The following is a 61,879-nucleotide window of genomic DNA, read 5'->3' as shown; positions in this document are numbered from 1 at the left end:
AGACACCGCATCCTTTTTGACTGAATATTCCAGCCAGCAACATTTATAATACATTGAAAATGAGCATTTTTTTTTGTTTTGTTTTCCATCATTTTTTAGGGTTAACGTCTTTCGTGGAGCAAACTTTTGGCGGTACTGTCTGGCATTTCATGGTCTTCATCTTCAATCCTTTGTTCTTGCTCAGTAGTTGTTGTCGCTTTCAAAAGCTTAGGTTTGATAAACTTACGTATATCCAGCTTGTCCCTTCTGTGCTTTTTTTTTTTTTTTTTTTTTGACCTAAGCAAAGCAAATGACAGTCTCTAAGGTGCTAATCACCTGATCTGTTTAAAAAATAATTTTGGCCCATTATAAAAATATTATTTTATTCATTTATGTTGTTTTATTGCTTTACAACTTTTTTATACATCATTTTACCAGCAAAATCTTAATTTTCATTTTCAATTCATATATTGGAAAGTCAATTATATGCAACGACATTTTTGGCCACCGGGGGGGGGGGCTATGCTACCCCGGGCCCCCCTTAATCTCCGCATATGGTCATAACCTGGGGACTACCTGTATATAAATATATTCCCAGCTTTCAAACTGTGATACAATTGAGCAGGAACTACTACTACTAGTAATAGTAGTAAAGTAACGTCAAGATTTTTACGACCTTTTAAAATTGTATTTAAGACCTTTTATGAGTTTTTAAGAGAATTTGACATTTAAAGGCCTTAAATTCAAATTATTGGATATTACCTTTTTTCTTTTTTTTAAAAAGACTTATTAAGACCCCGTAGACACCCTGATTAACTCATTGGTTGGCATCAAATGCACTTGACATCTTTGATTCAAAATGTCAATAAGAGCCTACTAAGTCAGTCCCAATTAGTTAATCTAGGTTTTAAAAATAGGTCAGAACTGCTGACCATCAGACAACTTCCTGACCCTGTGACTCCACTTTTTACCTGGACTTGCTGACACGCAGGTCCGAATCAGACCTACCCCAAGCCATCAACAGACACCTCATTGTACCGGTAAAACACCTTCCTGACTCTCACACTCAGCATTCCTAACAGTGTGAAACCCACTTCATTAGGAGTTTGTATTGTATTGCTAAGATCAATAACTCAACTGTAAAGACCAAGAAAATGCTGCTCACGTACAGGTATGTCACCTCCTCTTTGGTCAGGAGGAGGAGTTTAAACGTGATGACGGCCCGCCCATTTTCCCCAAGACTACAGAGACACAGCACTCCCTCTGGAGGATGACTATTGACACTGCAGCCAGCCACTATTTTAGGGCCCTGGGGGTCCTGCCGGACTGACCTGTTAGAAATAACGCAATGAGAAGCAGTTTACAGTATTAAAAGCTTTACTCAGACATAATACAACAAACAGAAACAAGTCAGAATTAATGACTGGGAAGGGAAAAAACATCATATTCTTCCAAATCTCCAAAGCACACAATAGTCACAGGGCTCCACGTGCACGATGGAGTAAGATACAAACAGGTTGAAGAACAGACTTGGGGCAGCTTCCATTCAGATTGGACACTTGATGCATTTGTTTAATACTTTGGAATAAACAAAAAAAGCTGGAAGCACAGGGAGGGGAAATGGAAAGTAACAAGAGTGAATTTTGTTTAAGCTAAGAAGAAACATTCTAGCTCTACATGGGGAGATTAATTTTTTTTTTCCAGTTCCCTCCTCTAATTGACCTTAAAAACCGACCGATCCCTTCGCGTGACGCGAGCCCGACACACGAAAAGGTGCAGTGGAGGAGATACAGAAGAAAAAAAGCACCAACACACTGCAGGTTAAGCACCATGATGGGCTCCAAACGCTAATCAGAGTGGATAGAAAGTCTTCACACCCTTGTTCAAACGCCAGGTTTTTGAGATTGGATAAGGATTACAACATTAAGTAATTGGCTGAATTTGACGCTAGACGTCCAATCCATTTTCACTGGGAGGGGCGAATGAACGTTCATTCGCCCCTCCCAGTGAAAATGGATTGGACGTCTAGCACCGTAAATATTACTGAAGCATTCATAACAGTTCTCCCTGTTTAAATAAATTCAACATCCATTATTCTCAATGGCAGACAATAAGTTCATGTAAACAACACAACAACAGTGCGGTACAGTATTTTCGTGGCAGTGAATTACGACTAATCGGATGGCACGAAATCAAAATAAAAGTGAGAAAAGCCTACTAGAACAGCTAAACTTGGGGTTCATCCGAGGCACTTTAAATGGTGGCAGATACACAGCAACGTTATTGTCATAAATCACGTAAAAGTGACATTTTTTACTAGGGTGTGTAGACTTTTTCTATCCACCGTCTTCTAAGCGGACCCTCACACACCAGCTGCCACTCTATTCCTATGAGAGACCCTTCATTAGGTCAACACAGCATGGCGGTCAGAAATAGACCAAGCAAGCCAACGCACCACTTGGGTGGTGGCTACGTCATCTGCCAATGTCTTTACAAACACGTCAGTCAATGCCTGCCTTCAATCTTTTACAAATTTTAAAAAAAGCACACGTCCTCTTAAACAGCATCTCCAAATGTAACAATATTTGTGCTCGCCTATGAAAAACAATAGTGCAGGGGTTCTCAAACGGGGGTCCAAGAGCCGCAGTTTTGGAGGTGGGCACCATATACAGTGGTATGAAAAAGTATCTGAACCTTTTGGAATTTCTCCCATTTCTGCATAAAATCACCATCAAATGTGATCTGATCTTTGTCAAAATCACACAGATGTAAAAACAGTGTTTGCTTTAACTAAAACCACCCAAACATTTATAGGTTTTCATAATTTAATGAGGATAGCAAGCAAACAATGACAGAAGGGGGAAAAATAATTAAGTGAACTCTCTGCCTAAGGAGACTTACACAGCAATTGAAACCATTTTTTCCCAAACAATTTAAGTCAGGTGTGTGCCCAATCACTGATGAGTGGTTTAAAGCTGACCTGCCCACTATAAAATACACACCGGGTAAGAATTGTCTTGATGAGAAGCATTGTCTCATGTGCATCATGGCTCGGTCAAAAGAGCTCTCTGAAGACCTGTGATCAAGGATTGTTGATTTGTATAAAGCTGGGAAAGGATACAAAACCATCTCTAAGTCTGGATGTTCATCATTTGAAGTTGTCCACAAATGGAGAGAGTTTGGCACTGTTGCTTCTCTCCCAAGGAGTGTCCATCCACCAAAGATGATGCCAAGAGTTCAGCGCAGAATACTCTGAGAGGTAAAAAAGAACCCTAGAGTCTCTGCTAAATCTATGTGCACACATCAACTACATGTAAAACTATGGCCAAGAATGGTGTTCACGAGAGGACTCCACGGAGGACACCACTGCTGTCTAAAAAGAACATTGTTGCTCATTTAATTTCCATAAAAAGACACATGGAAGCTACTGCTGTCTAAAAAAAATAAACATTGCTGCTCAATTAATGTTCGCAAAAAGGCACTTGGACACTCCACAGGTTTTGGCAAAATATTTTGCGGACTGATGAAACCAAAGTTTGGGAGTAACACACAACGTCATGTGTGGGGGAAAAATGGAACAGCTCACCGACATCAACACCTCATCCCCACCGTGAAGCATGGTGGAGGGAGCATCATGATTTGGGGCTGTTTTGCTTCCTTAGGGCCTGGACAACGTGCAATCATTAATGGAAGAATGAATTAAAAAGTTTATCTGGATGTTTTGCAGGAAAACCTGAGGGCGTCTGTCTGGCAGTAGAAGCTAAAAAGAGGATGGATGCCGCAACAAGACAATGATCCAAAACACAGAAGTAAATCAACTTCAGAATGGTTTCAGAAGAACAAATTACACGTGCTGGAGTGGCCAAGTCAAAGTCCAAATAAAAAAATATTAAATGTGATTGTTCACTTACTTATTTTTACTTATTTTTCCCTCTTCTGTCATTGTTTGCCTACTATCCCCATTAAAATATGAAAACCTATACATGTTTGGATGGTTTTAGTTAAAGCAGACACTGTCTTTTCTTCTATGTGATTTTGACAAAGATCAGATCACATTTGATGGTGATTTTATGCAGAAATGTGAAAAATTCCAAAAGGTTCAGATACTTTTTCATACCACTGTAATAAATGTCAAGTCACATTTATTTACAGTATTTAATTCAGGGGTGTCAAACTTATTTTGGTTCACGGGACAAATTCATGGCAATTAGATTTGTTCCATTTTTCCTGGATAATGGCACTGAGATATGAACATTCACTGCCAGTCCTGCCAGTTTTGGACGTTTCTAATTGTCAATGGAAGCCAAAGAGCTAATTTTCGGTCACTTCCTTGTAATATTAGGCAAGGGCGGAGCTTAGGGGCTTGCCGTTGCCGTTCTATGGTCACGCCGGTCAGTTCAATCACGTGGCATCTTTAAAGCACCTTTAAAAAATTAAGTATTTGACTTAGCCATGAATATGATTCGAAAGCGCAGATTTTAATATTTCTCAGTTTTTATTTGGCACCGGTTGACCATGGAAAACTGGAAATATGAACCTTTTAGTTTTATCCACTAGAGGGCACTCATGCTCTTTGGACAAATAATGCTCAGTTCCAGTAGTTTTTTTCTCTGTCGGAATTTAACGTTTTTGTATTTCTTTAGCTTAATGTGGTTATGTAATATGTTATAGAACAGAATAATAATAACAGTTCATATAGCTAACCATTGTTTTAAAAAAAAATCAAGCATCTTAAGCAGTTACTCACATTGTATCAGTATTCTTTTCACCAAATACTTTTTGACTTTACCTATTAACATTTGTTCCACCACTGATTTAAGACTCTCTATAAAGTTCTTGTTTATTTTGGGTTACTTCCTCTTGTTTGGGGGGCATTTTGGGGTCCCACCCTTGATAATTCATTGGCTGCCATTGACAGGCGCTAGACGTCCAATCTATTTTGACTGGGACAGGGGGTCGTATGAACGAATGTAACTGCAGACACAAATGTGAGCCAGGTGAAATCACAAATCTGGGTTTTACGGCGCCACTGTCAACAATATGTATGAGGTCTGTATGTACAGTATGAATGAGCTACATCGTGCCTAATAGGCAGAACAACTTGCGGATCGCATCCGACATTTAACCGATTCTGATTTAGGATTTGGTTTTATAAATGAAAAATAACAATAAGTCAACAGACACCCATGTAGCCTGTAACCATTTTAGTGCATGTTTAATCTCTGTTCTTGGTCTCTGATAAAATAAAATTCACCCCCAAAAATGCGACTCATATATGTTGTTTTTCCTCTTCGTGGTTCACTATTTGGCTAATGCGACTTATAGTCCAAAAATACATTTAGTACACATGGTTTGTGTTCACAATTTTTTCTGATGTTCCAGGATAAGTGTTGAAAAACAAGCACGGTCTTGGGATGATTTCAACTCTCATCCCAAGGTACCACTTATATTACTACTGCTGCTACCATGTAAGGATTAGTTTGAGAACCCCTGCATTTGCGTCCGTCACGTTAAGAAAGCGCATGAAGTCGGGGGACGCCAGGAAAACTTCACATCCTTTTCCGACAAGAATATCACACAAGAGCGCCGATGAACGGCCTCTTCCGCTCGCATTTAATTGGAAGGTTTATTCACCGATGGGTCGAAAAGCAGCAAAGGCCGAGGGGATGAAGGCGGAGGGTGTTCTGATAAACGCTCAATCGCACCGCCATCCTGCCTTCATTTTTGCCCGCGGTTTCACTCGGCCTCTTATCACAGTCTCGACGACTGTGCGTTAAAACTTCAAAGCAATCTGGAAGAACGCAAACACCTCAGCGCAGAGGACAAACCTTCAGGTGGGATGCATGCGACAGACCCCACTCCGATAACATTTTATGAGCCACTGAGAACAAGAGTGGGCTAACTCCACTTGTGTCATTTTTAAATTAAGAGCAAACTGATGTATCAGGGGAGAGTGATTATCAAAAATTTATCACAGTTCACAGTCATGACTCGGGAGTAGCCGACTTTCATCAAACAAAAATTTTTGGTCTTACATAATGAACTCATTTAACTCCTACAGTGCTACAGACGTCTAGAAGGGAGGCTAGGAAAGACTAGGGTATGACAGGGCAGAGTGAGTGCGTCATTTTAATTAGGGCTCCAACTAACGATTATTTTTTATAATCGATTAATCGGATGAATGTCACTTTTTTCAATTATCTTCACAGTTTAACTTGAAGTTGTTTGAGGCATGTTGTAAGTAACAATGAAGACAAAATAAAATTTCAAAGCACACTCTCCTGTACAGTTTGAATGGAAGTTTGTGTTGAGACTGTGTGGTTTCTTTATAAAAAGAAATGTGTTTTCAACTTTACTATCTAACAATAACTCAAGTGCCAATGTGCTTCTCCAAAACACAATACAAACGGACACTTAGGACACTGATTAGCATAATGGCTAACTAGCTTAGTGCTCTTTGATAAGTAGTAACGTCTCATCAACAAAGAATACAAATAATGCAATTGGTTTCATTTACTCAGCAATCTAACTCAACATTTCGTATGATTCACGAACCCAACCAGAGTGTAACAGTGAACTGGCTCTCTCTCTTGCTCTAATCACTGGCACACAAACAAGGACCCAAACGCGATTTCTCACAGCTGCTGGAAAAAATCGATTGTTAAAATTGGTTGGCAACTAATTTATCAATCGATTTTAATCAGTTTAATCGATTAGTTGTTGCAGCCTCATTAAGAAGCTAGTTTAGATAGTAAGATGTCTAAAAATAGGCAAAAATGTGAATTGTTGTTTTCCAAAATATTTTTTTTACATGTGCCACTTTGACTTAACAAAAATATAATAAAACATGTGTTAATGTTTACAACAGAAGTTACATATATGTTATCATTTTAAGAATTTAGACAAGTTTAACTTGAAGGTCCTAAACGATTAATTGGTTATCAAAATAGTTGAATATTAATTTGCTAATCGATTAGTTGTCGATGATTAATTGTTGCACCTCTGATTTTAATATTTAAGAATGTCGACTCAACCCTTTTATCAGGTTAAATGCACTCTTAGCATACCAAAAATCTGACAGAAATGTTAATTTTATGGATGTAGCTATGGTGCTTTAGCCTGTATGCTAGTGCAACTGCATGTTAAGGTCAATATAACCCCCCCTTTTTACTGCTGCCATAAAACAACACTGTACTGTAAAACAACAAAAATGGAATGAGCCCATTGTAATTCTAAGTGGCATAATAACTTTTTTCACCTTATGGTGTAAGTCCAGTTGCATATTTTCTGTCAAGCCATAACCATGATTGCAAAAGATTGACATTTAATGTCCGCGTGCGGACGTCACGAAGCGCTACGACGTCAATGTTCCGCCGAGCAAGCTTCTGGAGGACAAACACAGTGAGTTGTCATTTGCGCCAAACGTGAGACGGCTCTTAAAAACGAGCGGCCTTCTCGTTGTGTTGAAAATCGAATTTTTGGGGTTCGCTTCTAAAAAAAGAGCATTTACAAAAAAAAAAAAAATCATCCGCTCAACCAGGGGTGGGCAACCCTATATGCTCAAAGCCACATGAAAATTGTTTTAAATTGGACTGATGGTCAATTAGGTTTAAAAAGTATATAAAATCACATTTCAATAATACGATTAAAAATGTGTAAACTTGCTTCCTAGTCAATGAGTTTTGTTAAATATTTACAACCAATGAAAAGATTAGGTATTTAATAAGATTAATCAATAAAAATATATTTTATTCATCTATTTTGAGGAGATAGGACGGAAAAATTCATTTTAAAAAATCTGCTCAATGTATTTATAATTGTTAGCAGTACAATTTAAGGACTAATCCATTCATTATAACATTTTGAAAATTGATGTAAGCACGTTACAACTAGTGTTGTTTTTGTCAACTATGACGATAACAAAAACATTTCGTCAACGAACAATTTTTTCTTGACAATGACTTGCTAAAAACGTCTTAGGAGACTAAAACATAACAAGACAGATGCCAGTTTTCGTCTGACGAGACGAGAACGAAAATTCGCCATAAATTTCGTCGTAAGTTCACAATGTGTGACATTTTCTTGTCATATGTGTAGTTAGTATGCATCGTAGCAGTGTTTGGTCGTGTCATTCATGTGACGTGCCGTTAGCGCGTGTCCACTCCAGGTTATTTTTGTGAAACACATGTGCCAGGTGCTGCTTGGTAAGTTTTGTTTTCTTATCTTGGCTTGATATGCCATGTTGCTATAGCCTTTAAAGGTCTGTGCTGAGTGATCATCACACACTAAATGTAACTTGTAGCGTTAGCATAGCGTTAGCATTTAGCGTGGTGAGTCTCTTGTTAAACTCTTGAAAAACTAGTACAGAAAGCTGGAGGCGTCCAGGTGGGTTTCATTAATTGTAAATAATGTACTGTTTTCCTGCTACGTGTGTATTATCAACACAAATAAGGGTCATGTCCTTGCACACTCTACAATTATGTGCTCCTCTGTCAATGTTTATTAGAAATTATTGGAAACCTTTATTGATTTATTCATGGACAAACTTTTGAAGTTGACAAAAACATTTTGAGGAATTGTCGACGAAAACTAGACGAAATTTGACTCTTTGTTGACTAAAACTACACGAAGACGAACACAGTTTGAAATGCCTATAATATGACTAAGACTAATAAGTATTTTCGTCCCAAAGACTAAGACGAAAATTAAAAGGGCTGCCAAATACAACACTGGTTACAACACAAATAACAAGTTATTAAAGGGAACCTCTGACTTAAAGACTTTTGTTCTCTTTTACTAAAATAGGTTATTGGAAATACATAAAATATTGCCATTGATTTAAAAATCTATAATATTTAGTACGTTTTTTACCTACGTAGGGCACCTTGTTTTATGGACGCTTGGGGTGATGACGTAGATTGTCACCGTCACTCGACGAAAACTACCAAGTTACTGCAATTCCTTCTAAGCTGTGAGACGTCCAACACATGTGCTACCCGGTTAAAAGCGGCGTGTACTGTTTGTGTTTTTATTGAGGCCTTTATTACCTTTTTATTGCCTCAAAATACATTTTGCATGTGTTTCCCTCTCATACCTTTAAGCATTGTGTTGTCTTGACGTGGCTTTAAAGCAGATTGTTGATCTGTTGACTACGTTAGTCATGTAGCGTATTTAAACCACCCTTATTTGATATTACTACGTATAAGTATTTTCTTAAGGCATCTTTAATATGTTCTGTCTGTATGTATCTAAACAAAACAAGCTGAAAGCGCACGGTAGTACTTTGGGTGTCAAATTTGGCTCTTGTAGGACGTTTTGCCGGTGTAGCACATTTTAGCAGAACACAGCTTTTTTTCTCCTACTCTCGTCACGTCTCATCCCGTCTTTCCTGTCCGTTTTGGTTTTGCTGCTTGTTTTGTGAAATATTGCCAGTGCTGTCATGCTAATGAATGTTCCTCTCGGGTTCAAACTGAAAGGGTTGAGCAGATGACATGTTGCTAGAGTCATACTCTGGAAGCCCAGCAGCGTAAGCATGTGACAGCACCGCCCTGGGACGTCAACAACAATGGCGACCAACTAGTTAAACTAATGTTACAAACTGTATAAAAACGAAAACATAAAGAGGGCTTTCAATATTACGTTATTTTAACTCATAATAACGTTTATCTTTTGGTAAATGTTGTTTTACTTGTTTAGCGCTTTTCCACCTTTCAAGGCGCTTAAAGCACTTTACACTACATTGCCATCTACCTACTGGTGACGCAGCACCAGGAGCAATTTGGGGTTCTGTATCTTGCTCAAGGATACTTAGGTGAGCTCATCAGGGCAGAGAATTGAAACGACAACCTCTGGGTTGGGGGGCAACTACTCTACCACTGAGCCACGCCATCCCCTTTTAACAACTACAAGTCTTTCTGTGGATCCCTTTAAATCATAGGTACACGATAATTATCGGTCCGATAATAGGAATTATGAGGTCATCCCAATAAATACGATAACGTTTTTAATAGGCCCGATAATATACAGTATAATATTTTTGGCACTATGTCGGTGGATTAGGATGTGTGCGTTTGTTTCAATTCCTGTTTTGCCAATACAATGTATCAGTGACTGTGTGTGGTTCAGAAAGAGTGAGGTGTACCACAAATCAAGAGCTCCCTTTTTGTGACGTAACGCTCAAGCGACGGCAGTGTGCAGCACAGCTGGTTAGTTCACAGCAAACATGGCGTCGGTAGTGTGGGATTTCTACAAATGGTCAGTGGAAAACGCTTCACTCGCAATTTGTAATAAAGTTCCACACGGCAGGAAAAAAAGTGTCAAGCTACAACACATCCAATAAGCCACGTAACTTGCTGCTGCTGAAATGGATTCACTTGCTATTGTTTTTACAGTATGATAAGGGAAGCCTTTTGTTCTACAATACTTTTGATAATGAGGAATCAATGCGTTTTCACTAAATTTATAACTTGTTTCAGTGCCTCAGTTATTTAATTTTTTATACTGTTAAGAGCCTGAATGCATTCTTTTTTTCAGTTGAATTTATGTGTCTGTATTTCTTTACTTCAATCCTTGTCTTGGTTTATACAAAGTTTTGTTACTGTTCTAGAGGTCTTACTTTTCCATCACTGAATGATAAACCTATGGCAATTAGCAAATGTTTGCATTTTCCAGTGTCATGTTTACAAGTTATTGAGAGGCCTTTTGATTATTGATAGGCTTGCTGTCCAAAATTTGTTTCATGGACCAAGACCACAATAGTTTCCTCTCCTGTTGCACCAAATGTTTTATCTGCTGACAAAGCACAATACTTGTTGGTTTATGTTTTAGTTCAGTGCTCATTGTTCAGGGGAACACATCGTCAATGATATAGACTCAAATTATATTTATTTGAAAAATAAATATGGGCACTTTGAAGTCAAAACTGTTTGTCTTTGTTTTGTTCATTATAATAATATTCACGTCATCCTGAAAAATCTGCTTAGGTCAAAGGCAAATCTATGTTTAATCCACCACTAGTTTTTTTAACCTCCAGGTGTTCAAAAATTCAGGTGAATATACATTTTAAAATTATATATTTATTATTGGTTATCGTTATCGGCTTTGAGGAGCAGGAAGTTATCGATAGCGGTTTAAAAAATTCGGATTGTGCACCCCTACTTTAAATGATTATCATGAAGAAATAACAACTTATTCATTAATAATAACAGCTTGAGAAGTCGAATAACAAGGTTAACTGGGAAAACTTGCGATTTCCATGTTGTTAAAAACACCAAAATGAATGCAACAAACAGGACTACCGATAACGTAATAATTAGTAATCAGAGAGCCGAGCGGATTCATAGTTTGCCCACCCCTTCACTAAATGCAACTCAATGCCTTCATTCCTGCAACTTGCGCGCAATAGAAGAATATCCAAACACTAAAAATAAAGCACCTGTTTGACAGGTCGTCTAACGGCGGGCGTCCGAGTCACACAAGCACAAAAATCCTCTTTGAGAGGACACATTTGGACTCTTAATACTTCTCTATTACCGACTCTCAACTGATGCCTGTTTACTTGCGTACTGTGCATTGATCGCATTGGTAAACTGTGCAAGACTGTGTTCGATTTGTAGCACCTATTCCCTGTCCAATTAGCCTAAAACAAACCTCAGGACAGGGGAAAATGCTCCAAAGCAGTACTGCCAAACTCTGCTAATCACATTTGGAGCTGCGCTCGGTTACAAATCACAGTAAAAGTCAAGTGCCAATCAAGAGCGCGGGTGCAAAGGCTGCAGTTTGGGGCACAGTCGATAAAACAGGGTCATAAAAAAACAACAAAAATCAATTATTAAAATGTTTGTGGGCGCCGCTAGCGAAAGGGATTTTTTTCAAAGTCCTAATATTTACATATCTAATGTAAAAAAAATGTCAAAGTGTCAGGTAGTCACATAGAACAAATTCACATCCTAAACCCTGGGATGCGAACACTGGTCCTTAGTTGCATTTATCTCAGCATGACCGGTGATGTCATCAATTAGGGGAGAAAGAATATTGCGAGATTACAACATCTAATCAGCATTAATGCTTTCTCATTGTGTGGCTAAAGCATTGTCATCGCTCAACGGGCCTGTTCAAGCACTATTGATCCTACTCGATACAGCAGCGAGGATAAGAGAAAGCCGACGCCAAGTACCTTGTCTCAGAGACGGCGGCCATTCGGAAGAAACGTTCACACAGGTACGACTCACAAAAGTGCATAAATGACCACGTCCGGACGATAAACTAGAAACCGAGCAGTCTGGCGTGAAGCGCTCAACTCCCGCGAGCTGGTCAAAACTGCCGAGCGACTGTCAGAATCGAGGAGAAACAAAGGGATCAAATCTAAAAGAAAGCATAAAAATGAGAAATTCAAGTCATTCCTTTTGTCTTACAAAGCCAACTGTGCGCACATCGGGGATGGAAGGACAACGTTAGTCATTCAAAGTGCTCCCAGACCCTCCTGGATTTCAATGCCTTGGAAACAAAAAAGCTCTCATTTCATGAGTACAGTACTTCAAGATAGAAACCAAAAACAAGTTTCAGCACGGTAATGGAAATACAAAGCATATATAATACATTTTAGGATTAAGTCGAAAAGGAGACACGCTGGTGTGACGGCGGAGAGCTGATTGAAATGCTACGCACCTGATTGGAAGCTAAAAACCATCAATGAACTCGGCGGATCTAAAATACAGAGGCGCTCCAACTCAACATTAAGACATTTACCCCTCATACGTTTGCATATACACACGCCTGTATACGCTATACGTATACATGCGCATGTACGTTCATAGTCGGCTGTTTATATGGATGAGCTGTGAAACACTGAGTACACGAAGAGACGGTGAGATGAGCTAATTGTTAAAACCGTGTCGCCTCTGCAAGTTAAATCTGCGTAATGCAGCGGGTGAACTATGTTGGTGTGAAAGTGTGAGGGCTACTTTCGGCCCGGCGGGTGCTCCAGTTTCTTTAGGTGAAGGCCGACGAGCCCAACTGCATGTGGCGTGCGGCTACTCCCGGTGTGCAACGTGGCCTGGGCTCGTCTAGGTGAGCTGGTGAGGGGCCTCCAGCATCTCCATTAGGAAAGTGTCGATGGGTGTGTCGCCGATCAGCTTGAAGAAAAACAGGTGCTCCAGACACTTCAGGCCGATGGAGCGCAGCGCCGGCAGTCGAAGGAGGAGCTTAGCGAACCTGAGGGAGGAAATATGTGGAAATACGCAGAGATAGGTGGGAGTGAGTCACATACAGGTAATCCCCAGGTTCCAACGGACCCAACTTAAGCGATTTTGACTTTAAGACGTTTTTTTTTTTTTTTTTTTTTTTAAATAAACGTTGACTTTTGTTTTGTGACGCATGCTTTTATTTTATCACAGGAAGCGTAGAGCAGGTTGTATTTCCGCACGCAAGAGCATTTACAGTGCCGGCCAAAAGTATTGGCACCCCTGCAATTCTGTCAGATAATGCTCAATTTATCCCAGAAAATCATTGCAATTACAAATGCTTTGGTAGTAATATCTTCATTTATTTAACTTGCAATGAAAAAAACCAAAGTATTGGCACCTTTTGAAAAATCAGATGATGCTTCTGTAATTTGTGTAATTAACAGCACCTGTTACTTACTTGTGGCTCATAACAGGTGGCGGCAATAACTAAATCACACGTGGAGCCAGTTAAAATGGATTACAGTTGACTCAACCTCTGTCCTGTGTCCTTATCGAGCATGGAGATAAGAAAGAAGTCCAAACAAATGTCTGAGGACTTGAGAAGCAAAACTGTGAGAAAGCATGGGTAATCTCAAGGCTACAAGTCCATCTCCAAAGACCTGAATGTTCCTATGTCTACCATGCGCAGTGTCATCAATAAGTGTAAAGCCCATAGCACTGTGGCTAACCTCCCTAGATGTGGACAGAAAAGAAAAATTGACAACAGATTTCAACAAAAGATTGTGTGGATGGTGGATAAAGAACCTTGACTAACATCTAAACAAGTTCAAGCTGTCCTGCAGTGCGAGGGTACAACAGTGTCAACCCGTACTATCCGCTGGCGTCTGAATGAAAAGGGACTGTATGGTAGGATACCCAGGAAGACCGCACTTCTGACCCAGAGACATAAAAAAGCCAGGTTTGCCAAAACTTACCTGAGAAAGCCAAAAACGTTTTGGAAGAATGTTCTCTGGTCAGATGAGACAAAAGTAGAGCTTTTTGGGAAAAGGCATTAACATAGAGTTTACTGGGGGGGGGGGACAGGCCATCAAAGAAAAGAACACGGTCCCCACAGTCAAACATGGCGGAGGTTCCCTGATGTTTTGGGGTTGCTTTGCTACCTCTGGCACTGGACTGATTGACCGTGTGCATGGCATTATGAAGTCTGAAGACTACCAACAAATTTTGCAGCATAATGTATGGCCCAGTGTGAGAAAGCTCCCTCAGAGGTCATAGGTCTTCCAGCCTGACAATGACCCAAAACACTTCAAAAAGTATTAGAAAATGGTTTGAGAGAAAGCACTGGAGACATTTAAAGTGGTCAGCAATGAGTCAAGACCTGAGTCCCATAGAACACCTGTGGAGAGATCTGAAAATGGCAGTTTGGAGAAGGCACCTTTCAAATCTCAGAGACCTGGAGCAGTTGGCCAAAGAAGAATTGTCTAAAATTCCAGCAGAGCATTGTAAGAAACTCATTGATGGATACTGGAAGCGGTTGTTCACAGTTATTTTGTCTAAAGGTTGTACTACCAAGTATTAGGCTGAGGGTGCCAACACTTTTGTCCAGTCCATTTTTGGAGTTTTGTTTAAAATATTTTTTTTTCATTCTCTTTTGTGTTTTTTCATTGCAAGCAAAATAAATTAAGATATTACTACCAAAGCATTTGTAATTGGAATCATTTTCTGTGAGAAATTGAGCATTATCTGACAGAATTGCAGGGGTGCCCATACTTTTGGCCAGCACTGTAAGTATTTTTGTCTAAAAGACCAAGACTAAAAATAAGACCAAGACTAATAAGTATTCTAACTTATTTATTTGACTTAAGACTAGGGCTGTCAAACGATTAAAATTTTTTATCGAGTTAATTACAGCTTAAAAATTAATTAATCGTAATTAATCGCAATTCAAACCATCTATAAAATATGCCATATTTTTCTGTAAATTATTGTTGGAATGGAAAGATAAGACAAGATGGAGATATACATTCAACATACGGTACATAAGGACTGTATTTGTTTTTTATAACAATAAATCAACAAGATGGCATTAACATTATTAACATTCTGTTAAAGTGATCCATGGATAGAAAGACTTGTAGTTCTTAAAAGATGAATATTAGTACAAGTTATAGAAATGTTATATTAAAATGCCTCTTAATGTTTTCGTTTTAATAAAATTTGTAAAATTTTCAATCAAAAAAATAAACTAGTAGCCCTATTCTGTCCTCAATGTGTGTGAGTACACAAATTGACAGATAGCGAACATAAGTTCCAAAAAGAAATCAGACGGTGTGGCAAGTAGCATGGGCTTTACTGAAGTCATCTCTTTTTGACAGGAGCACGTTTCTTGTATTTTTGTAAAACTGAAAATAACAAGGCAATGTGTCAATAACTTGCATAAATCACAAAATAACATAAAATGTACACACACATGTCCATTTGAGCAGTAGCACTAGCCAATTAGCTCACAAGCATCTAACAATGTAACTGCATTTCACCATATATGTGAACAAATTCAAATACACATCATCAATAACTATCTAATGCTCATGAATATAAACAAAGGAGGAATATAACTCACAAGCGATGCATGTATTAGACACAAACAGTGTGATGGGGCTATGAGAACTGGCACTGAATGATGGATGCGGACGTTAGCTGGTCTGAATAGCACTGTTTATTAGTGTGAGTTCGCGTCGACATATAATCATGTCAAAAAAGCGCGCCGAAACCCAAATAATCAGCTGCGCTGAATCGCCAGCAGAGGGCGACATTACGCCACATAACATATGCAAGTCACACCCAAGCGCCAGCAGAGGGCGGAAAAACTCCATAAAACACAATTAACAAGTTGGCCTTTCACTGTACTGACATTTAAATCTGTCTGAATGGGCCTAGTGCGTTAATTGCGTCAAATATTTTAACGTGATTAATTAAAAAAATTAATTAACGCCCGTTAACGCAATAATTTTGACAGCCCTACTTAAGACTAATAAAAATTAAAAGGGCTGCTAAAAACACTTGATTTAGCAAGTGTAAAAAAAAAAAACTCACCTTAGACACATTCACTTCAAGACTGGGAGAAGGTGAATGAACGAATTGGACGTCTAGTGTCGTCAATAACAAACAATGAGTAAAATGAGTGCTCCTTAAGGGGCTAAGCTACATTTTAGTGCACTTTTTCAGATCATCAAACACAAACATACAGTGTGGAAATAAATCAGTATACTCACTGGCTGCCATTGACGGTGATACGCATGTTTTTTATATGTTATCGGCTAGTACTAATTTAACTAAAGTACCTTTAATTAGCAACTGACTGCTGTCTTCAGTAAAGTCATGTGACACCAGCTGCCCACATCAAGGCGCATTCTCCACCCATGCTAGTGCGTACCTGCCCTGCTGGTCCGGGTATTTCTGCTTGCAGTATGTCTCCAGAGACGCGTACACCCTTTCTCTCAGCATCTCCACCTCGCTCGGGTTGGACAAGCCCTTGGCATCTTTGGCCGAGAGAAAGTTTGAAATAAACGTCCATCTGGATGGGAGGTTGTCCCGTTTGCTTCTGCGTACCTGGATTGAAGAGGATGATGGCACGCAGGCAGCCCAGTTCAGTTTTGTCCATCTGCATGTCTCGCATCTTGCTCACCAGCTCTGTCAAAACCCTGCAGAGAACAAAAAGGAGCGAAAGATGGTAAGAAAAGTGGACTTTCCCAACAATGTCCATTATAAACATGGATTCACATATTAATGTTGCACAGAAAACCAAACGCACCTGCAGACACGTTTCTGATGCGTGATGAATACTGCATACAGTACAGTGAAGAAAATAAGTATTTGAACACTGCTATTTTGCAAGTTCTCCCACTTAGAAATCATGGATGGTTCTGAAATTTTCATCATAGGTGCATATCCACAGTGAGAGACATGATCTAAAAATAAAAATCCAGAAATCCCAATGTATGATTTTTTTAACGATTTATTTGTGTGATACAGCTGCAAATAAGTATTTAGACACCTGAGATAATGAATGTTAATATTTGGCACAGTAGCCTTTGTTTGCAATTACAGAGGTCAAACGTTTCCAGTAGTTTTTCCACCAGGTTTGCACACAATGCATGAGGGATCTTGGACCACCCATCACTCAGGTTTTTCTGGGCTGTCGCTGAGAAACACGGAGCTCCATCCAAAGTTTTTCTATTTTGTTTAGGTCTGGAGACTGGCTAGGCAATGCTAGAACCTTGTTATGCTTCTTACCGAGCCACTCCTTGATTTTCCTATTGGTGTGCTTCGGGTCATCGTCATGTTGGAAGACCCAGGCACGATCAATCACGATCAAGGAAGGAGGTTGCTCCCCAAAATCTCACAATACAGGGCCCCAGTCATCCTCTTTTTAATACAGTGCACTCGTCCTGTCCCATGTGCAGAAAAACACCCTCAAAGCACGATGCTACTACCCCGTGCTTCAGAGAGAGATGGTGGTCTTGAGCTAGTACTCATCATTCTTCTTCCTCCAAACACGGTTAGTTGAATTATGACGAAAAAGTTCTATTTTACTCTCATCTGACCACAAAACTTGCTCCTATGGCTCCTCTGCATCATCCAAATGGTCATAGGCAAACTTAAGAATGGCAAAGACATTTGTTGGTTTAAGCAGGGGAACCTTCTGTGCCATGCATGATTTCAAACCATGACGTTTTAGTGTATTACCAACAGTAACCTTGGAAACTGTGGTCCTAGCTCTTTTCAGGTCATTGACCAACTCCTGTCATGTAGTTCTGGGCAGATTCCTCACCTTTCTTAGGATCATTGAGACCCCACGAGGTGATATCTTACATAGGGCTCTACTTCGATTGAGATTGACCGTTATGTTTAGCTTTTTCCATTTTCTAATGATTGCTCCAATAGTGGACCTTTTTTCACCAAGCTGCTTGGCAATTGCTTTGGAGCCCTTTCCAGCCTTGTGGAGGTGAACAATTTTGTCTCTGTCTTTGGACAGCTCTTTTGGCTTGACTATGTTACATGTTTGAGTCTTACTTGCATAGGGTTGACAAGTGTCTTTATGCTGCTATCGATCTCAAAGAAGTGGATTTGGTTCAGGATAATACATGGAGTGGAGGTGGAATTTTAATAGGCGGACTAACAGGGTCAGAATTCTAGCTGATACACAGGGGTTCAAATACGTATTTGCAGCTGTATCACACAACTAAATTGTTATAAAATCATGCATTGTGATTTCTGGATTTTTCCGTTTAGATCATCTCTCTCTCAGTGGACATGCATCTACGAAGAAAGTTTCAGACTCCTCCATGATTTCTAAGTGGGAGAACTTACAAAATAGCAGAGTGTTCAAATACTATTTTCTTCACTGTAATTATATTTACTTTATTGCAGGACGACAAGATCATTCATTTGATTGGTCAAAAAACAAATCATGCACACACGCAAGAAGCGACAAGGTGAACTTTTTTTTTAACTACTTATAAAACATTCCAAATTGTTTTATTGGTCCAATGTGGCTCTTTCAACATTTTGTGTTGCCAACCCCTGCTCGAGACTTACTGAACAGAATAGCCAAGTGGCTCTGCTTTAGACTGGCCAGTGTTTGAAGAGGATGCTCGCCATTCTGATGCTAATGCAACACAAACTAACAAACTATGACTGTCTGATGATCACTCAGCACAGACCTTTAAAGGCTAAAGCTACATTGCATATTCTCTCTTGCCAAGATAATAAAACAAATCTTGCAGTGTTTCCAAACAAGCAAGACGGAGCGCAACCAAGCTGGAGAAACACCCTAAACTCCGGCGAGGAGGGTGAGGCGCAGCAGACCTCACATGAGTGACATGGCCCAAACACTGCCACGATGCAAGCTGACCTATTTTCGTCTCGTAGTCGTCTCGTCAGACAAAAACAGGCATTCGTCTCGTTATGTTCTAGTCTTCCAAGCCACGTTTTGTACACCTCATCGTCACGTAATGAAAAAATTGTTCGTCGACGAAATATATTCGTTGTCGAAATTGTTAACGAAAACAACACTGCATGGCAGAAACTCCCATTTAAGATACTTCTGAATATGGTTGGTTCATTCTGGAAACAGACCTAATAAAAGTATCTTAACCTTTTGGAATTTCTCACATTTCTGCATAAAATCACCAAATGTGATCTGATCTTTGTCAAAATCACACAGATGTTAAATAGTGTCTGCTCTAACTAAAACCACCCAAACATGTATATGTTTTCATATTTTAATGAGGATAGCGTGCAAACAATGACAGAAGGGGGAAAAATAAGTGAAACCCTCTCTTTAAAGACACTTAAAGAGCAATTGGAGCCAATTTTTACCGAACAATTTAAGTGCCCAATCACTGATGAGTGGTTTAAAGCTGCCCTGCCCACTATAAAACACACACCTGGTAAGAATTGTCTTGATGAGAAGCATTGTCTGATGTGCATCATGGCTCGGTCAAAAGAGCTGTCCAAAGACCTGCGATCAAGGATCATTGATTTGTATAAAGCTGGGAGAGGATAGAAAACCATCTCTACAACTCTGGATGTACATCAATCGAGCATCAGAGAAGTTGTCTACAAATGGAGAGAGTTTGGCACTGTTTCTTCTCTCCCAAGGAGTGGCTGTCCACCAAAGATGACGCCAAGACCTCGGCGCAGAATACTCAGAAAGGTAAAGAGGAACTCTAGAGTCTCCGCTAAAGACTTACATAAATAACTGGCACAGTCAAATATCTCTGTGCACACATCAACTACAGTATATATAAAACTATGGCCACGAATGGTGTTCATGGGAGGACTCCACGGAGGAAACCACTGCTGTCTAAAAAGAACGCTGTTGCTCATTTAATTTCCGCAAAAAGGCACTTGAACACTTCATGGAGGTTTTGGCAAAATATTTTGTGGAGTGATGAAACAAAAGTTGAATTGTTTGGGAGTAACACACAAATGGAACAGCTCAACAACATAACACCTCATCCCCACCGTGAAGCATGGTGGAGGGAGCATTGTGATTTGGGGCTGTTTTGCTACCTCAGGGCCTGGACAACTTACAATAATTAATGGAAGAATGAATTCAAATGTTTATCACAGGAGGTTTTGCAGGAAAACCTGAGGCCGTCTGTCAGACAGTTGAAGCTAAAAAGAGGATGGATGTTGCAACAAGACTATGATCCAAAACACAGAACAAAATCAACTTCAGAATGGTTTCAGAAGAACATAATACACGTTCTGGAGTGGCCAAATCAAAGTCCAGACATGAACCCCATTGAGATGCTGCGGCATGACAGAAAGACAGCAATTCAAGCCAAACATCCCAGGAATCGGAACAACAAAGAATCTGAATTACAGCAGGTTTGTAGAGAAGAATGGGCCAAGATTAGTCCTGATCGATGTGCCAGACTGATCTGCAGCTACCGGAAGTGTCTGGTTGAAGTTATTGCTGCCAAAAGGGGGAAGGGGGGGGGGGCACAAAACATTGAATGTGATGGTTCACTTACTTATTTTTCCTCCTTCTGCCATTGTTTGCATACGATCCTCATTAAAATATGAAAAATTATAAATGTTTGGGTGGTTTTAGTTAAAGCAGACACTTTTTTCATCTGTGCGATTTTGACAAACATCAGATCATATTTGATGGTGATTTTTGGCAGAAATGTGAAAACTTTTTCATACCACTGTAACAGATGGGTGTACACACTTGTGCAATCACACTATCGCTTGAGAAGTTTTATTTCTAAATTGAGCTGTCACCGCACTGATGATATATGTTGTCACTTTTTACAGCTTATCACAGAAACATGGCCTTTTAAGAGGGGTTGTGTAGATTTTGTACATCAACTTTATGTACACAAATCACCGTCATTGCCTTCTACTGGTGTAAACATACGACACCCCCAGCTACAATAAAGGTTGGATGAACCTGAAGGCAACGACAGGAGCTTTAAGCACACAAAACAAAGCACAGCACACATTTAGTAGGAGATGTGTCTCATGGCTTGTGTGTTTTTTCTCAATGGGGACGGCAGAGGAGGGGTTCAAGGAAAGTGTTTGTGTCGTGGCGTAATTACCTGTCAAATATGGCCCCAACCTCAGCATTGTGCGCCCTGCGTATGCAATCACAATGTGTTATTACAGTGTTATTACACAGTGACATCGCTAATACACTTGGATGTGTTTGGGCCTTCAGCAGGTGCTCTTATTAGGTTGTGTAAAAAAGCGGTTGAACATGCATGTTTGTTTTTTACGGGTTTTTACTCCAGACCAGTGGTTCTCAAACCCTGCAGAAGTTATGGGTTTTATCGAGAACTCTGAACTACGGATTTCAAGTCATCAAATTATGACTTTATTTTTGAAAAATACGTTCTCAAGATTGCGACTTCTCTTGAAAATCTTTTTTTTCCTGGTAATGTTAATAATAAAACTTTCCATAATATGACTTTTTTGTTATTGTCGAAATTGACAACATTTTTATAGATCGCTACAACCTTTAGCAATACACATGCTAATTTTGTACAACCAACATTAGGGGTTACTGCACCCAAAAGGTTTGAGAACCCCTGCTCTTGACATTTGGCAGCAACTTCAAAATAGAAGACTCAAATTCTACACAAACTAAAAAGTATTTACTGTGCATATAAAGAATACATTTTGAATGTTCATAAAATGTAACTGTGAACAATGAGAGACTTGTGTCTATTGCTATTATTTAATTCTCAATGTACCGTCTCACTAAAGTTTGGAGTTATTTGTTGAAAAAAACGTCTGAGCACAGAGACAAAAGAACTGTGTAATTAACAGAGAAGCGACACATTGTGATTGGATAGACAACACCATCTGCACATTGGATTTTCATTCTTCTAATTACTCAGGAGGAAACATCAGACCAGCCAGCCATATTGACGCAGAAGTACAGTAAATCTTAAATGAAATTAGTAGCCATCAGGCAGCCATTACTGTATTATACGCAAAGTTGCGGATGTGCTTCGCTATTGAATGTGCGCTGAATGCATATTAAACAGCGGCAACCCAGCAAGAGCGCACACCCAAAGCAAAACAGAAGGAAGCAGCAGCAGCAGCCAAAAGAACACAGCAGGTGCAAGTCACCCTCCCGGTCACATGACATCACTATAGTCACATGATCCAGATATGTGACAGCACTGTAAGACCTGAAGTGTGAAGCATTTTCTTTTGAACTCACTGTTTAAAACAACAACAACAACAACTATTGCCACTTATCAGTGTATTTGCTTTTTCTACAACACCCTATAATGCCACAAGGTGGCACTAAAGTACAGCTAATGCTAATGATATACAGTGGTAGAGGAGTTACTTAAAGGGTCTAAACAAGCCAAATTTAAGACTTTTATAGACTTTTTCAAGACCATAATAAATACAATTTGAGATCCATTTCACATCAGTATCGGAAAAAAGACTTGAAGGAAAAGTGGAGGCCCTGAATTACTTGCAACGTATATGAATTTATTTCTCTAATTTCTCTGTTGTAAATCAAGACTTGTAAACTCTTCAGCCAATGGCCGTTGGCTACTTACCCATGGATACAAGTACTGTAATTTAGGGCTGCAGCTATCGATTATTTTAGTTGTCGATTAATCGATAAGCTAGTTAGTTTGAATAATCGAGTAATTGGATAAGGAACATAAAAAATTAAAATACCTGAGCTGAGCCTCAAACGGTATAAAATAAATAAATAAATGAGAATCTATGTACAACAGAAGAACAATTTGCTAATTTACATAGCAAAAGTCGGCTCGCTTACAAGCTACAAAATGCTAACATTTTTTTAAAATTTTTTTTACAATGCACCTAAGAAATGGTTCAGACACATGTTCCCACAATAAAAAAAAAAAAATCCCACAATTGCTAAAAATAGCAATAGACTAAATCACGAATGCCTTAAAAAAAAAAATTACTCAAACAAAAACTTATGCTTATGTTGGTCTTAACAGGATGGATTCAGCCACGTGAAATGAGACGGACTAGAGGGCAGTGTATCCACCCAAATCAGGAAAACTAAATGCAAAAACTTTCAAAACAAACCATTACAATCCTACTTTAACTGAACAAATACTCGAAGCAGCAAAATTTTATACGAATCTTTTTTTGTAATCAAATACTCGAGTTAATCGATTGATCGTTGCAGCACTACTGTAATTTGGTTCTGTTTAAAAGTTTTCTACGGTGCAATGGAAACTAAGCTGTCAACACGCAACTACTTGAGCATACACTGCAAATTTATAACGTCTCAATCAGATTATTTTTCTTAAAGGGAACCACAGATAGAAAGACATGTAGTTCTTAAAAGATAAAAGTACGAGTTATATGGTGGTGGTGAGGCGAACGGGGGGGGACAGACAGTTGTATGGAGGAGGAGGATCTAAGGGCACAGGAGGGAGTAGTATTTGTAACTGTACCTACAGTAGTATTTATGAAGGATTGAGTGTAGGTCTTTGGGCTGTAGAACTGATAAATCGAATTATAATGTATTTTTATGGGCAAATCCCGCTCGACGTACGACCATTTTGACTTACAAAGTAGGTCCTGGAACGAATTAAATTTGTATGTAGAGGTACCACTTTATTGTCGCATTGGCTGCAAGTTTGAGACCCCTACCCTATATAAATGTAATAAAAACATTTTTAAAAAACCATACTTCATGCATACATGGGTTAAAAGAAATTGCAATTAACATTTTGAGTTACTAGAGAGGTCACAGTCAAGACACCGCTGTACTTCATACATGCCATACTGATTTCATACTTTCAGTACGAACTGTAGATTATTAAATTTAAAAGATTTAAGCATTCTACATTTTAAATCGTCAATGATGTGCGTTGTTTCAACTTTTCACCACTCACTGGATCTTACAACATCCATTCATTCTCTATGCTGCTTATCCTCACCAGTGAATTAAAAATAACACTTGAGATGTATCACTTCTCTATATTTCCTTGACATCAGTTGCTATTTTTGGGCCTCATTTTGTGGCATTAAAGAGTAAGCACAAAAGCTGAGGACAGCTCTCACAGAAAAGAAAGTCCCAAATGGACACGCTGTACTTCTCAACTGCCATTGACGGCACCAAATGTCTGACTCTAATCAAAATGGATGCTACGTCTAGCGTCGTCAACAACAGCAAATTAGTTAAGTTTTGTCATCAGCGTGAGTGTGTGTCAGCGCAACGTGATGCCTACCTGTCAAAGATGGCTCCGACGCCGGCGCTGTGAGCGCTGTTCCGATGCACGTGAAGGCCAGTGGCCAGTAAGATCCCGTCCTTCACTGTGATGGATCGGTGGGAGAATGATGCAATAAGCAGTTCGTTCCAACCTGCGGACAGGACATTTCTTATGACCGCTCAATTCATTTGAGTTTTGTCAGGATCACTTTCTATACCTGCACGTAGCAAGATGACCTGGTCGTCAAGGGGCAGCTCCGAGAAGTGGGGGATCCTCTTCGCCCACTCTACCAGGGTGAAGAGCTGCTTGTCAGCGGCTTGACAGATGTTTGTCACGGGGTCGTTGGGCTGAAGAAGACAATAAAGAACATCTCAAGATGAGGACTGTCAATCCTTTGATTCGTCAACTCACAGAGCTTCCCCCGGAGGTTCCGTCGGCATGAAGCTCTGTCTTTTGCTCCACGGCCATCTCCGCCTCCAAAATCTTCTCCACTGGCATCTCCTCGTTGACCGCGCTGGTGGATTCCACTTCGCCCTCACGCTCCTTGTTCCTCTGACGCTCCTCTTGAACCGCTGTGGCACAGTGGAACACAGGAGAACAAGTATGTTAAACCATAAATACAATGCTCCCAAATTTCTTGATGAATATACAGTAAAAGTGCTGCAACGATTAATCGATTAACTCGAGTAATTTGATTAGAAAAAAGCTCTGAATCAAATGTCACTGCTTCGAGGATTCGTTTAATTAGACTGCCGTTGTAATAGTTTGTTTTACAGTGTTTGCATTTAGTTTTATTGATTTAGGTGGATATACTGCCCTCTTTTGGCAACAGTGAATATGACATAACTCGTTTAACATGGCTGAATCCAGCTGCTCCCTGTCAAGAGCAATATAGGGTAAGTTTTTATTTGCTCTAAATTGTTTTTTATGCATTCTTAACTTAGTTCATAGGTATATTTAGCAGTTTTTTGTGGGAATATGTGTTTGGTTTGTTAAGAGCATTGTAAAACAATGTTAGCATTTTATAGCATTTAAGTTATCAGACTTTTTGAATGCATGTCAGCAAATTGTTCTTTTGTTGTACTTCGATTCTTTCATTTTTAAATGCATTTATTGCTCCTGTGAAATGCAAGTGCAATTCTGCATAGTTTGAAGAAACACTCAGGAAATTTATTTTGTATTCACATTTAATGCTCTTTTGAAAGTGCAATCTTTGCAAGCCTTTGTTTTACATATCCTAAAATGTATGCTGCAACGCATTGAATGTTCCTAGTCCGATTACTCGATTATTCCAACTAACAAATTGATAAGATTAATCCATTACTTATATAATAGGTAGCTGCAGCCCTAGAATATAATAAATGGCTTACAGTTAATTTGATTTTGTTGAGATGTGTCACCTCAAAATTAGGGGTGGGACTTTTAACACAATAATTACCGTACGATTACTGAATGACAAGACATTTAACTGATTAAAAAAAATAACCAGGGAGTCGTGTTCCAATCACGGAACCTTAAAACTACACAGAACTTTTGTCAAAACACAATTTCCCAATACACCAATTAAACTGCTGCGAATATGGCTACAGAAATGGAGAAATCATTTAAAATTTTAAATTTAAATCATTTAAATTTCATCTACAGCACATTTCATCTAGAGCTTAAAATATACTTTGATTAAAAACAATGCAGGCCTAACCGTAAACAGTACGGTACTGTAACATGTTTGGAACTTTTGTTCGAATTTAAAAAAAAAAAAAAAGAAAAAGAAAAATTTAAAAAAAAACTTTTTTTTCCCATACCGGATCGGGACTCGGCATAGGCAGATTCTCAAAATAAGCTGAAACAGACTCTGAATCAGGTGCAAAAATATGCGATTGGGACATCCCTAGTCAAAATGTCTTGCCAAGAAATTCGTACTTAAGAGTAAAAATAGGCTGCGGGCCAACTAAAGAACAAAATTATTTTTTTATAACATTGAATCAGCAATAACCAGTTCGGGGTGTACCCTGCATCCTGCCCGTTGTTAGCTGGGAATGGGTCAGGCGCCCTCAGGAGGATAAACGGTTCAGATAATGAATGAATGAATGAATTAGCATTATATACCGACACTGACAATGGCATTGAGTACTTTTTGGAGTATTGATAATATCAAGTTGAAACTTTGGTATCGTGTGAACAGTAGTCTTTGTGTGTGAATATCCCTGTGATTTATAGTCCAGTGCGTCTTTATACATGTATAAATCGAAAGTTACAAATCTAACTATAGTTCAATGAATCTCGTATGACCGCCATTGGGCATTGCTTACCCACACAGCACTTTGGCGGTCAATGAAATAGGAACTGTTTTCTTGTAAAATTGTGTGGGTGCGGCTTTTAGTCTATGGAGGACCAGGAGTGCAAAAATTCAATAAATAAATACACAATTAAATAAATAATTAAAAGTGTCATTAAAATGCTTTTATTTCAATATTTATTTATTTCAATATTTATTTATTTATTTCAATATTTATTTCAGTTTTTATTTATTTATTTCAATTTATATTTATTTCCGTTTTTATTTATTTATTTCAATTTATATTTATTTATTTCAATTTTTATTTATTTATTTCAATTTATATTTATTTATTTCAAAATGTTTTTCGATTTTTATTTATTTCAATTTTTATTCTTTTATTTCAACTTTTATTTATTTATTCCAATTTGTATTTATTTATTTCATTTTATATTTATTTATTTCAAAATGTATTTCAATTTTTATTTATTTATTTCAATTTTTATTCATTTATTTCAACTTTTATTTATTTATTTCATTATTTATTTATTTATTTCAATTTTTATTTATTTATTTCAATTTTTATTTATTTATTTCATCATTTATTTATTTATTTCAACATTTATTTATTTCACTTTTTATTTATTTCATTCTTGCACTCTTGTTCCCCGTGTGGCCGCATGAAATAATTTTATCTGTCATTGGCTCATCAAACTCGGTGGGCGGGCGTGAACTAGGCGGGGTCTGAGTTGATCGAGTAATAAGCGATTGCTTCGTCCTATTTCTTCCCAACATGGCGACATTATCTGAGATGTTGCATGAGCTCTCATGGGACATATTAGATCTCTCAGAACAAATTGAAGCAGGACATTTGGACCCTGAGTACGTGTCCTACAAAACAGAGCAATTAATTAACGTTATTGGCATCATCTCAGCTCTGTCAGATCAAGATGTTGATCGAAGAGTTTTCGATAATTTAGAACTGCGGTCAAGCCAGCCTCCACTCGTAAAACGAAGTCAAACCAGCCGCCCCTCATTTGGATTATTGTTTGCATTATGTGCATTACGGTAATGCAATGCGCTGGCTTCAGAATGCAATGAGGTGGCTTCAGAGCGCAAGTCCCTTTATTAAATATATGGGGGAAAAAACGGTGACCTATTCGACAACGGGTCCACTATTTCAAAACTTGATAAAAAAATAAAATAAAAATAAAATCTGGTAAATATCCAAGGACCGTTCCACTTCTGAGTTATACAAGAGTTTCCCGTAGGCAGACATCAGCCCATTTAAAGGCGCTGGCCCGCGCGATGTAGAAGCCACAGACTGGACTCCACCATGGGCTGCTGGTGGAGTTCTCCTCAGAGTGTCCTCGATTAAATTTGCTGCTTCTCTGAGCAGCTCTGGGCACATTTTGGACATTTGGACATATGTATGTTTTCCTTGGACAACACGCGAAATGCGTCAAAGCCTACTTCGTCGTTTTTGTGATTTTGAGGGAGCAATTATTTTTCAGATTATACGGATCTACACTGCCACCTTATGTATAGGGTGTACATAAAATTAGCCAATGCCTCAGGCGTCAATCTATTATCTGAGATCGACTAGTTAAGACTTGCTTTGCTGAGCAACCAATCAGATGTTAGAAACTTTGACGAGCAAACGTGACAGATAAAATTATTTCATGGTTGCACCTTCAGAGGAACAAGAGTGCAAGAATGAAATAAACAAAAGTTGAAATAAATAAATAAATGATGAAATAAATAAATAAAATCTGAAATAAATAAATAAAAGTTGAAATAAATGAATAAAAATGGAAATAAATAAAAAACGAAATAAATTTTGAAATAAATAAATAAAAATTGAAATAAATAAAAATCGAAATAAATAAATATAAATCAAAATAAATAAATATAAATTGAAATAAATAAATAAAAATTGAAATAAATATAAATTGAAACAAATAAATATAAATTGAAATAAATAAATAAAAATTGAAATAAATATTGAAATAAATGAATAAATATTGAAATAAAAGCATTTTAATGACACTTTTAATTATTTATTTAATTGTGTAATATTTATTGAATTTTTGCACTCTGGTCCTCCATATTAGTCCACATGCAAATGGCAGAAAACACAGACAAGGCTGAAAAAAAGTTTCTGCTCTTGCACCCCTCTTAAAAACATACTGCTATATTTTAAGCCAAAGGAACTGTTGTGTTTGATGGAACAATATGCTTATATGCTGCCATAGTAGTTTCATGGCGCATTAAGTCCCCAAACTGTTTTTAATTTGTTCGTTTTACCCTGGAGACCCCCGTTTACAGACACCGCGCAACCCCTTTTGTTTCAACCCAGCCATAAAAAGTAAGTAAGTAATTATTTTTATTATTCGAAATGTCTATCATTTTTAGCTTAGAATCATCAATTGATGTTTAACATTTCGTTTAAAAAAAAACACAAAAAAAAACGACTTAATGAAAATTTTCTATGAAATGTTCTAAACTTTTAAAGAAATTACGTCACAAAGAAACAAACAGTGTCTGTAAATAGGTCACGGATATCTACCTCATAACTATCGCTTAATTGTATTTTTTTTTTTTTTTTTTGTTACTGTCACATTTTCCCCGATATTTTAGATAAATAATCGATTCAAACAAAGAAAAATTGAAGGGAAAAAAAAAAACCTTTAAAAGGGTAAATATTTGAAAAAGAAAATCTCGACCACTCCTTGATGTCTGCGATTTCTGGATTGCGACCTTTGTTATATTACTGTGTTTCACCCATAAAATACCCCTAAGTCCGGTTGTGGCCATTCGGTGTCTTGACACTCGTTGTGATATTCTCCACTGAGTTTTTGAAACGAATTAAGGTAAGTACGCGATAATATGTCGTTAAAATCATCTTTAATTATGCTCTCTAATGTTCTCACCTCGAGTTAGGGTTTAGGGGTTTAATGTTTTATTTATTTATTTATTTATTTATTAAATGTTCAATTTCTTTCTTCCCCCAGGAAATTGAGATTTTAAGCAATTAATGATGTATCACATGCATACACATTCATAGGACAATTTTGAATATTGGCCAAATTGGGGGTCTCAGAGCGGAACTTAAAGTCACCTGAGTGTTTTCCACCAAATACAGTGGTACCTCTACATACGAATTCAATTCAGTCAAGGATCTGGTCAGGAAGTCCAAATGGTCATATGTGGATTTTCTCCTAAGTATACATTATAATTCGTCTCGCAGTCCAAAAACCTGTGCTAAATCCTTAATTAATACTGCTGGTACAATTACAAATAGCAACTACACATAGCAAAACAAATAAATTATTAATACAAATCGGAAAGATAATAATATAATAATAATAATGCAATGAATCAGGTTCTAATGTGGCTGTTGTGTTTTGCATAATGTTCCTGAATGCACCGTGTGTCTGACGAGAAAGAAAGAGGTGTGTTAGAGTGGGAAGTTTTTACTTTTTTCATGTTGTTGTTAGCATCAGCTACAGCAGACAGTAGCCGTGTTGAGTTGCACAAGTTCTGAAATAAATGATTCAAAACCCGACGAAGCTGGCGACTTCCTTGCCGTTGTTACATTAATAATAAAACAGAAATAAAAAAGCCTTTTTACTGTCACTTTAACTTATAGAGAATGAAGGTCAGAGGAGACAAGCCATACTGTCGAGCAAGTTTACTCACACACACACACACACACACACGCACACACACACACACACACACACACACACACCACGCTCCTATTTTTCTATCATTTCCTTCTTAATTTCAATAGTAAGTGTCACATTTTTGCCATTTTTCACCACCTGCACTAACCTTCTTGGGACCCAGGTGGATTTCTCTCCAATAAAATTTGCCGTGCATCTGTCTTGCGGGAAAACAATGAAATTGTGACGCTGTCATAAATCATCGTATTTCGAGCACGTCGCTATTTGTCTCAGCATATGACGAGTCAAATTTTACATCAGATGTCGAAAGGACATATGTCGAGGTACCACTTTATTATCTTGCATACAATGACCAAACACAACTTGATGACCAACTAAGGACTCAAGCTTATATTTTAAGCATCCATTAGCAGTTTTGCACAAAAACGTGGTACACATTTCAAGATATTTCAGAAACTGGAAAGCATCCCTGTAGTCCAGGCGTGACTACATATCGCTTCCCCTTGCTCGCTCAATCGAACCCACGCAAGTGCGCCCCCGTCCCCCCCTCTTGTCCTTACATCTGTCGTTCATCTTAGCCACTGCAGAGGGGGAGGAAAGGGGAGGACGAGAGGAAACAAAAAGAGGAGGAGAAGGGGAACGGGGGTTAGTGTTTGCAAAGCTTAGCCTCCCCCATGTCCCCCTCTACTACCACTGATTTATCCAGCTCAAACGCAATCATTTACAACACACACTCTCGTTAGGTCGAGTTTGAGAATTAAAGTGGACGCGGAGCTTCTTTCATTCCATACTCGGCTCAAATCGGAGAATCCGTGAAGCATTGCCATGACGACTGAGAAAACACCATCTGCCAATGGACTTGGGGCTCAAAATTGTGGTAGATTTTCAAATTAGTCAATTGTAAAAGTATTTTATCTTTATTAGACAAACTTAAAACTGTTCAAATCCTTTAAAAAAATCAGCTTCCAAACAGTAATTATTTGCAGATTTCTGCAATCGTACGTGAAATAAGACCTTTTTTTTCTGCTTTTACCCTAGCTTACCTTCTCTTTTCATGCCCATGGCCAGGCACTTCTGGTAGCGGCAGTACTGGCAGCGGTTCCTCTGCCTCTTGTCTACCATGCAGTCCTTGTTGTCCCGACAGGTGTAAGTCAGGTCTTTGCGCACCGTCCGCTTGAAGAAGCCTTTGCAGCCCTCGCAGCTATACACTCCGTAATGCTTTCCTGGTGGGAGAAGCAAAAATAGTCAATGTCTGTCCATTTTTTCAACAACGACTTGCTTTTTACACTAAAAACTACTCTAAAAATTGGGAATCTACATGGTTTTTGTGATATGAGGACGACAGGGATGAAAAGTACTCACCAGAGGATCGATCGCCACAGATGGAACAAAGGCGTTTCTGGGAAAGCATCGGGCCTGGGCTGTGCGCCGACAGCTTCAGGCCGATGGGAGGTTTGACGTCATCGGAGCTGCTAACCGCGTGAAGTCCTGACATGGACACGGTGGAGTTTATCTGAAAAAATGATGACAGAGGATGACTACAAAACCTGGACATCATAGACATGGAAATTTGGACTTGATGAGAATTCTTTCACACAAGCAAACAAGGCAACTCTTAAAAATGCCCTGTATCTGTATCAGTCATTTCACGTGTTTTTGGTGGAAATAAACAATACAGTGGCTATACTTCTACTCTGATCCACTAGTTGGCAGCGCACACCAGCCTTGCAATCTGTTAAAGGAACAACAAAATCTCGTGAGAGTTATCCCAGGTGGCTTCTTTACACTATAGTCTTGTGGGGTTTGGCGCCACGGAGGTGGTGATCCACGACGCCCCGAAGCACCTTTATAAGTTTTGAATTTGAGCTGATTTTGGCTTTTGCTGCAAAAACAGCAGCATGGACATATGACAAGAGCCGCGCCATATATAAACAAGTGTTCTACCTCAACTGCAAAAGTTTTCTGTCATTCAGTCCCGAAGGTATTAGCTATTTTTTATGTACCATAAATGCAGGGAGACATCCCTCACTTGCAACTGCAAGGCTCAACCCTCCCGCACTGGTTTTTTCTCAGTGTCAGTGTGCTAGCTGTGCTACAGGATGGCTGGAGAAGGTGAAACTCCTGAACTCCCCCCTCCCATCAAAAAAACAAAGTCGCTGGTATGGGAATACTTCGGCTACAGAAAAGTTACAGGAGGAGGAGGGCCAACCGACATGTAAAACATGTTTGCGGAGGGTGGCTGCCGAGGAGGCAAAACCTCCAATATGATTTCGCAAACAACTTTCTTAACCTGGCAATTATAGGACAGCAAGCCTATCAATAACTAAAAGGCCTCGCAATAACTTACTAACTTATAACTAGCACTGTAAAATGCAAACATTTGCTAATTGCCATACTAAAGTTTATCACTCAGTGATGGAAAAATACGGCCTCTAGAACAGTAACAAAATTTTGCATACTGGCAAAACAGGACTGGAAACAAACACACACATCCCAATCCACCGACACCGTGGCAAAAACATAATAAAGTATATTATCGGGCCGATAAATAATGTTATTGGATTTATTGGGATGACGTCATAAATCCTATTATTGGACCGATAATTATCGAACCGATAATTATCGTCCACCTCTAAAAAAATATATATATATATATATATATATATATATATATATATATATGTATTTTTAAGAGCTACTAAGTAAAAAAATAATCCAGAAACACAATGGCACAGCCAAAACACACAAAATATATACATTGTACATTGTACTCCGCAACGCTCCCAAAAAAAGCAGAAGAGGAAGTACTGTGAACAGTACCGTACTGCCACGTATTTTGAAGTTTTGTTCAACTTAAAAAATGGAAAAAAAGTATCAGTATCGGAAGATTCTCAAAATCAAGTGACTCGCAGTTGGGTGCAAAAATATGCAATCAGAACATCCCTACTGATTATATTTGATCAGACAGCAAGAACTAAATTTTACATTACCTTAATAAATAAGGTTGTCAGAAGTATCAAAGTAACAATACTGAAATGATGCATCTGGATACGATATACAGTTACTGTATGATTTCAAAAGATTCGGTTTTCAGTTGTTTTTGCATGAACAGAGGCCACCAGAAATTTATTGTCATGTGGTAAATTTGATTTTGCGCTACTCTTGATAGCAACATACAATTATTTTGCATTTTTATTCGTAACTCATTAGACACCACTGACTGACGCCCAATCCATTTGAAGTGGGAGGGTTGGCAGCGAATGAATGAATTCACCCTCCCAGTTAAAATTAATTGGACGTCTACTATTTATAAATCCGTTGGTCAAAGAGTGTTTGGCTCGGAACAGATTTTCACTTACCTGTGGACTACTAATGGGACCATACCCAACCGACGGCGTACCAGGCAGGCAAGGGGAGCCGAGCGAGGAGCTGATGACCGAAAACGGGGAACCAATGCTACTGATTGGGCTGTTTACCCCGGCGCTGGAAATGGGAGGGAGGGAGGTCATGGAGGCCGCTGCCGCTGGTACGAGAGGTGGCGAGCGCTGGCCAGAGGGCGGGGAGGACACCGACGAACTGTCAGGGCTCCGTGAATCTGGAGGGAAGAGTTTTAACCCCATTAATCAGAGATTCCCCAACCACTTTGCCGTCAACTTGCATTAAATGATTTCAGATTAGTTGAGAAATTATTTAGGAGTTTACTGACATATCTATTACTTTTCAACTGGGAACGATGATTTGAGATGTTGTACATGTACAAGCGTTTCGAGTCAAGAGCGAGTTGACAGGACGTGTTAAGTCAGACAACCGATGTACTCAAACAGCGCATAATAGTAAAATGATTGAAAAAATATTTGTCTTTGATTAGTCAAACAAGAAAATATTGCGTAAAAATGTGCTTCATGGGTTCTCAAAAGGAAGGACAATCGCCACTATTGATTATTAGGTTCTCTCTGGTGGTATGTAAATGAAATATTGGCAACATAGTGTTCAATAATGTTAGCTTTTACAAAGTAGAAACCTGTCATGCCCCTGCTCATATTGTTGTTGGTGTGTACACTATCGTTTTTTAGCTATTCCTCCGTTATTCATAGACCGATCACAATGAAATTTGATAAATATATTCTTGGGATGTATACGGATCGATTCTGGCATCCTGATTTCTTGGTTTTTTGCATAGACTTCATAATGTATTGACATGAAACATTCCCCATTCAATTTTCAACGGTAAAAATCTCTTTGTTTACATATGGCGGCCGGTAATTTCCTCACTGACTAGCCTCACGGTTCGCAATATTTACGTAAAATAAATGCTACCTGTACGTTTTTTAATTTTTGCTTTTAACCAACAATTGAGACTGTTTTACGTCCATATCTATCAAGAATTCTGGGATTTAAGCATTTATTCACAAGAATTTTCAACGTTAAAAAGCTCTTTGTTTTCCTATGGCGGCCGGTAATTTCCTCACTGACTAGCCTCACAGTTCGCAATATTTACGTAAAATAAATGCTACCTGCACATTTTTTTTTTGCTTTTAACCAAGACTCGAGACTGTTTTACATCCATATCTATCAAGAATTCATGGATTTAAGCATTTATTCACAAGAATTTTCAACGGAAAAAGCTGTTTGTTTACATATGGCGGCCTCTAATTTCCCTACTGACTAGCCTCATAGTTCGCAATATTGACGTAAAATAAATGCTACCTGCACGTTTTTTTTTTTTTTTTGCTTTTAACCAAGAATCGAAACTGTTTTACGTCCATATCTATAAAGAATTCAGGGATTTAAGCATTTATCGACAAGAATTTTCAACGGAAAAAGGTCTTTGTTTACAAGGCTGGCGCTAATTTCCTTACTGACTAGCCTTATAGTTCGCAATATTTACGTAAAATAAATGCTACCTGTACGTTTTTTTTTTTTGTCTTTAACCAAGAATCGAGAGTGTTTTATGTCCATAACTATGAAGAATTCAAGGATTTAAGCATTTATTCACAAGAATTTTTTACTGTAAAAATTTCTTTGTTTACATATGGCAGCCACTAATTTCCCTACTGACTAGCCTCATAGTTCGCAATATTTACGTAAAATAAATGCTACCTGTACGTTTTTTAATTTTTGCTTTTAACCAAGAATTGAGACTGTTTTACGTCCATATCTATCAAGAATTCTGGGATTCAAGCATTTATTCACAAGAATTTTCAATGGAAAAAGCTCTTTGTTTTCCTATGGCGGCCGGTAATTTCCTCACTGACTAGCCTCACAGTTCGCAATATTTACGTCAAATAAATGCTACCCGCACATTTTTTTTGCTTTTGACCAAGACTCGAGACTGTTTAACTTCCATCTCTATAAAGAATTAAGGGATTTAAGCATTTATTCACAAGATTTTTCAACGGAAAAAGCTCTCTGTTTACATATGGCAGCCGCTAATTTCCTTACTGACTAGCCTCATAGTTCGCAATATTTACGTAAAATAAATGCTACCAGCACGGTATTTTTGCTTTTAACGTAGAATCAAGACTGTTTTACGTCCATATCTATATAGAATTCAGGGATTTAAGCATTTATTCACAAGAAATTTCAATGGAAAAAGCTCTATGTTTACATATGGCGGCCGCTAATTTCCCTACTGACTAGCCTCATAGTTCGCAATATTGACGTAAAATAAATGCTACCTGCACGTTATTGTTTTTTTTTGCTTTTAACCAAGAATCGAAACTGTTTTACGTCCATATCTATAAAGAATTCAGGGATTTAAGCATTTATCGACAAGAATTTTCAACGGAAAAAGGTCTTTGTTTACAAGGCGGGCGCTAATTTCCTTACTGACTAGCCTTATAGTTCGCAATATTTACGTAAAATAAATGCTACCGGTACGTTTTTTTTTTGCCTTTAACCAAGAATCGAGAGTGTTTTATGTCCATATCTATGAAGAATTCAAGGATTTAAGCATTTATTCACAAGAATTTTCACTGGTAAAAATTTCTTTGTTTACATACGGCAGCCACTAATTTCCTTACTGACTAGCCTCATAGTTCGCAATATTTAGGTAAAATAAATGCTACCTGTACGTTTTTTAATTTTTGCTTTTAGCCAAGAATTGAGACTGTTTTACGTCAATATCTATCAAGAATTCTGGGATTCAAGCATTTATTCACAAGAATTTTCAATGGAAAAAGCTCTTTGTTTTCCTATGGCGGCCGGCAATTTCCTCACTGACTAGCCTCACAGTTCGCAATATTTATGTCAAATAAATGCTACCCGCACATTTTTTTTGCTTTTGACCAAGAAAATGACTGTTTAACTTCCATCTCTATAAAGAATTCAGGGATTTAAGCATTTATTCACAAGATTTTTCAACGGAAAAAGCTCTCTGTTTACATATGGGAGCCGCTAATTTCCTTACTGACTAGCCTCATAGTTCGCAATATTTATGTAAAATAAATTCTAACTGCATGTTTTTTTTGCTTTTAACCAAGAATCGAGACTGCTTTACGTCCATATCTATATAGAATTCAGGGATTTAAGCATTTATTCACAAGAAATTTCAATGGAAAAAGCTCTATGTTTACATATGGCGGCCGCTAATTTCCTTACTGACTAGCCTAATAGTTCACAATGTTTACGTAAAATAAATGCTACCTGTACTTTTTTTTTTTTTTTTTTTGCCTTTAACCAAGAATCGAGACTGTTTTATGTCCATCTCTTTAAAGAATTCAGGGATTTAAGCATTTATTCACAAGCATTTCAACGTAAAAAGCTATTTGTCTGTGTTTCCACTCGGTCAGCTTTACGGAGATAGGCCCCCTTTGAATCGGCCCCGCGCCCCATGTCCCCTCAATACTTTATGAAGTCTATGGTTTTTGCATCAGGGCTGATTTATAAATTAATTGGGGACTTATTGTTGCCAGTAGGTTAGGAGTTAGCCGGTAGAGGGCATGCTCGCTCTTCAGGTCACAGACTTCAGCTTATAGTAGCACATTTGTGATTATTTGTAAGTATTTTTTGTTAAATTATTTTATGTAAAACATGTTAAATGAAAAAATATCACATTTTGAATTTATTCCTGTAAGACTCAAGATTATTTTGCTTTTATTATTACGTTACAAATGCTTTCCGTGTAGATAGTAGTTTATTTTAATTTAGTACAGTATGATTATTTCTATACTGATGTTTTGCATTCAAAACAAATTTTCGTGAAATTAAGATTTTTTTTTTTTTAATGTATATATTGACGTCTGTACATGGATTGCGTGGCAGTTTAGCTGCAGCTTACCGTGACTTGGTTCTCACCTCGACTGTCTCCCATGGTCCTAAATTTCACGGCAAGGTAAATTTCACGGCAAGGGGTGTCCCCAGGACTCACTGGCCGCTGCACACAGTCCTCCGCGTTTACAGCCCGCCGTTAAACTCGAGACCGCGGACTAGGGCCCGGGCCGGAGTTGCTTTTCGGGAACCAAAAATACGGCTCTGACATGCCAACACATGCAGAACGGGAATGCATTAAATTAGACGAAAATCAACATGTAAACAACATCAAAAATCAATGCGTCTGTGTGCAGTCAGTGTTCATGTTCAAGACATAATCGTGTGTTTTTATTGATTGGAATGTCCTTTTAAATCAAATACGCGAGCGCAAACAGCTGTTTGACAGACGCCAGCATGCCATGTGTGGGGAATCAAAACATGCTAAAGCGGCATTAATTATGCATGAAACACATTTAGGCAGCTCGCAACGATGGCCGTTTTTTTATTTTTTTTATTTTACATGCCAGTACTAAAAACAATTTCAGGGTTCGTATGGCAATTAGCTAAGAGCTAGCTTCCAAATAGTTAGCTCGACATGAAACGACTTTACATCCCGACGGGACAAACCTTTACTTTGATCGTTAGGCAAAAACGTAGACCAAGAGTGTGTGTGTAGTCATAATTCCCCTAAATGCGCGTTTACAGTCTCCAAAGTTGGCAAAGCAAACGAGGTGCTAACCCATGCTAGCTGGCTTAGCTACGTGCTATGGTGTTTGCGATTTAGCACAAAGGCTAACTCGGAAGCTAAAGTGTCCGCGTCGCCCACACCGGTGATTGTCAATATCGCAGATTTGGCGTAAAATGATGCAGATTACTGACATTTGGCTGCAGCTTCCTCGCATGAATCGATGTTGCCGACTAGGCCCCGTGTGTCTGTCTGGCCCCCCCTCACCACCTCCACCGCCACAGCGCGCGCACACGCACTCACTTTGGCCCGCAGACAGCCCTCCCTCCCCCCGCTAGGATGAGAACATGTTGACGGTGGAGGCGGTGGAGCGTTTGTCAGGAGGATTCAACTGTGTAGTTCAGAACAGTGATCCCTCGTTTTTCGCGGTTAACGGGGACCAGGACCTAACGCGATAAGTGAAAAACCGCGAAGTAGCGCCCCCCCCCCCCCCCCATTTTTTTCTTGGTTTTTCCCCCCGTGTGTTCAATGTATTTATTCAGATTTATCATTGGAAAGAGATACATAGAAGACATGTTTTTCCACTTTTTTTTGGTCTCATCTGACCAAAGCACACGGTCCCAGTTGAAGCCTGGGACCGTGTGTATTTTTGTGTGTGACCAAGATTGAGCTTTTTGGCAATAAACACTCTAAGTGGGTCTGGCGTGCCACAAAAGATGCGCATGCTCAAAAGCACCTCATACCCACTGTGAAGTATGGGGGTGGGTCAGTGATGCTGTGGGGCTGTTGCGCTTCCAAAGGCCCTGGGAACCTTGTTAGAGTGCATGGTATCATGAATGCTTTGAAATACCAGGACATTTTAAATCAAAATCTGTTGCCCTCTGCCCGAAAGCTGAAGATGGGTCATCACTGGGTCTTTCAGCAAGACAATGACCCTAAACATATGGCCAAATCTACACAGAAATGGTTCACCAGACACAAAATCAAGCTTCTCCCATGGCCATCTCAGTCCCCAGACCTTGTTTTGTTGGCAAAAGGGGGTTGTTCAAAGTATTAACACCAGGGGTGCTAATAATTGTGACATACATTATTTGATGTCAAATAATTTTTTTCTTTATGTGGGATTTTTTCCCCACTTGTATTGAAGGTTGGATTTTTCTCGTTTTTCCATTAAGGTCCCATATTATTTGAATAAAAAAATATATTAGAAGCTTTTTCAGGGGTGCCAATAATTATGGAGGGCATTGCATTTTAGTGTTTTTTTTTTTTTTTTCTCGAATTCAGGTGTTTCCATGACTAGTTTTTCATTGCGAAATCTCAGTTTTGCAAATTAACAGTTGTCATGAAAACGCAGCTACAGACTGATATACCACTGTTCTTTGAGACGTCGCAACACCTCGGAACTAGTATTGTTCATTCTACGCAGAGGATAAAGAATGTATGGGCGCTTTCAAATTAGACCTAGAGGACCAGGATCCGGTTGGAGAGCTACCTCGCACCAACACTTGCAAATGACTTGTTGTTGAACTTTTCGAGTGCACTCATTGATTGGACAAATAGAAGAGGAAATACCTCTCTCCAGGGAGGGGAGAGAGTGTACAGCGTCACAGCGTGGTGATGTGACACTGCACGTAATGTAGCATAGCATAGCAAGGCGCCGCTCGAACAGCGGCGGGATCGCTCCCTCCAAACGCAAGGTCGAGCGAACTGGAGTACCGTATTAGCCCGAATATAAGACAGTGTTTTTTGCATTGAAATAAGACTGAAAAAGTGGGAGTCGTCTTATATTTGGGTTCTCGACATTGTACCCATTCACGACGCTAGATGGTGCCAGATATCATTGAAGCGAATGCTGAACTTGAGGAGTGATATTCTGTCATGACAGATCTCAGCTACTCTCCACGATAAGGAACCGTATGGTACCCCAAGTCACACAGGCATGAAATCGCTCTCACTTTTGTGATTTTTTGGACTGTCAAATTGTTGCCACTTCCAGGAGAGCGAGACTCATGAAACGGCCACCCCGAGAGATTCGTGTCTCGGCCACTGTCACTCTCACACGGTCCGTTCAGGAATAGCATGCAAATCGAAGATAAGGCCACTCTGCCTGCTCTTTGATTTGTACCCATTAACAAACCGATCCTCACAACATCATATGAAGTTGCATACCTGATCGCAAGCAGGTACCGGTATGTAATTTGTTATATGTTCATGCACTATGTTTTGTTCTGCACGGTTTATTTTGTGCACCAGTAGAAAAACTATATGTCTTGAATTTGAAAAAAAAAAAAATCAACACTTAAAGTAGGGTTCGGTGAATGCGCATATGAAATTGGTGGGGTTCGGTAGCATTAACAAGGTTAAGAACCACTGAACTAAAGTTCGGATGCACGTTCACATTTACAAAACGAAACAGACAATCCGAAAAAAAGAAATCTGGTTCGTTTAAAACTAAAGGAATCTGACCTTTTAGCCAGATTGCCGGAATCACGCCAGCCAACCTGCCGGATCCACGCTGGCGCAGATCCAACGACCCAGGCCGACGAGAATCCAACAACCCGGCCAAAAGGCCAAACGCCGCACATTCACCTTAGTCTTGACCACTTGTACTGACTACATTTTGAAAGCTGGAAGAAGTCTTTGAAACACAAGTTGACAATTTACTCAGGTTGACAGCGATCAAATGGCAAGCCAAAATAACGACAGACCCAGGCGAGGATTCTGGGTCACCATATCACAAGTCAACAAAAGTTTCCCGTAAATAATATGACAATGCTTAGTTAAACATTCAGTCTTTTGAAGGCTCTTGTGGGGCGGGCTGTGGGCAAGAGAAGGGTGTGCTTCGGAGTTGTTTAGGATTATTGTCTGTTTGTGGATTGGACAGGATCATTCGGGAGTTTCTGCTGTCAGGGCAACAAGGGTTGTGGATTGTGCCACCTCAGCGTCAAAGGGGCTCTTGGAGTCTTATCAGTCGTGTTATCAGTTGGATTCAGGCGTTCTCCGGTGTTCCTTGTGTTGGGGAGGACGTCCCGCCATTTGTTCTGGACTATCCGGAAGAACTGACGTGGAGACGTGAGCTTGTAGATGTCTTGCCTATCACCTGGTATACAGCGTCAATCTTGCTCAGTCAGCTGCATGACGCATGCGTTGGGCCCCCGTGATAAGAAGGCGTCATGTATCTCTTATGCCCTATATTCTGCTTGTTTTCCTTAAACTATTGTATAAGTGCTATTTATTTTATATTGGGTGTGTTAGAGTAATACAAACAGTAAATACATGAAAAGATTCTATTCCCTTCAAAATGGACCAAACAGTGTTAGTGTGAAAGCGCCCTTTGACTCTGAGCTCTGGTACAGTGGGGCAAATAAGTATTTAGTCAACCACCAATTGTGCAAGTTCTCCTACTTGAAAAGATTAGAGAGGCCTGTAATTTTCAACATGGGTAAACCTCAACCATGTGAGACAGAATGTAGAAAAAAAGACCGAAAATCACATTGTTTGATTTTTAAAGAATTTATTTCCAAATTAGAGTGGAAAATAAGTATTTGGTCACCTAAAAGCAAGCAAGATTACTGGCTGTCAAAGAGGTCTAACTTCTTCTAACGAGATCTAACGAGGCTCCACTTGTTACCTGTATTAATGGCACCTGTTTTAATGCATTATCGGTATAAAAGACACCTGTCCACAAACTCAGTCAGTCACACTCCAAACTCCACTATGGCCAAGACCAAAGAGCTGCCGAAGGACACCACAGACAAAATTGTAGACCTTCACCAGGCTGGGAAGACTAAATCTGCAATAGGTAAAACGCTTGGTGTAAAGAAATCAACTGTGGGAGCAATTATTAGAAAATGGAACACATACAAAACCACTGATAATCTCCCTCGATGCTCCATGCAAGATCTCACCCTGTGGTGTCAAAAAAATAACAAGAACGGTGAGCAAAAATCCCAGAGCCACTCGGGGGCACCTAGTGAATGACCTACAGAGAGCTGGGACCACAGTAACAACTATCAGTAACACAATGCGCCGCCAGGGACTCAAATCCTGCACTGCCAGATGTGTCCCCCTGCTGAAGAAAGTACATGTCCAGGCCGTCTGCGGTTCGCTAGGGAGGATTTGGATGATCCAGAAGAAGATGAAACCAAAATACAACTTTTTGGTAGAAACACAAGTTCTCGTGTTTGGAGGAGAAAAAAATACTGAATTGCATCCGAAGAACACCATACCCACTGTGAAGCATGGGGGTGGAAACATCATACTTTGGGGCTATTTTTCTGTAAAGGGACCAGGACGACTGATCTGTGTAAAGGAAAGAATGAATGGGGCCTTGTATTGAGAGATTTTGAGTGAAAATCTCCTTCCATCAGCAAGGGCATTGAAGATGAGACGTGGCTGGGTCTTTCAGCATGACAATGATCCCAAACACACAGCCAGGGCAACAAAGGAGTGGCTTCGTAAGAAGCATTTCAAGGTCCTGGAATGGCCTAGCCAGTCTCCAGATCTCAACCCCATAGAAAATCTGTGGAGGGAGTTGAAAGTCCGTGTTGCCCTACAACAGCCCCAAAACATCACTCCTCTAGAGATGATCTGCATGGAGGAATGGGCCAAAATACCAGCAATAGTGTGTGAAAAGCTTGTGAAGAGTTACAAAAAAAGTTACTGCCAACAAAGGGTACATAACAAAGTATTGAGATGAACTTTTGGTATGGACCAAATACTTATTTTCCACCATGATTTGTAAATAAATTCTTTAAAAATCAAATAATGTGATTTTCTGTTTTTTTTTTCTCCACATTCTGTTTCTCACGGTTGAGGTTTACCCATATTTGACAATTACAGGCCTCTCTAATATTTTCAAGTGGGAGAACTTGCACAATTAGTGGTTGACTAAATACTTATTTGCCCCACTGTATATTGTCTGTCTGCATGTGTTGCTGCACTGTTGGTGTTATATTTGTGTAAATAACACAAATTAAATCCAGTGTCGATAATTAAACAGTTTGTGTATCATCAATTCAAATAAGATAAGTGCTGCTTCTGGTGTGCACCTTGGCCACTGGGGGCAGTACAATAAATACTTCATGGACCTTGACACTTTTTCAGACAGTGCAACGACATGTGAGTAAACATGACCACACAAACCCACACACATAAGATAGCTGTAAGAATGCTGCAGCTGGCAGTGCAGCGTTCCTGTAGCTGGTTTGTAAGCGCATGTGTGTGGTCATGTTGACCCACACTGACCAGAGAGGTGAAAAGGCTAAAATAAGTTTAGTTCAGTTGCCGGCTTAGAGGTTACCGGAGGCCACCGAAGAGGTATGAGTAATTATTTTTGACAAAGAGAGGAAGATCAATGCAGAAGAAATGGAACTGCATGCATTTAAATACAATTTTGAAGTTCAGTGAGGCATTCTTATATTTCAAATTTGCATAGAAGAGTTGAAAGCATATTTCTTTAACATCAATTATTGCCCTTCGCCTGAAAGTGTGTTTCATATCTCAGTCAATTTCAAAATAAAGCCTCTCATATCCAATGCAAGTTTACAATTCAAATAACACTATTAATATTTTAGGGCTTTGGCAATAAAAACTTGATGTACTTTTGCTTTGCGTGCATTATTGTCGTATATACATAAATTATAGATATAAACCTACACTGTCAGGGATGAAACAATGAAATGCATTTTTGTAGTTTACCTCAAAATTATGTGTTTAACATTCTACCTGAGTTAGAATAATTAGTTAGTCGTTAAAATGAGGATATTTTAGGAGCAAACTATTAACAAATGCTGACATTTAGCGGGATTTAAAGCATCTAAAAATCCTAGAACATAGGTTCTGACAAAATTATCACGTCATGAGGTGCATGTAGTGTTCTTGAAAAGTGCTGAAAAAGCGGTCAAACAATAAAATTGAGCAAAAACAGAATAACAGACTTTGTTTTCATCATATTTTGGATGCAAAACATGACAACACCATATTAATGAAAGACACCCATTTGCAAAATTTGAAAATGTTTTTAATCACTTAAAGCATGAACATTTCTTTGAGTCAACCACCAAAACAAAAGCCAACTAAATTCACCTCACTACTTACAAATTTTAACTCAGTGGCTGCCACTGACGTCCAATCCATTTGAACTGGGAGATGCTTGCAGCTCAACTCAAATCGAAACACCACTAGAATATCATTTTACAATGACACATACTGAAATATAATGCACCTCAATAATGAAACAGAATGTTCTTAAGAAATAAAAAATGCTGAACTGGCGCCTCAATATGTGACTGACAAGATGTTAATGTGTGTGTACGTGAGTGTGAGTGCACCGTGAGGGATTAACTGCAGTGTGTGTCCACTAGTGATTAGCCTGGTCAGTGGGCCTGTTGTGCATTCACTCCGTCCATTAGCATATTAATGCTCTCTCGCTCTTGATCCCCCCTTCTCCCGTTCAGCACCTTCACCAACCCCCACGGCCCCCGTTCTTTCTCTATACATATTTCCCACACTGACTTGTCACTTCCTGCAGCTCCAATCTATAAATCTCACCCATTGCTTACAATCCGGCTGCACAGTTTTGATTTTCCCTCCAAAATTTGCCCTCTTCTTCCTGGATTTTCGCCTGTTTTTCATCCTGTCAAGAGGAAAACACACAAAGAGGCAAATTAGCAAATGCACACAGAGATGGTAACAACCTCGACGACACTTTCAGTGCCAACTGATCAACAGGAAACACCTGATCCACAACCAGAGCCTCGATTTCGGGACAACCGGTCCGAGATGATAAAACATGCAAAATTGGTGACGTTATTTAGATAAAAAATCACTTTTACTTTTTTTAAATGATTAAATTGTCAAATAATTTTAAAAACTGTCATTTTATGTCACGCTGTTTTCACTCCCACTTTTGAACCAACCTTTGTTATAGCTTTTCAGGACTCAGTCTGTTAATCACTTTTATCCTTTGACAGTTGCTACTCACACTTGTGGTTTTGCATCATTTTCTTCCTGTTCTTTGTAAACAAACTTTTAAAGTTGCTTCATAAATAAATGGACTGACAGTCATTATCCGGCTTGTTTGAAGACTTAGGTCCTGTTTATCTTTTACCAGCTCATCCCTCGTCGACAGGGAGAGGTCAGGAGCGTGATGTCCATCCACAACTCCTGGTTTCAACTAGGCAGACGCAAGAATTGCGTTTGGACAATCAGCTCCGGACCCCCCGTCCTTAATTCTCAGCCGCATCGGTCCCCCGCATTTGTCTGTCCGGTCCCTTTGATGGAGACCTTTGGCCCGTCGGCCGCGCATACGACTGGATACGAAGGGAGAAGAACGAGATGAAGGAGAAACACAGAAAGCGAGAGTCCTAACTCATTCTATGCGTGGGTGGCGTAGGGGTCACCACCCGGGGGGCAGGCCGGGCCGAGCCGGGCTACAAAAGAACAAGTGCACGTCAAAACAGACAAAAGCCTGCAATGATAACTCAGCACATCAGGATGAGCACATGAGCAGCAGCGCAAGTGAGCAGGTGGGCGAGCGGAGAAGTTTGGGGGGGCGTGAACATGTAAAGAAAAAAAGAAAAGTAAAGCCCTGACGACCCTTGATCTGATTTGCCAACATTTTCTCTTTCTCCGCTCGGCCATGTGAGGCGTTTTCTCCTTTATCCAAACGATGCGGTCTTTGGTGAGGCCAGGCCTATTCATGGGAACCCCATGTGCAGTGCCCACCATTGAGGTGCAGAGCAGCATGGCCACAAAGGATGCCAGAGCCCTCCCTGAGCCCCCCAACAGCTAACTGAGACACATTTAATTCCTCCAATCAAGTTACTCGCATTTCTCAAGATGACACCCAAACGTGTTTGCTCAACTAAACATCTGACAAGCGAAGCACGGATGCAAACTTTGCCTTCAAGTTGACTCGTGTTCAAAGCAGTTGGAATCTCTTTTAGTTGTTTGCCTCATCCATCGAGGCCTAAAGGCCTGAGCTCATATGCCGAAGCACATTTCAAATCAATTCCCTGTACACGCTCAGCCAAGGCGAAAGGAGGAATTACCTCTAAAAGCACGTGATGATGAAGTGGCGTGTCTCCATCCTCTTCAGAGGTGCTCTCATCCCTCGCTCCCTCACTCCTCTTCGACGTGCCTCTCCTCCATCTTTCACCCTCTCCGCCTCTTCCACCTCTGGTCCCGCGTCCTTCTTCCTCTCCTTCTTCAAGCCTCTGTGTCCGGACCCCACGCCCCCCCACCCCTGCGCTTGCCCACCCCCAACCTCCGCCTTTACAATTCGGTGGCCCTTCTCCCGGTTTTCCCCGCCCTCTCTTTCTCGCTCTTCCTTTCACTCCTCGCCCGTCTCTGCCTCTCTCACTCTCATTTCATGCAGCGCTGGGGTTACCTAAGAGACTGGGCCTCAATGGAGAAAATCTCCTTTGGTACAATGAAGTGGGTGAGAGGCAGTGAGGATGGGGGGCAGAATGGAGAGGGACGGTGGGTGGGGTAGGGGGGTCTGGATGGAGGATGGTGGGGGTGTGGGGAAAATAGTAGGATGCAGATGCATGCAAAGATGGAAGATATGAAATCCACAAATGTGATTAAATGGTTTTGCTTGTGTGATTTCGCCTTATGGCAGCCTAGAAGAATCCCCCCACCCCAACTCATTAGCACCCCCCCCCCCACACACACACACCCACCTGCTCCTCTCCCAACTTAAAAAAAACATAAACTAATGCATGTTTCTGCACAGTGTTATTTCCGTCAACAATGAACGAAAATATTTTGTTGACGAACAATTTTTTTTATGGTAAATGGTGTACTTATATAGCGATCAAAGCGCTTTACACTATCTTGCCATCTACCGACTGGTGATGCAGCACCAGGAGCAACGTGGGGTTCAGTATCTTGCTCAAGGACACTTAGACGAGTTCATCAGGGTGGAAAATCGAACCCACAACCTCTGGCTTGGGGGACAACTACTCAACCACTGAGCCACGCCACAGCTTTATGACAATGATGAGGCGATAACGAGCTAAAAACGTGTCTTGGGAGACTAAAACATAACACAAATGCCGGTTTCCGTCTGACGAGACGAAAACGGAACAAAAATGCGCCATAGTTTCCGTCACATGTTCACAATTTTTGACATTTTATGCGTAGTTAGCCTGCATTATACACTCAAAAAAATGAATCAGGAAGGTTGTAAAGGTTACTAAAAGACAGTGTGCATTTTCAGCAAGAAACCATCATGTTTCCAAGGTGAGCATGATTGAATCATGCAGTCTCTACATAAACATGAACAGTGAATGAGTAGCTAGATTAGATCATGTTGATGCAACATAATGTTAACGTGCCTTTCCAACCATTTGCAATAGTCTCGTCATTTCTCGCGAGATTTAAAAGTAGGGTTGCCAACTCCTTGAAAAAATAAGTGACACCTCATTGGTAGCCGGCCGGCCCAATAACCGTCACCATTTAATTATTATTTTGTTTGTGAAAAGTGTTTTTTTTTTTTTTTAATTAGATGGGGCTTTGCAAGGCACAGGCCCAGCTAGTGAAATTCCTCAACTTTATTTTTATTTCTTTCTTTCATAATCTTATTATCCACATTAATCGGCGCACTGGAGACTCCAAACCGTTTGACCGACCGACTAAATATTGCCATGTAGTGTATTTGTTGAGCTTTCAGTAAAAGATAATGTAGTGACAAAACTGTTCTGCCCAAAAGCATGATGGGAAGTAGGTAACCCTGACTGTGTGTAGCGGCTGCAAATACTATATCGCGTCTGTGTTGTGTACAATGTAGGGTGATAAGAAAAAGATCAATTCATGTTAGTTGTCCCAACGTTGCTCCCTTCATTAATTAGTATTGTTGTGGAAGGTATGTCAAAGCTTTAGATAAGTAAAAGCATGGTCAAAATGAAGTACCTGCATCCACTCCACTCACTTGTCACTGCCTCTTTACTCTATATATGCGTAGAACGGCGCCATTTTAGTCTGTTTGCGGCAATGTGTGAGTGGGTCGCTCTGTACATGCGTTAAAAATTTTAACATGATTAATTAAGAAATGGAATTACTGCCCGTTAACGCGATAAATTTGACAGCCCTAGTTGTGCCTTATGTTGGTTCAACATGTGTGCTTTATGTTAAAAGAACACAATTGCTTAATACTGAAGGAAAGCAATTTAATCAGGTGCAAATTATGTATTTCTTTAGTGTCGGTTCGACATGTATTTAGGGGTGAACATGAGTGCCTTATGTTGGCTCAACAAGAGTGCGTTATGTTCGCGCAACATAAGTGCCTAATGTTGGCGAGACATGTGTGCTTTATGTTAAAAGGACACAATTGCTAAATGCTGAGGAAAGCAATATTATCAGGTGCAAATTCTTTCCATAATTTTTTTATGTCAGTTCAACTCCCCATTTTTTTGAGTGTAGCAGTGTCTGGTTGTGTCACTCATGCTACGTGCTGCACCCCCCCCCCCCCAACTCACCCACTAGCAGTGTTGTTCATAACGGCGTTAGGGTATAACGGCGTTACTAACGGCGTTATTTTTTTCAGTAATGAGTAATCTAATTAATTACTTTTCTCATCCTTGCAACGCCGATACCGTTACTGAGCATGTAAAGGCGTGCGTTACTACGTTGGTTGAGAGACAGAAGAAAAGTCTGAGGGACACGGACTCCACGAAAGAGCAGAGCTGGAGTGGGGAGGAGGGAAGGGAGTTGTGACGCCATTCCAAACGCGATACTAGGTTCTTCAATAATACCTGACTGTAGCTGATAGCTTACAAAGTACACTCAAAAAATGGGTGTTGAGCTGACATGAAAAAATTATGGAAAGAATTTGCACCTGATAATATTGCTTTCCTTCAGCATTTAGCAATTGTGTCCTTTTAACATAAAGCACACATGTCTAGCCAACATTAGGCCCTCATGTTGAGCGAACATAACGGACTCTTGTTAAGCCAACATACGGCACTCATGTTCACCCCAAAAAACATGTTGAACCGACATTAAAGAAATACATAATTTGCACCTGATTAAGTTGCTTTCTTTCAGTATTTAGCAATTGTGTTCTTTTAACATAAAGCACACATGTTGAGCCAACATAAGGCACAACTAGGGCTGTCAAATTTATCGTGTTAATGGGCGGTAATTAATTTTTTAAATTAATCACGTCAAAATATTTAACGCATGCATGGAACGACTCACTCACGCATTGTCGCAAACAGACTACTATGGCGCCGTTTTACGTATATACAGAGCTAAGAGGCGGTGACAAGTGAGTGGAGTGGATACAAGCATTCATTTAGACCGTGCTTTTAATTGCCAAAAGCTTTGACACCTTTTGCACAACAATTATAACTATTGAAGCGAGCGACGTGGGGAAGAATGACAGGAGTTGATCTTATTCTTAACACCCTGCATTGTACACAACGCAGAGAAGATATAGCCTTTGCAGCCACCACACACAGTCATGGTTGTGCCACTTCCCATCATGCATTTGGGCAGAACAGTTAATTCACTACAGTATCATTTACTGAAAGCTCAACAAATACACTAGATGGCAATATTTAGTCACAATATATAAACTCACATTTATCCTTTAAGAATCTATCCGTGGATCCCTTTCACAGAAAGAATTAATAATGTGAATGCCATCTTGTGGATTTATTGTTATAATAAACAAATACAGTACTTATGTACAGTATGTTGAATGTATATATCCGTCTTGTCTTATCTTTCCATTCAAACAATAATTTACAGAAAAATATGCCGTATTTTAGAGATGGTTTGAATTGCGATCAATTACGATTAATTAATTTCTAAGCTCTGATTAACTCGATTAAAAATGTTAATCGTTTGACAGCCCTAATTTTAACGTAAATGGCCGTCAATGGCATCAATTTATATATGCCTCAATGGAGTCCAGTACATTGGCATCAATAGTAGCGACATTCATGATAGTCAATGGCATGGACGCACATACTGTAGCTGTCAGTGGTATTGACTTACTTAGGCGCCAGTTCAATGTCAATGGGCTGTAATGGTAAGTGGTCAAAAATCACAACCACTTATGTTTTCCTGTCATTGAAAATGAAGGGTGAAACGGTTTGGAGTCTCCAGTGCGCTGAAAAAACGTGGTTCATAAGATTATGAAAGAAAGAAAGAAAAATAAAGTTGAGGAATTTTACTAGCTGGGCCTCTGCCTTGCAAAGCCCCATCTAATTAAAAAAAAAAATCACTTTTCACAAACAAAATAATAATTAAATGGTGACGGTTATTGGGCGGGCCGGCTCTACCAATGAGGTGTCACTTATTTTTTCAGGGAGTTAGCAACCCTACTTTTAAATCTCGCGAGAAATGACGAGACTATTGCAATTGGTTGGAAAGGCACGTTAACATTATGTTGCATTAACATGATCTAATCTAGCTACTCATTCACCGTTCATGTTTATGTATGGACTGCATGATTTAATCATGCTCACCTTGGAAACATGATGTGTTCTTGCTGAAAATGCACAATGTCTTTTAGTAAACTTTACAACCTACCGGAGTCATTTTTTTGAGTGTACGCCCACATGATGCTACGGTAGATATCACATGTATATAGAACTAGATGAGAAATGACAGACTCGACATCATTAACACATGTATAGAGAACTAGATGGGAAATGACAGACTCGGCGGCGTTAGTAAACAGCCGCCATCTCAAAGCAGTAGACTTCTCAGAAAGGTTCTGTTGTAGCGAACCTTCCTAGTGAACCTAAGTTACTCTCCAACTAAATACTCCTAAATCGGCAAAATCTTGACTTGAATCTATGTTTTAAATGTTGAAACAGTTTTAAAATGTTCACATGTCAAAAGTAGATAGAAGGGAACTAGTGCAATAGTGGGAGCAATTTTAACAAATTTAACGGTTGATTCACAACATTTAAATTACTTCCAAACATAGCAAAGGTTAATAGGTTGGTTTTTGTTTTTTTATTTGAATGAAAATTAATTACTCTTACATTCATGTAACTGAGTTACTAACTCAATTACTTTTTGGGGGAAGTAATTTGTAACTGTAATGAATTACTTTTTCAAAGTAAGATTAACGACACTGCCCACTAGTGTCCTCTCCGGTCTCCCTATTGCTTGTTTTGAGGCACATACGGTACGTTTTGCCTTTCTATCTTGGCAAGAGAGAATATGCAAAGTTGTTTTAGACTTTAAATGTCTGTGCTGAGTAGACATGTGCCATTTACTGGATTCACGGAATAGCGTTGTATGAAAATGTCAAGGTTTTAAAACCGCAAAAATTTTCCGTCATACCGTCTCTAAGGTACAGTATTAGCTATTTTTTATGTCCCAAAAAGGCATTGAGAAATCCCTCGCTTGCAGCTGCCATGCTCAACCCTCCCCCACCGCTTGTTGCTCAGTGTCAGTGAGTCAGCTGTGCTATACGATGGCTGAAGGAGATGAAACGCCTGAACTTTTTCCCCCATCGAAGAAAACAAAATCACTAGTATGGGAATACTTCAGCTACAGAAAAGTTACAGACGGCCAGCTTAGAGGAAGATGGCCAACTGACATGTAAAACATGTTTGGGGAAAGTGGCTGCCAAGGAGGCACTACCTCCATTATGATTTCGAATTTATACAAAATTAAAGGTTAGTAAACACTGTCATGAACGTTTCCCACCAGCTACGAGACTTAACTCCAGCGTGTTTAGTGTGTCTAGCGGTAGTAAAACTTTTTTTTTCTCTCTGGCAACTGTCAATGTTGAGAAAGAGAGTGTTTGTATAATGTAAACAGGATACGAGTCATATACACGTGCTTTTTATGTTTTTAAGAAAATCAATTATTTTTGGTCTGATGGTTTTTTGAGCTGTGGCTGTGGGTTTAGGCTCACCTAGAGGACTGCATTTATTTTGATTTGATTTAGAATTTTTTTTTTTTTTTTTTTTTAAATTTATTTTAACTTAACATTGTACTTATGTTCCAATTTGATAATACGTTTTCAAAACTAAAATTCTTGGTCAATGGAATTTTTTTTTAAAGTAAACCCAGATATCGCAAAGTAACACATTTTAGAGCTGTAATTGGAATGCTGTGATACTGTGAAACTTTTGGCTTTTTGGCTTAAGGTTATCATACCGTCAGAATATCATACAGGCTCATGCCTAGTGCTGAGTGATAATCACACACTAAAATGTAACTCGTAACATTACCATGACATTCACATTTGTGTTAGCATTAGGCTATTGCTAACGGCAAACGTCATCTTAAACTCTCGGACAACTTTTTTTTACTTACAGTTCGTGGAGTCCAGGTGGGTAGAATTAATTGAAAATAATGAACTGTTTTCCTGCTGAGTGTGTATTATCAAGTGATTAATTTGTAGATGCTACAACATGTGCTTGTCTGTCAATGTTCATTCGAAATAGTTGGAAACTTTTATTTATTTATCAGTTTATTTTTGGAGTCAAACTTTCGGATTTTGCAGACAAAAAATATTGTATAAACGTCATCTAAAACTAGACGAAATTATTGTTGAGTTTTTGTCAACAAAAAGTAGATGAAGAAAAACACATTTTAAAATGACTAAAATATGACTAAGACTAATAAGTATTATCGTCCAAAAGACTTAGACGAAAATTAAAAGGGCTGCCAAAAACACTATTTCTGCGAAATACTTAAAGGGAGATACAACATGTTTATGATGTGCATCACAACAGAAAATATGTTTAATAAATGGAAAAACACAGAATTGCATGTTGCCAACCTTGTAGTTACTATTTTAGCCAAAAAATGGGTATAAATGAAATCATAAAATGTCTGCACTTGTAAGTGGAGTCATTTTTTGTGTGTGTTTAAATATTATTTTTTTTCCATCATCAGAGGTCTAAGAAATTCACTATTTTCGTTATTAAATGCTTGGGCCAGGCGATATTTACTCATTTAAGGCAAAACAATCAGAGGTGGGTAGTAACGTATTGCATTTACTCCGTTACATTCACTTGAGTAACTTTTTGAGAACAATGTAATTCTTATAGTAGTTTTACCACGCAATACTTTTTACTTTTACTTGAGTAGATTTGTTAAGAAGGAATGCTACTGTTACTCCGCTACTTGTGGTTATACTAGAGTCGTTACATTTCCCCCTGTGTTCAACATATTGACTTTATTTTTGCCAAAGATGCCGACAGTAGCTGTCTCAGTTTCACTGATGAGATGTCGCAACAATAACCACATGACTCCATTATAACACTCAGGGGTAACAATGTTTTCTCTCCACTAGACGGCACTCATGCTCTTTGGACGCGTGATGTTTCATAGTGTTGCTCTAGTCTGAATTCGATTACTTTTGTGTCATCTTTTTAGCCGAATATGGTCATGTAATAGGTTATGGGACAGTAAAGTAATAGCAGTTCAAATAGATGAAGTTGTGCTGAGAAAAAAACATACCATTATTAATAGATATCAGACATTGTAAGCAGTTACTCACAATGTTACTCATTACTTGAGTATTCTTTTCAACTTATCCTTGAGTATTATTATTTAGAAATAATGCTACTCTTACTTGAGTATAATTTTTGGCTACTTTATCCACCTTTGAAAACAATTATGTCTGATAATGAATTCCAAAGCATTAATTAGCGCACTTTTGTTTTCAATAAACTGCAAAATTAATGAAGTAATCGATGTTAACAAGGGGTGACAGCGGCTGGAATTACTTGCCGGAACTCCCCGAAGTGAAGGTCGCCACGGAGCCAGAAATTTAGTTTATTTACTTATTTATTATTATTTTATTTTTATTTTTTTTTGTTTGGTGGTGGGGGTGGGGGGGTCCAAACCTCCTAAAACTACTGAAATGCAAAGGAAACTGTTTCGGCACAGTTATTTCTATAACACAAACAATAATTGATTTTCATTCAAAATTGTATTTTTTTCAATGATTTGCAAAATAAAAGTTAACAAAAACAGCAATAACCCCAACGTCCTAATCTAATTTTTATTTTCCCTCATTTCCTCACATAGTAAATGCCAAATCTCAATTTTAACTACTTAAGAACATAGGATGTATATTAAGATTGAAGTTAATGTAATGTTACTTTTGCTTTTTTTTTTTTTTTTTTTTTTTAATAATAAAGATGTAAATAACATACATTCAGAAAAATAAGTACAAATGACTTATATTATGCAGAGTGAAATGGAATATATTTTGAAGATCGCGCAAACATCGACTTTTTTAAATCATAAGGAAATGAATAAGTAGCCTAATATAAATGAACAAATATAAGTCCAAAGTGCACATTGACAGCTGAGATGTTTTAAACCTCCCTATCAGAGCAATTAAAACTAAATATGATAGATAAGCCTCCTTAACTCTTTCCTTGCTCTTAAAGATTTGATCCATTTTCTGTTGCATTGCCCTTTTTTTGTCGCATCAATTCAACAAACTTTTTTTTTTTTTTTTGCTCTTCCAGAAACCATGCACATTTGAGCCAATCAGAGCTAACGATCTCTGCTGATCACATGTCAGTATGTCAGCCAATTGAACGGAAAAATGAGTCCAGGCGTTTTGCTTTGCATTCGCGCATTGACGTGACTCATCATCATCAGATTCTGATAACTGCAGTAAATGGGGAAACCTCCAGCCAGAAATGGATTACGCTACAGAAGCACTTTATTATTCTTGTTGTTAACACTTGTGAATGTAAATCTGATGTTGGTAGATTGTTTTCTTCTTGCTGAAATGCATGTGTGGCAACACCTCATCCCCACCGTGAAGCATGGTGGAGGGAGCATCGTGATATGGGGCTGTTTGGCTACCTCAGGGCCTGGACAACTTGCAATCATTAATGAAAGAATGAATTCAAAAGTTTATCAGGATGTTTTGCAGGAAAACCTAAGGCCGCCTGTTAGACAGTTAAAGCTAAAAAGAGGATAGATGCAGCAACAAGACAATGATCCAAAACACAGAAGCAAATCAACTTCAGAATGGTTTCAGAAGAACATAATACACGTTCTGGAGTGGGCAAGTCAAAGTCCAGACTTGAACCCCATTGAGATGCTGTGGCATGACCTTGATTCATGCATGACATCCCAGGAATCTGACTGAACTACAGCAGTTTAGCAGAGAAGAATGGGCGAAGATTAGTCCTGACCGATGTGCCAGACTGATCTGCAGCTACAGGAAATGTCTGTTACAAGTTATTGCTGCCAAAGGGGGGAGGGGGGGGCACCAAATATTAAATGTGATGGGTCACTTACTTATTTTCCCCCTTCTGCCATTGTTTGCATAATGTCCTTATTAAAATATGAAAACCTATAGTTGTTTAGGTGACTTTAGTTAAAGCAGACACTTTTTTTCAACTGTGTGATTTTTACAAAGATCAGATCACATTTGATGGTGATTTCATGTAGAAATGTGAGAAATTCCAAAAGGTTCAGATACTTTTTCATACCACTGTATATACAAATTTATTGCTTAAAATAAATATGTTAAGCTTATGGTAATGTAGTGTAAAGCGCTTTGAGCGCCTTGAAAGGTGGAAAAGCGCTATATAAGTATAACACCATTTACCATTTAACATTTCAACTTGCTATTTTTCTTATTTCAAGAAACCTGAATGAGTAAAATTTACTTGAACCAATGGCAGATAATTTCAATTATTTCTAGTAGATTTACCCCGAAAACAAGGGAATTTAACTAGTTTTAAAGAGCATATGACACGAGAAAAAAAGTCTTAAATGGCATTATTATGTGAATCAGAATCATATTTTGAGATGATTCGACTATATACAACAATTTAGCAAAGCACAGATGACGAGAAATTAGTCTTTTAATCTGCCGGTGAGCCACGCATACCATTATAGGGCTTCGGCGTCCCCAACAGGTGGATGACGTCAGCGGTAGACTGGGCTCATCGGTTTTACTATTCAGCCCATTGAGGGGGAATTATTCAGAACGAGGAAAACGCGACGAAGAGAGCCGCAAAATGTCATTGTTTCAGTCTCTCTACTCCAATATTTTTACAGGATATTCTTTTTATCCAAGTATTTTTCCCCAATAGCTATATAAATGGCTTGAGAAGGACCAGTCAGCCTGTCGAGGGGGAACTATTCACAACGAGGAAAACGCGACGAAGAGAGCGGCAAAATGTCATTGTTTCTGTCTCTTTACTTCACTATTTTTACAGGATATTCTTTTTATCCAAGTATTTTCCCCAATTGCTAAATAAATGGCATGGTTATGACAAATAACAGTCTTGTGCTGAATGGAATATGAAATAATAAAAATGCATTCATTCAGGACGACATGGCAAAATTACTCCATGATGGTCAAAACTGTCGACTTCACCTTTACTGTCGCACCTCCCGAACGATATTTTATGACACCTAAATAGGACATATGTCATTTCCCTTCCCCGGCTTCGGAGAATGTAAACAAACCAGAAGGCGTGACAGCTAGCCGACATGGTAACCCGAACCGAGTGATGTTTCAAAGTCTTCGAAGCGGAAAATCACACATAACTATCCTGGATTATTTGACATGACGACCCGGTTGTCGATTGTCTTCCTGGATCGGCAAAGCGCCCGGCGGAGAGCAATTTACAGTCCGTTCCCCGGAGGAGGGTGGCTGGAGTTGTTGTGCAGCTAACGTGCTGCTGCTAATGAGCATTAGGAGAGCTTTTTACATGCCTATCAATGATCAAACATAAGTAGTCCTTCATTTAAAGGAAGTTTGTAGTGTTTACTTTGTAATCGCTGTATTCGTATTTGACATAATACAAAACAAGATGTTTACTCACTTCCTCGTAAGTCCAATGGTCCCACAGTAAATATCCACGGTGAATGGGAACCTTTTGAAACTCCAAAAAGGCGCATACGCCTCTCCCTCATACAGAATGATTTTTCTGCAGCTGTTTGGCTGGCGTGATGCGAAAAATAAACGTATTAATCCGCAAAAACCGCTGAATCCTTCGTCCTCATACACAACAGTACACTGTAGCGTGAAGAGGACGTCTTCTACCGTACACGTCACAGCGCCCTCCTCCTCAATGCAAGACCGAAGCCGGAAGTCACTCATTTTCATGGCGCGGGATTAAAAAAACTAAATAAAAATAGCGATCGCTTCCACACACATCCAAGCGGCCCATATCATTCAGGGGCATAAAATACCGCGTGTATTATGAAATAAACATGCTTTTTCGTGTCACAGGCACTTTAAGGAGGTGTGTTTTCGCAATGTTGATATTCCAATTTTAAAGCAAAATAAAACTCAACAAACAAAATATGACTGCAAAACTCTGATGTTTCCACCCCCATGCTTCCCAGTGGGTATGGTGTGCTTCGGATGCAATTCAGTATTGTTTCTCCTCCAAACACGAGAATCTGTGTTTCGACCAAAAAGTTCTATTTTGGTTTTATCTGACCATAACACATTCTCCCAGTCCTCTTCTGGATCATCGAAATGCTCTCTAGCGAACCGCAGACGGGCCTGGACGTGTGCTGGCTTCAGCATGGGGACACGTCTGGCAGTGCAGGATTTGAGTCCCTGGCGGCGCATTGTGATACTGATAGTAGCCTTTGTTACTGTGGTCCCAGCTCTCTGTAGGTCATTCACTAGGTCCCCCAGTGTGGTTCTGGGATTTTTGCTCACCGTTCTTGTTATCATTTTGGCACCACGGGGTGAGATCTTGCATGGAGCCCGAGATCGAGGGAGATTATCAGTGGTCCTATATGTCTTCCATTTTCTAATAAGTGCTCCCACAGTTGATTTCTTTACACCAAGCGTTTTACCTATTGCAGATTCAGTCTTCCCAGCCTGGTGCAGGTCTACAATTTTGTCTCTGGTGTCCTTCGACAGTTCTTTGGTCTTGGCCATAGTGGAGTTTGGAGTGTGACTGACTGAGATTGTGGACAGGAGTCTTTTATACCAATAATGAGTTAAACAGGTCCCATTAATACAGGTAACGAGTGGAGCCTCGTTAGACCTTGTTAGAAGAACTTAGAACTCTTTGACAGCCAGAAATCTTGCTTGTTTGTAGGTGACCAAATACTTATTTTCCACTCTAATTTGGAAATTTACAGTACTCAGACTAGGAGGCAGACGGCTGATTTAATATGACAAATACTGATGTAACAGTGCAAATATTGCATATTCAGTACTCGGATTATGCAGTCCACAGATTGAGACAGTTTACTGAGAACATATTACTTTGTGAGATGCATATGGCAGTGTTATAGCATTAGCAGTATTAGCAATAGACATTGCCGTCAATGGCATCTAGTGAGTTAATCTTAGAAAGGCAAGTACATAAACAACCTAGATTTGAACTTGTACCCTCAGAAATGCAAGGCGTACACGTTAACCCACCATGCTAAAGAGGCCCCAGTTTGCCAAAAACAAATGTTTCTCTTCCTCTGGAGCTTTTGGAGTCATTAAACTGCCATAATGACGCCGGCCCTCTTTAATCTGTCCTCCCTTAGCCCGTTTAGAGGTTTCAGAGGTTAGTTACTGATTAGCACCCAAACTGTCGGACTTCATTTCGCCGCGGTCTCCTTATTGAGCTCCTCGGCAGTGCTATTCAGTTCATCGTTTGTCTCCGAGTTTGCAAACAGAGCCCCCCGTTGCTCGGCTCTGTGTCTTTACAAGTCCCCGCCACCTCTATCCACCCGCCAGCCCCCCCACCAACTTCTTCTCATCGCCGGGCGCGAGAAAACAATAGGGATAATAACGGTACAGAGATAATTAACAGCACACGCGCGGAGTTAGCGCTCTCCTACACGCTGGACCGTAAATAGCAGCGGTGCGAAATGGGATATGAGCTTGGCTATTTTTAACTCACTCAATTAAAGTGAATAGCAAATGCACTCCTGTTTAATTGCTAGGTTTTTGTGATATCCAGTAAAACATGAGAGGAAGTTAAATAACTTTCCAAAAAAATATGTCTTTATTGCCAAAATTTAAACATTTAACTCTTTGGCAGCAATTGACGGCAATAGACGTCCAGTCCAATTTGACTGGACTTATCGTTCGATCGCTACCAAACTCCCAGTCAAATTGGTTTGGACTTCTATTGCCGTCAGTGGCAGTGAAACCTTATTTTTTATTTATTTATTTATTTAAATTTTTTTTAACGTTTTTAAGTAAATTCACTCCAAAACTACATGTTTTGTAGTATTTTGCATGTGTGTTACTTCAAATTTGATGGGTGCAGATGTAAAATGTCCTCAAATTCTTAAGTGACCTGACTGAATTTCTCCTTAAAACTAAATTGCCCACATGTGATGATCAATAGTTGTCCATCTTTATGTGCCCTGCGATTTAGCAGGTGACTAATTAGACACACTCAAGTAAATGAGATTTTCGGTGCCAGGATTAGCGATCAGGTAGCATGGATTAGGATGTGAACATATCCACACTAATGCATGGTTTATGATTCTACGTCAGATGGTGTAGCTAAGGCGTCCATGATCATTTGAACCTGTAGTGTGCCGCCCAGTCACAGTCCTTATCTATGTGTGGTTTCGTGGGCTTTTGCATGCTTTCATGGGGCTTCACATAGCACTCCTTGGTTTCTTTGAAGTCAGAGACAGAGTAGCTATTTCTCAAGTCGAAGCTCATTGTAAATGAAAGAGAAATGCTATTACTCCAAATGTTGAAACACAGGAGATGCAGACAACATTTGCGGAGGTGGAGAGTTACGGGGCAATTGCAAAGCAGCTTGGTGATTTAAGATCCACCGTTGGAACAATTATTAGAAAATGGAAAAAGCTAAACATGACTGTCAATATCCCCCGGACTGGGGCTGCATGCAAGATCTACTTCGTACGGTCTCAATGATCCTAAGAATGGTGAGGAATCAGCCAAGAACTTCACAGGAGGAGCTGGGCAATGACCTGATAGGAGCTGGGACCTCCATTTCCAAGGTTACTGATGGTAATACACTAAGACATCATGGTTTAAAATCATGCATGGCACAGAAGTTTCCCCTGCTTGAACCAGCACATGTCCAAGCCTGTTTTAAGTTTGCCAATGACCATTTGGATGATCCAGACGAGTCATGGGAGAAAGTCATGTGGTCATATTCAGTGGGCCAAATAAGTATTTAGTCAACCACCAATTGTGCAGGCCTGTCCGCACATTTGTTGCTTGTTTAGCATCCATGGAGGCAACACCTGTATATACTGTAACATCTTTTGTACTACAGTGGGGCAATTGTGCAAGTTCTCCCACTTGAAATAATTAGAGAGGCCTGTAATTGTCAACATGGATAAACCTCAACCATGAGAGACAGAATGTGGGGGGGGGGGGGGGGGGGGGGGGGGAACAGAAAATCACATTGTTTGAGTTTTAAAGAATTTATTTCCAAATTAGAGTGGAAATAAATATTTGGTCACCTACAAACAAGCAAGATTTCTGGCTGTCAAAGAGGTCTAACTTCTTCTATCAAGGTCTAACGAGGCTCCACTCGTTACCTGTATTAATGGCACCTGTTTTAACTCATTATTGGTATAAAAGACACCTGTCCACAAACTCAGTCAGTCACACTCCAAACTCCACAATGGCCAAGACCAAAGAGCTGTCGAAGGACACCAGAGGCAAAATTGTAGACCTGCACCAGGCTGGGAAGACTGAATCTGCAATAGGTAAAACGCTTGTTGTAAAGAAATCAACTGTGGGAGCAATTATTAGAAAATGGAAGACATACAAGACCACTGATAATCTCCCTCTATCTGGGGCTCCATGCAAGATCTCACCCTGTGGCGTCAAAATGATAACAAGAATGGTGAGCAAAAATCCCAGAACCACACGGGGGGACCTAGTGAATGACCTGCAGAGAGCTGGGACCACAGTAACAAAGGCTACTATCAGTAACACAATGTGCCACCAGGGACTCAAATCCTGCACTGTCAGACGTGTCCCCTGGTGAAGCCAGTACACGTCCAGGCCCGTCTGTGGTTCGCTTGAGAGCATTTGGATGATCTAGAAGAGGACTGGGAGAATGTGTTATGGTCAGATGAAACCAAAATAGAACTTTTTGGTAAAAACACAGGTTCTCGTGTTTGGAGGAGAAAGAATACTAAATTGCATCCGAAGAACACCATACCCACTGTGAAGCATGGGGGTGGAAACATCATGCTTTTGGGGCTGTTTTTCTGCAAAGGGACCAGGATGACTGATCTGTGTAAAGGAAAGCATGAATGGGGCCATGTATCGAGAGATTTTGAGTGAAAATCTCCTTCCATCAGCAAGGGCATTGAAGATGAGACGTGGCTGGGTCTTTCAGCATGACAATGATCCCAAACACACAGCCAGGGCAACAAAGGAGTGGCTTCGTAAGAAGCATTTCAAGGTCCTGGAGTGGCCTAGCCAGTCTCTATATCTCAACCCCCACAGAAAACCTGTGGAGGGAGTTGAAAGTCCGTGTTGCCCAACGACAGCCCCAAATCATCACTTCTCTAGAGGAGATCTGCATGGAGGAATGGGCCAAAATACCAGCAACAGTGTGTGAAAAGCTTGTGAAGAGTTACAGAAAACGTTTGGCCTCCATTATTGCCAACAAAGGGTACATAACAAAGTA

General features: G+C 39.5%; 1 protein-coding gene across 5 annotated transcripts; it reads right to left on the bottom strand.

The window, feature by feature from the left end:
• Nucleotides 1–1,338: 1,338 nt before the first annotated feature.
• On the bottom strand, nucleotides 1,339–38,647 carry rxrba (retinoid x receptor, beta a). 5 transcript variants are annotated; one of them, XM_057827766.1, is made up of 13 exons: nucleotides 38,498–38,647; nucleotides 37,647–37,840; nucleotides 33,727–33,962; nucleotides 31,730–31,880; nucleotides 31,411–31,590; nucleotides 30,928–30,948; nucleotides 24,815–24,975; nucleotides 24,621–24,750; nucleotides 24,422–24,554; nucleotides 21,278–21,313; nucleotides 16,773–16,864; nucleotides 16,597–16,702; nucleotides 1,339–13,191 (listed from the first exon to the last, which is right to left on the bottom strand). In XM_057827766.1, the coding sequence occupies exons 3-13, from the start codon at nucleotides 33,874–33,876 to the stop codon at nucleotides 13,044–13,046; spliced, it is 1,308 nt and encodes a 435-aa protein (XP_057683749.1). In that variant the 5' UTR covers nucleotides 33,877–33,962; nucleotides 37,647–37,840; nucleotides 38,498–38,647; the 3' UTR covers nucleotides 1,339–13,043. The 5 variants fall into 5 exon arrangements, with proteins under 5 accessions (XP_057683749.1, XP_057683745.1, XP_057683747.1 ...); XM_057827762.1 differs by having other exon boundaries at nucleotides 37,664–37,840; XM_057827764.1 differs by lacking the exon at nucleotides 21,278–21,313 and having other exon boundaries at nucleotides 37,664–37,840.
• Nucleotides 38,648–61,879: the final 23,232 nt, after the last annotated feature.

The sequence above is a fragment of the Corythoichthys intestinalis genome, chromosome 22 (assembly GCF_030265065.1).
Source record: "Corythoichthys intestinalis isolate RoL2023-P3 chromosome 22, ASM3026506v1, whole genome shotgun sequence".
In the NCBI taxonomy this organism is placed as follows: domain Eukaryota; kingdom Metazoa; phylum Chordata; class Actinopteri; order Syngnathiformes; family Syngnathidae; genus Corythoichthys; species Corythoichthys intestinalis.
The sequence above is the reverse complement of the archived record's forward strand: the minus strand, read 5'-3'. Positions and strand labels throughout refer to the sequence as shown.

Coding starts and splice junctions, on each gene's coding strand:
- rxrba (XM_057827762.1), bottom strand. Junction 31,591..31,729: donor CTGTGGCGATCGATCCTCTG/GTGAGTACTTTT, acceptor TTCTCCCACCAG/GAAAGCATTACGGAGTGTAT. Junction 16,865..21,277: donor GTTGGGGCCATATTTGACAG/GTAATTACGCCA, acceptor TGTTCTCTGCAG/GGTTTTGACAGAGCTGGTGA.